The following is a 71222-nucleotide window of genomic DNA, read 5'->3' as shown; positions in this document are numbered from 1 at the left end:
CTTCTTTATTAAAACATCATCAGCTCTATAATCATCTCTTTTGTGTTTCTGTTAGCGGTGCACACAATTGCACATCTGTTCAATTTCGAGCGCTTTGAGTCTGCTCAGCGGGAGGACAACAACCAATCACTGGCACATGTCCTGTCTCTGATTGGCAACAAGCCCAATGAGTCTTACCTCAACCCCATCCGGTCCAAAGACATAGTGAGTATAAAGCAGCATGCACACACACACACACACACACACACACACACATGGTTAAGTAGTAACACTAGTTCCAGTTTGAAAAGATGTACATGAAAGATAATATTGGCGTTTCTAATGACTAAACCAGCAAATCACTTTTGTATGCCAGGAAATTGTCAGCAAATTTGATCATTAGAAATGACCAGCAGATAAACCCTGTGTTCATATCGAGTTATTTATATCATTTTTTTCTGCCAAAATAAATGAAGCAAAACAACTCTTAGGGCAAAAATTGTTGCATGTTGTGAACGAACTAAATCAATTTTGATTAACATCGAAGCCCAGAAAAAGGAAGTTTACAGTCAAGATCAAGACATCAAAACTTTATCGTCACAAACAGAAACATCAGCTGATTTATCTGATGTGGCAAAACTGTTGGAGGTAAAGTTATGGTGTTTTGCAAAATAATACATAAATCACTTTAACATAAATTATAGAATTTGAACCTAACATTTTGAAATTTGTGCCTCTTAACACCCCTGTGTTACATGAACAATCCTTTTTTAATCCTTTTTGTAATATTTCTTTTTATTTTTAAACTATTTTTTTCGACAGAAATTGATTTAGCCCATTTTCCAGCAAAACTTGACAAATATATCTTGTGATCTTGTGATATATTAAACTACATCTTTGCAAAATGATATAAAAATGACACAGATATAACAAAAATAATTTTGACATAATATTTTAGAATTTGATTTATCTGCTATGGCAGAATTGTGGGATGTGGAGTAAAAGTGTTTTGCAAAATAATACAAATAATACAATAATACATCACTTTAATATAACCAAATAAATGTTGGCCTAATTTTTGGAATTTGTGCCTCAAGGACAAAACATTTTCGATTAGTTTGAAATACTGTTTACATCTTTTTCAATTTTTCAGGAATTAATTTATCCCATTTTGCACAAACATCTTATAATCTTGTGATATGTGAAGATACGTGAAGATATGTGTTTGGAAATCACGGTTGATTACACAAGCATGATGGTTCAGTAGACCATCACACAGTCACACGGCAAAGTTCTTTTTTATGGGTCAGGGGAAAACCTCCATTAGAACTGATAATCATGAAAACTCTCTCTCTCTCTCTCACTCAGTCATGCACGGTTGTTTACACTATACGCATGTTTACGAGGGTCTCTTAGTAATAATGAATCACATGCTGCATGAAAGCAAAAGTTGGCCAAAGCAATATATTTTAAAGCAATATTTTAACCATGCATTTTTTCTCCCATTATTTGCTGTGCCCTAGAGCCAGACGATTGTGATGTTCACTACGATTGCAGGACTGACAGGTGTAGTTATCACCCTCGCCCTCATCCTCATCATTACGTCCTCCATGGAGGTCATCCGCAGGTCTTATTTTGAGGTGTTCTGGTTCACTCATCACCTCTTTATCATCTTTTTCATCGGACTGGTGCTGCATGGGGTTGGGTAAGTAAAAGCATGATAGACTGAAGGGAACATAGATTTCACTAATCTGCATTTTTTTGTGTGTGTGTGGGGGGGGCAATTATAATGTAGTGTATTAGTAACTTTCTGAGATGATCAATTTCTCTGAAGCTATGTCCATCTTTAAGGACGATAGTAGATCATTAATTCTAGGCAGCTAAAATGCAATGTAGAGAATAAATCGTTGTATTAGATTGAGTTCTATAAATATAAACATTTGAAGAAAATAAAGAAAAAGTGAAGCAAATACACTAAATTGTATGTACTGTACTGTATTTGAGAATTTGGTAACAAAACTGGTGTTTTAATCCTGTAAGCTCTTAAGCGATTAGCAGGTCTAGACTTTTATTCTCTTTCCTATTAATTTACCTTCTCTTAATAAACAATATGTTCAAATATAATGGAAGGGATAAAAAAGCCTGGATGTTAGATGGATGTTAATTAAAACTGTAGCTTTTGCTGAATTTATAAAGTGTTGACTAACAAAGAAATGAAGTAACCTTATACAGTAGTTGTATCACACTGACATTTGCAACACGGTGATGTGGTAAACATCTAACCTTCGTGTGTGTGTGTGTGTGTGTGTGTGTGTGTGTGTGTGTGTGTGTGTGTGTGTTGTCACATGTCAGTCGCATCGTGAGAGGCCAGACTCTTTTGAGTCTGGAGCATCATAAACCTAAAAACTGTAGCAGCAGGTTTCAGACATGGGGTCAGGACCCTGACTGTCCTGTACCAGATTTTGCAGGAAATCCACCAGGGGTAAACCAACTTTCATTTATTACACATTATAATTAAATAAATAAACTTAGTGGCATTTAGCGAAACACACTAATACATACTGCATATATAGCACAGTATTGTTCCAGTACGGTTGAACAGTGCAATTAGTTCCAAAAACATATTAGACTAAATTGTACATAAATCTTACATACATTCATAATACAAAATGGCACAATTAATGCTTAGCTCCTAAAGTTTTTCTTTATCAGATACCTTGTATTTTTAATACAAACATTTAAATTTCAGTTCCTGCTATATACTCAGGCTCATTTGTCTCCAGATCATTACTCACATCTTATGATTGACTTGACTGGTCAATAAATTTCTACTTTTATTCTTATATTACATTTGATAGATCTCTAGTTTATTTATTTACACCAAAACCCATATTTCTGCTAATTTAACATGTCTAGCTTTTAATATACTTTTTTCCCCTGAAACTTGCATTCAACTGAGCTTATGAAGATGGTCTGAAAAAAAATTATAAGGAGTTATATTTTTCGTAAAAAATAAAAATCTGCTCTTTAGTAAACATTTATTATCCTTGTGATGTTTCACTTTGAACATATTATTTCCAACATTGCATCATGTTTTATTTATGCTTCCACAGACGTGGATGTGGGTTGTTGCCCCGATGATTCTGTATGTGTGTGAGAGGCTGGTGCGATTCTACCGCTCGCAGCAGAAGGTGGTTATCACCAAGGTCAGTGGGAATGACATTCAGCACCATGAAAGCATTTTATTGTTAGTCATGCATACTGGGGAAAAAAGATATACTGGGGCAAAAAAAAAAGGTTGGGAATGATGTATCTATTGATTTACATGTGCACTAAAGAAAATCTTAAAAAAAAAAAGCAGAACTTTATTTACTGTACATAAACTTTTCGTTTTACTACTTCTCTCTCACTCTCATTATCATTACATTTGAGCTGAGCCATTACGTTACAAAGGAAATTCCAAGCCATAACTACACTACCCTTTGTTGTAAGTTACCATACTGTATAGCTCAGATTGTTTTTGTTTGTTTGGTTGCAGGTAGTGATGCATCCCTCAAGGACCCTGGAGCTACAGTTGAAGAAGAAAGGCTTTAAGATGGAGGTGGGTCAGTATATCTCTGTGCAGTGTCCATCCATCTCACAGCTGGAGTGGCATCCTTTCACCCTGACCTCTGCCCCCGAGGAAGACCACTTCAGTATCCATATCCGTATTGTTGGAGACTGGACGGAGGCCCTGTACAAGGCATGCGGTGGGGACAAGACCGGAGGTCAGGAGGCCTGGGAGCTTCCCAAGTAAGAATTCATATTTAACTCAAGGAGGAATCATTTGTGTAAAGATCTTGTGAATAAAAAAAGCAGACTGCACCACAAAGCACAGAAAAATATACAACGATCAGCCTAACATTACGAATGCCTGCTTAATATTGAGTAGGTGTCACTAAATCGGTAATGACCTGCGTGTTCTGACACCTTTCTACGGAAACCAGAATGAACCTTTTCAGCAATTAGAGCTACAGAACTGAAACAGACTACATGGGCTAGGCTACGCTCCCCATGTGCATCAGTGAGCCTTGGTCACCCATGACCCTGTCACCACTTCAGGGGTCTCCCTTCCTTGGACCGGTACTGTATGTCCTGTCCACAGTAGACAAGGAACTTCCTACAAGAGCTGCAGTTTTAGAGTTGCTTTGACCCCAGATGGTCGTCTAGCCATCACACAAGGAATTAAAACCAGTGAAACAGCAAAAGACAGCCAAGGCTCACTGATGCACAGGGGGAGTGAAGTTTGGTCCATGTGTACTGTATATATTCTTCTTATATGTGCCAGCATATACCTTCATAATATTGAATAAAGCCTTTTTACAGTCATAATGTTATTTATGTTCTTGTACGTGTCTGTGTGTATTAAAATAGCCCATTGTGCATGCAAGTGACAGCCACCAACTGGGAAACTACATTCTTGTGAAATAGGGATGTGGCTTGAGCAGGGTGATACTGCTCTGTTGAAAAGAAGAAGTAAGCAGATTGAAGAAGACTTTTGCAATGATTTCAGTCAGAGCACACGGCAATCACTGAACGCTGATTTCATCATCACAAAATTTTGTTGCTACCTCTTTTAAGAATTGATGTTCTGACACGCATTAAGTAGATTCAAAAATCTTTACAAAGATCAGATAGTATGGTTGAGACAACAACAATAACAATAAGAAGAAGAAGGAGAAAAATAATGTAGGTTTTTTCCAAAGCTGAATGCATTTGGGTTTCCCCTGGGTTTTCCAGTTTCCACCTTCCAAATTCCGTTAATACAGTTTCCACATGTATTAACTACTGTAAATATCCCCCTAAGACGTATTATGTGTGTGTGTGTGTGTGTGTGTGTGTGTGTGTGTGTGTGTGTGTGTGTGTGTGCATGCACGTTGACCAGCAATTGACTTCCAGTGTGTAATCCCAGTGTATAGTGTTCCCCAGATATGCTCCAGATCCACCATGGAAGTGTAATTCTTATGATGATGATTGTAGTTGTTAAAGTTTAAGATTTTTTTACTCTGATCCTGTGTGTGTGCAGGGTGGCAGTGGACGGCCCCTTTGGCACGGCCAGTGAGGATGTGTTTCGCTATGAGGTGGTCATGCTGGTGGGTGCAGGCATCGGTGTAACTCCCTTTGCATCCATCCTTAAGTCGGTGTGGTACAAAACCGTACAGCAAAACACCGATGTGTTCACCAAAAAGGTGAGACTTCCTCAGTTTTGATGAATTTGACAGTCTGGCACTTTGCCCTGCTTTGTAAAAGAGCTTATAGATATAAATAAGAAAAATTGAATTTGCTTTCATTGCTTATGCTCTGGAAATGTAAGAAAAGAGGATTAGGTTGTTTAAATGGTTGCAAGATAAAGCATAACTGGTCTAAATCATGATTAAAGTTTCTTCTCCAAAAAATATTTTATTCAAAAGTCTCAGTAGTCTCCTAATCCCACCTACATCCTGTAGCTTTGTACCTAAGAACTCCTGCTTACTGTACTCATCTTAGGTCTCTAATTCACTTTCATTCTGCACAGACTAAACATCTTTTTAAACACACAGTGTTTGTAACTTGAATTGATAGTACAAAGTTGTAGAAGAGTAATAATTTATAATGGCACTTTCTAGTGTTGCTCCGGAGTTCCCCTTTAAGTCTAGTTCCACATTTCATGTCACAGAGTTGATTCCTTAAGGCTTTGTATTCTGCGGCCATTTTCACGGGTAGTGGTAACTCAGTGGTTAAGTAGTTAGAATATTGATCGGAAGGTTATGGGTTCGTATTCCAACTCTGTCACCTGCTCGTAACCCTTAACTGCCTCAATAGCTCATCACATCCCAGCTTTGCTCATTATGGACCTAAATATACATCCAGATCTCTGTTAAAGTATAATGACAATTAAATTACAACAGGTGTTCAAGTCAAACCAGGACTTCTGATTGTGCAGAATACTTTAACAGAACACAGTTATAAGGAAAAAAAAACTCAACCTAAATTTTCTCTATATAATCCCCTATCTAGATAGAAAGTTTTCTTAGTACGCCAGAGTCATGATCAGACTTTCTCCATTTCTGAAACACTGGCCTCCCAGGAACTCCTTTAGTGACCCACACATGTGGGAGATTGCAAAAGGATTTCCACTCACTGAATGTTCAAGAGAGCGACTGCAGTCAGTCCGGGCCATTTCGGCCAAGATTGTGACCTTTCGCATCATTTAAATGTTTTACTGCAGCTAAGAGTCTCATCACCGTACTGTGCTTGAAGTCCCCTGTAAATGTCAATCTGTTTTACACCATCATTCATGAGAAATGACATCACAAGTCCCCGGTTGACTTGAAAAATAAATAGATAAATTAGGGAAAATATTCAAACACACATTGCTTGACAATTCAGTCAATGTGTATCCCTGACAGATCTACTTCTACTGGTTGTGTCCGGAGACACAAGCGTTTGAGTGGTTTGCAGACCTGCTACAGTCCTTGGAGCGCCAGATGGGTTCGAAAGATATGAGTGACTTCCTCAATTACAACATTTACCTCACACGCTGGAAGGATCAAGAGGTAAGAGACACTTTCACAAAAGAACAAAAATGCAAAGTGAAGAAAAACACATAAAATGTATGAGCTGTTTTTTTTTTACTCCTTCTCTTGGAAATAGAAAATATCTAATTATGCAAAGTGTTTATCCATTCTTAGTATTTTAAGGCAGAGTAGGATTACATGGTTCTTTTTAATGGCATCTTATAGGAGTAACAGGAACACATTTTGTAATTTGTATTGAACATTTTAATATTGGTCTTTCTCAAGGCTGCTCACATAAGAGTTCAATATGAAGCTGAGAACGACCCCATCACCGGCCTGAAGGAGAAAACTCGGTACGGAAAGCCCAACTGGGACAACGAGTTTTCCACGATCGCCACCAGTCACCCGGGGTATGTGATAGATTTCTGACCAAATAACTTCAGTGTTAAAAGATTTCTGATAGGATTAAACAGGTGACAGCACATGCTGAACCAAATGGATGTCATTGAACTAAAGCAGGCACTGGAAGATATTATAGCAAAACTGATTAAACATCTAAAACTGTCTGTAGTTTTATATAGATTAAAGGCCTTAGCTACAGTATATCTGTGACCAGTTTTATATATCTTAATTTCAGTAGCGTGAGCACTCCTGCACTAGAGACTCTGGTAGTCACTGCGACACCATTTATTGCATTGTGCACAAATCTTAGGAATGTGTGTATGTACTTTGAGTCATTGTTCTCTCTCTATCTCCTTACCTCCTTCCTGCAGGTGTAAAGTCGGGGTGTTTCTCTGTGGACCGACTCCTCTGGCAAAGGCTTTGGAGAAACAGTGTCACAGCCAGTCAGTCGCTGGAGCTGAATTCATTTTCAATAAGGAAAACTTCTAATGCACAGACGGGCATAATATAAACTCTACTCGACTAATTCTGTACTGTAGGTGTGATTACCAGTAAAGAAGATAAAGAAGGTTTACTCAAAACATATGGTACTGTGCGAAAGTCTTGAGACTCCCCCTTTTCTTAAAAGATGTTTTTTTTCTCTCCTTTTGGCAAGGTTTATCTCGCGTTTTCAGTCCACTCGCCGTACCTGAGCAGTTTCAGGGGAATGTTTTGGTTTGTGAAGCCACACAGTGACCTATGACCCATTCAAGATTAAAAAACTAACTTAAGGCATGAACCAGTGAGAGACAGGTGCAGATGATCAGGCCAGTGATTAGTATACTGGTGATGTGGTTGGAAGAGACAAGAGGGGAAATGAGGTTCTACATAAATAAGAGATTTTTATTGTATCTTTGGGCCCTCTGCAGCCTGTCACAGGGAAAAAACAAACATCTGTTTACATCTACATCATTTATTTATTTATTTTTTTGTAAAGGGATGGCTCGAGACTTTTGCACAGTACTGTATTTATAATTGAAGTGTATTGGTGGCTACTAAAATTCATTGATATACTGCATAGTTAAAATATGTGACAAAAAAGTGTCTTAAAATAGTAGTAAAATAATGTGTTAAAATAAAGTGTTGAGATTATTGTCTGGGGTGATCACACATATTACAGGTGCACTGGATAAAGTTTAAACATTATAAATAATTAGAAAATACGGATGAGGCAAAAGATTGGCAAAGGTAGCACACTCTTGAATCTTGAAGTGTACAGTATGAATTATAAAAAGCTGTAAAGATGGCTCAAAGATAATTGCTTTGTATTGATGTATGTTGAGCGGCACGGTGGCGTAGTGGTTGGTTCAATTCCTGCCTCGTGTCAGTGTGTGTGTGTGTGTGTGTGTATGGAGTTTACATGTTCTCCCCATGCTTGGTGAGGGTACTCCTGGTACTCCAGTTCCCTCCCACAGTCCAAAGACATGAGGATAAGGCTAATTGGTGTTTCCAAATTGCCTGGGGTGTGTGAGTGTGTGTGCTTGTGTGCCCTGCAGTGTACAGGGTGTCGTCCTCTGCCTCACACCCTGAGTTCCCTGGAATAGGCTCCAGGCCCTCTGTGACCCTGTACATAAGTGATGTATGTTGGCTAGCAAATTTGGAATTGCTTATCATGCTTTCTCTGTTTTTTCATTTGCTTAAGTAATCAGTGGGCTTGCTTTTTCTTTTTTTGTTCACATTATATTCAATATATCAGTAATCAAAATGTATAAAAAATACAAGGCCTACAAGATAATCTACAAGATAAAGATTTAAAAAATGTAATTACATTTTTTTTTATTTATTTAAATTTTAAACTCCATGGATTTTGGGCAATAAGAAAATAAGAAGAATCACTGTCTTTAGGTAAAATGAAAAATAGACATAACACTGTCATAATATTCACATCTTCATTCTATGTGTACTGTTTTTTTTTTTTATTATTGTGAAAGTAGATGGGGAAATGATTTTGTTGCAGTATTGTTAGAAGTAGTTGCCCAGTGTTCACATAAATATCCTTTCAAAAGCCTATTTCCTCTTTTCTTTTTCAGTTGTACTACAGTAAAAAGGAAATTGCAGATACATTGCAGATTGTGAACAAGATGTGATTCATAATGCTTTACTTATATAATAAAAAATATTTTTTCCCCCTGATATATTGGGATATATATCACATAGGATGTGTGTGTGTGTGTGTGTGTGTGTGTGTGTGTGTGTGTGTGTGTGTGTGTGTGTGTATATACTATATACAGGAGTTCATCATTTTACCTGCACAACCACATACAAGTGTATGTAGTGTGTTGTTTATTGATATATTAAATAAATTGATAAATGAACAAATAAAGACTGAAATCTCACATTTGCATAAATATTCAGGCCCATCACTTCCCATCAGAGTACCCTGCTCGGCTCAGGTCCAGACTCTGGCTGAGTCGCTCCATGACTTTCACAGAGTTGTTCTGAAGCCACTCCTGTGTTTTCGGGCCAAATTTTCCCCTCTATACAGACAAATCTCCCAAAGTCCTAGTTGCAAAAGAACATCTTCACCGCATGACTATAGGGATGGTTTTAGTAAGGTGATTGCAATGCCTAATTTCCTGAATATAAAAAGTTCAATCTTTGTGTCATCAAACCAGAGGATTTTACTTTTCATGGTCCTTTACAGGCTTGGCTGTCATGTGCCTTGCAGAGAGGAATGGCTTCTGTCTGGCTGTCCTTCTGTAAAGCTCTAACATCTCCACAAGTAAACTCAGGATCCTATTTATAGTGTCCCTTGGGTTCTATAAATGGTTTGGTTATAGTTTGACCAAGGACCTTTGTCCCTGATTACTCAGTTGGATGACCACTGAGATCTGGGAAGATAAGTTGTTGTTCCAAATTTGTTCCCTTTATGAATGATGGAGTGCTCTTGTGCACTTTCAATACTGCAGAACGTTTCTTGTATCCTTCCTCAGATCTGTGTATTGGCCGTGGTCCAGTCTGTCTCAAAGGTCTACAAATAATTTTCTTGACCGCATGGCTTTGTTTTTACTCTGACATACACCATTTGGGATGAAACCTTATATAGACAGGTGTGTGCCTTATCTAATTATGTTCAGACACAGTTGTACGGGGGGACTCCAGTCAAGTTGTAGAAGCATTTCAACACAGGTGTCTTTACAAGCTGTCAGTGCTACTGAAGGCATGAAGACGATGGTAGTGATGTTAACTTTCTTCATAAAGGGCTTTTTAAATTACATACTATATTTAGTTGATTTAGAATGATCGAGGAAATGTGAAGTGTGTCCTATAACAGGGACACACTAGCTACAAATTAAACATTACAACGTTACTCATTCATTTATGAATGAACAAATATTAACATATAACATATTAATCTATACAAATTACCATATATAATTAACATATATAACCAATTAAACATTGTTAATTACTCATTTATGCAACTTTGGGAAAATGTGAAATGTGTATTTAATAAACATTATGGTTGCACAAGTTTCTGTTTCTGCCCCCTACTGGACAACATTGCAAAATTCAGGAGATATCCTCAAATCATATCATCTTTTTAACTGATGTGTTAATTGTGAAGATCTGATTAAGTTCTTCACCTTACGTTGAGCTAAACATTTGATAACAATCTATACGCCTTCATCAGGTAAAATGCTTGTTATATTATCTTTTGTTTTGATAATTCTCTGGTAGGGCTGTACGTAGATGTTACCCATTAAATTTCTCGAAGATTGAACATAAGAACTTGGAGATGCTTGAAAATTCATGCCAACTTTTACAACTTTTGCCAACTTTTATGCGTTTTAAATTACAGTCTGTAGATTATCCATACCAAAGTTCACATGAATTAGAGCAACCATCTTTTCAATTCAATTTTATTTATATAGCACTTTTAACAATGGTCATTGTCTTAAAGGAGCAACAAAAATGAAAATAAAATAATAATTAAAAAAACTTATGGAAGTGTGTATGTGTAAGAAAAATGTGTCTAGATAATAATGAGATTTTCTCTGATGAGCAAGCCAAGGGTGACGGCGACAATGGCAAGGAAAAACTGCCTGAGATGGCAATAGGAAGAAACATCGAGAGGAACCAGACTTATATAACTCATTGTGTGTTATGCAGCTGAAAGTTCCATTTAACCGAAGTTTAACAAGTCCAGTTCAGCACAGGAACGATACAGCAGATGCAGAGGGCAGATGGGGTCTGGATCACTGGGAGAGGGAGTTTGAAAAAAGTGTATTTTTAAGAAACTTGAATATGCAAAATTTTTTAAGCTTATGCTTGCTGATTGTATAAAATATTATTTTATCCAATGGTGCATTACACTGCTAGGAGACAGAACAACAAATTAATTTTGTACAGTATATAAGCATTTATTAGTTAGTTTATTTAGTTTATATAGTTTTTCTTACAGAGGCCAGATAAAATGAAACTTGGTGTGTGTCCTCAAGACATACTGGCTAATATAAAGCGAATGATTTGCCCTATAATCCTTGTTTTGATACCTTTTCACCTTGAGGGTCTGAAGTTTATCCAAACCAGATTTTATGCAAATCCAGCCAACAGTATCAGTTTTTTTTTCAAAAACGGCAAAAAAAAAAAAAGCAAAAAAATTGTTACATGAAAATACATTTGCTACACAGACCAACTGAATCATCCCAAGTCAAGGAATATTAAAAATAAAATATTTTCTCTTAGCCAATTGATTTATGGGAAAATACTGACGCCATCAGGCTGATCAGGGTCATGACTTAAAAATCCTTTACCAAACAATCCGAGCAAAGTGATAAGGGTTCCTGCAGCCTTGATTGAGCTTCATACCAGTAGATTTCTATGCTTTCCAAGGAGTTTAATGCTGCATAACAACCAGTTAAAGGCAGTAAAGAAACCTCACATCATCAGTTATACAACCCTGAATTTTATTCAATTTCAACAAACACATTTGTTTACTAATTTACTACGCATTTACAGTCCTGCTACACAAAGAAAAAAAATCATTTAGAAGTTAAAAATCCGGAATGGCAAACACAAGCATTTATTTTAAAATATTAAAGTACTGTGAACTCAGACACACAAGCCTAAGCCCAGCAACCCCGGGCTTTAATAACACTCTTCTTCATTAGGCTGAAATAAGTTCCTGGTGCCACCTGCTGACTGTATTTATATATATATATATGTGTGTGTGTGTGTGTGTGTGTGTGTGTGTGTGTGTATGTGAGTGCACATGTGTGACGATCGTGTGGTGGCATGGGCTTGATTCATAAAGCAACAGCAAACACACTAACGACACAATACATGGTCCGGTTTTCCCATCTGACCGTGCAGCTTCCTGAAAAAGAAAAAAAAGAGGCATGATTACAATTGTCACTCGCCGATACAAATGTCTTCAGAGTACAACTGGATTTGTGGCACTGAGATTTGCAATTTTTTCTACCTTACTACATATTTATAAAATATTCCATCCATCCATCCATAAATATTTGTAATATGGAGAAGTACTCTGTATGTCATTAATTGGACGAAAAAAGTTAACACAGGTAACATCTTATAGCATAAGAGGAACATAACACTTTGTGCTGTTAAAGAGAAATACAGTCCCGTGAAAAAGTATTTGCCTTTCTTTTTTTTGCCATGTGTTGCACACTTAAATGATTGACGTCATCAAACACATTTTAATATAGAAAATACAAAATGAAAAAAAAATATGTCCAAACCTACCTAGCCCTGTGTCTAGTACTTCCTAAACCTAATAACTGGTTGTGCCATTCTTGGCTCTCTAGCGTTTGCGATAACTGGCACTGAGTCTTTCACATCGCTTTGGATTAATTCCATCCCTCTCTTTTTTGCTAAGGCAAGAGAGTCTACTCAGTTTAACACAAAGCTTTCTGCAGGAGAATCCAGTTAGTTTACACAACGAGAGTTTATTAAACATGGATGCATTTAACCGTGATATTTACTCTGCTTGATGTTGACACAATTGATTATACACCTTTTTTTTTTGGCTGTTGTTATTGAGTCTATTTTAGCCAAACCAGTGAGCATCAAGCTGGCTGACTTTGTGGTGATGAAAAATTAATTTACCATGACTGCGATATCCTATCATACTCTGGATACATCTATAGCTCAAACTACTTCATTACAAATCTGTTGCTTTGCATGAAAATGCAGCTGTCTACTCCTTTTCTAGACTTTTATTGCCATAAACAATTTAAGAGGTAGAAATACTCAGGATTAACGGTACAGATTTCTCTGCTTACCATCAGTGGTGGTGTCCCAGTAACAGGAGTTGGCGGTGTGGAGTCCTGCACCACTCTTCTGCATTATAGCGCAGTTAACTAAACACACACACACAGTTTAGAACTATGGCTATGTTTACACTAAATGTTTAAACCATACAAAAATGATAACGTCATTACCGATGTACTTGTAAGCTTTCCCCTGTTTAACCAGCTGAGTGAGAGAGTGCTCTACAATGCTCGCTGTCCACTGGTTCACTTTGTTTTGGCTGTAGTCCACGCCTCCGATTACACCCTCGATGCACTGTCCAAAACACACACATAAATGAAATGTTAATTTAAAAACAAACTGTTAATGCTTCAGACCTGCAATCTGACACATAATAAAGCATTTAAGTCAGAGTGCATGATGAATCCAATTTTTTTTTTTTTATTAGTGATGTGTGTTACCTCTTTAACTGCATTACTTGCATCATCAGGACTGAATCCAACCTGAAAAAAAAAATAAATAAAAGAGAACATAAAAACTGAAAACATAAACTTGTTTATATCAGAACTGAATACACTCCCACACTATTCCTGTACAATCACTAATACATGTCTTTACTTTACACTATAGATTTATCAGTTTAAACAATGCAGACTAGTGCAGGGTTTTTCCAAATTTTTACAACAAGGGAAACTTCCTAACTAAAATGTGGATGTAATTACAGCCACAGTACATATTTAAAATGAAAAACTTGAAAATAAATAATAATTACGAATACCCTGCTAAATTTATTTAAGGGATTTTCCATTCTAACGGATGTAGGTGTGAAAACACAGTGCCAACTTTTACACTCCTTGGCCTGTCTCTATATTTTAAATTACAGGCTGTAGATTATCCATAGCAAAGTTCACATGAATTAGAGCAACCATCTTGAGGGAGTTTAAAAAAGTATATTTTTAAGAAACTTAAATATGCAAAATTTTGTTTGGCTGAACTCTCATGCTTGCTGATTGCATAAAATATTATTTTATCCAATTTCACTTGTGCTTGGATACCATCAAGAAGAATAAGAATATTTAATTATTTGTCACATGTACTTTACAACACAGTGAAATGTCTTCTTGCATATCCCAATTAGGAAACTAGCTTACAGTGCCCCTGGAGCATATAGGGTTAAGGGCCTTGCTCAAGGGCTCAACAGTGGCAACTTGGCGATGCTGGGGCTCGAACCCCTAACCTTCCAATCAGTAAACCAGTAACCCACAGCCTTAACCGACTGAGCCACCGCTGAGGTAGAAAGTTCTCAGTACTCAAATGTGCTGTCTGAAATGCTGGCCTTCCAGGAACTCCTTTAATAGGCCAAAAATGTGGACATGGCTTGGAGCAAGGTCAGGACTGTACGAGGGATGTGGCAATAAGTTCCAGCCGAGTTCCTGTGGTGTTCAGGTGTGAGATTGTGCACTGTCCAATGCCTGATAAATCCAGGCTGTTCTTTTTTTATTGTTATTATTATTATTATTATTATTATTATAAGAAAGGGGCATTAAATGAATTTCTGGGAGGCCAGACATATAGATGGGAAGCTTTCTGGGAAAACTTTCTACCTTTATGGTATCCAAGCATTAGTGGAACATTGGGATAAGTGCATTAGTGTAGCAGAGGATTATATAGAGAAATAAAGGGAGATTTTACTCTCATAAATTTGTTTTGTTATTCTGCAAAAAACAAGTCCCAGTTTGACTTGAACGTGGAGAGCTAAGAGATCAGGGTTATAAGGGGTCTAATGGTAAGAGATTGAGCTTTGTTGAATCACCCAGCGCTTCCTTAAAGTAACAAACGGTGTCCATAGGAACATCATTCAGCCACACCCGGAAATCTCTATTCTACATGACTGCAACGGAATTCCTCACAAAAACACTTCTCACTTAAAGATCACCTCATTGACCGCGCTGTAACTCCTCACACCCGACAACTTCATCTTATTAAACGAACTAATTATTTAGCAAATTTATCTTCACGACGTCATCTGTTTGCGGACACCGGGCTTTGTATGTGGAAATATATTTGTTCTCTGCCAATCAGTCAACACAATAATAAGAAGTTTATATAATACCTCATCTCCGGAATTGAACTCCTCCATTATATTCTTTGTAAAAAAAAAAAACCCCAGAAAAATAAGTGTGAAGACAACAAGAAGGGACTGTCTCTATCCGGGATTCGGCACCCAGTTGGCAAGTAGTAGCGCATGCGTGAAATAGTGCGCATGCGCAGAGCTCTATTATGTTTCACCGAGTGGTTCAGTGTTTTGGTGTTGCCATCTAGCGATAGTCATCCATAACTACACCGCAGCGCTGTTAAATTCTTTATTCTGCTCAGTGTTAATAGAAATGGGTTTCTATTAGCCTAGAAGGTTTCTATTAGGTAATCTTTTAAGATCTAACCACAAATTTTCAATGATGTTCGAATCAGGGGACTGTGATGGCCATTCCAAGTAAACAAGAAACACCAGTCAGCCTACAACACATCTTTCATGACTGTGGGAGGAAAAATGTACCAAAAGGGAAACCTGCCAAGCATGGAGCAACTCTATGCACGTAGACTAAAGGCGAGATTGTAGAGTCATGGGCCCCCAGGGCTCACTGATGCATTTGCCAAGCTCATCTTAACCCATTTTTTCCCAACCCAACAAAAAAGCTACTGTAGCAAAAAATTGCTGAAAAGTAAAAAAAAAAAAATTAAAAATAAATTATGGATATGATATAAGTGTGTCAGAACACAGTGCATCAGGAAAAAAGGACAGTGGAGGTGTGGTATAAAGTGACCTGGTCTGACAAATCATGTTTTTTCTTTTTTATATCAAGTGAATGGTCAGGGAAGAGGACAAGCCAGTAGCAACAAGATAATGTTTTGTGGTGTAAACGTTTTGGTGTCAGCTACCACAGCCCGCCTTCAGAAGTCTTGTGGAGCCTTCTATTTCTGTAATATTCTTTGGTCCAAAGAATATTACAGAAATAGAAGGCTTTTGCAAGAAAGAATAGGAGAAAATCCCAAGTACAAGAATGGAATGACTTTTAGCTGGCTATAACAAGCGTTTGCAAGCTGTGATATCTGCCAGAGGAGGTGGTACTAAGTACTGATTATGTAGGGTGCCCAAACTTTTGCACAGTGCCATAATAATGTTTTTTTTTTACTTTATTTTTGTTCAATTTTTAGCATAATAAGTAACTATGCATTAATGTTTGCTGAAAATATTCTGCTTTTTTTCCATTTCCAAGAGAGACTGTGTTAACATCTTTTCAATAAAAAATCACCAAAATCTGTTATTTATCATAAGACTGTATGCTTCCATGTAGGTTACTAGATTACCTACCAAATCTTTCCATATATACAGGGAGGTGAAAAGTAATTAGGCATTTAAAATTTGTAACAATATGTTTATATAATTGGTAATAATATTTCTAATACAAATTTCATAAAATCTCATGAATGGCCTCCAAGAATTCCAGATCTCAGTCCATGTGATTTTTTTTTTCCTGTGGGGCTGCGCAAAGAAGGAGGTGTACAGGACAAAGCCTTGCACACTAGAGGATCAACCAATCAACCATCAATCCAATCAACCAACCTGTAAATATGGAAGCAGAAAACTCCAGGGTCTCAGGAAGCAGGTTCATTTGTCCATGACTCAAAGCATAAAGCATCAGTAGTTTAAGGTAAACCAGAAGAAAAAAAAAAATTCATAAACTCATCAGAGCTGAAATTTAAAGAACGAGAATTGCAGGCTAAATTTACTGAACTTACACTACTTTACTTATTTCATACAATATGTGAAAGAATAAGAAAAAAATATCTGACATGATGAAATGTTCAAAATCATCCAAAAGTGCACAGGTGCGTTACTATTTTTATATAAGAAATAAATAGTTGTAGTTTTGTTTAGATACATTTTATGATAGATTTTCCACACAGCTAAGCCACTATGAGGCATAAAATAATCACAAAATGCAACCACATGACACAAAAAACACAATAAAAACAACATCACAAAGAATGTACAGTACATGGCTATCCAGAGCGCTTTGGAAAATATTTCAAATTTGTTGCATTAAATGTCAGTATTGATTGATAAAGTGTAGATTTCACTTTCCAAGGCACATTATGGCTGTTGTTTTTAATCCAGGTATCCACAAATTCATGATCAGCTTTTGTTGTCTAAAACAAAAACAAAAGGCTCTGCAAGTTCCCAGTCCAAATCTGAGCAAACACTTTTAGGTTTTGTGTTTTCCTTCCTTTAATACTAGTGGAAACATTCTTCGGAAGCAGAAACAGAAGTCGCTGGTTTCGGGCGGAGTCAGAGTAGAGTGCAAGTGGCTGAGCGGGATCGGAGACGCCGAGAGTCAGAGGCTTCAGCACTGTGGCTCTGCCCTACATCTCCACTGTCTGAGCTGATGGCTTTCTCAGCGGGGCTTCTCTCCTCTACTGGGGCTTTGGCTTTCTCCTTTTGGGTGAAAGACTGCCTTTTGAAAAGAGAGATCTGAAGGCATACAATAGCAGCAACAAAGAAGAACACATCAATTAGCAGGACACCTGCTGATTCTCACAAGCTAGTCATGTCATACAGTATTTCACCTACTGACTGAGAAGGGGGAAGGCTAACCTGTGCTTCCTGTACATTCACAGGGCTACAAAACACTAGCTAAGCACCACCTCACAGACACCCGTGATTACTCAGTGTGTCGCTGGGATAGACAAAGGATTAGGGATGGAAATCACAAGGGATCACCTATACAAAATGATCTCGATACCTAGATGCTGTTTCGTATTTGTATTGCGATTCTGTAAGTATTATGATCCTATAAATTTTTAACAATTTGCTATAAATTTTTTTCAGATTTTGTTATAATTCTAAACAAACTTAGCAAACAATTTGCTTCTACCACCCAAAATGCTGTGCTGCCTACCAGTGTGTGACTAGTGTAACGCACACCCCCTGTAGGATTAGAGAAGAACTGCAACATTTTACCAACCTAAAATGCTAACATATCCTAACATCATCATCATCATACTCCTTTTATTTTAGATAATAATTTATAGTTTGTCTGTACACTTTATTTAAATACCTTGCTGTTTGATCCAAATAAGCGTTTTGGTCTCTCCTGCTTGGCTTCACTTTGGTCTAGTTTCTTCTCAGTAAGTGGACAAGAAGAGCCTTTATCCTGAGAATCTACAAACATTCGAATTACACGTGCTGAATACTGGCACACCTAAATAAATAAAGCTAATCAAGCATACTAACAAAAGCACAAAATATACACAGGCCTTCAAAAATAACTTAATGAAATAAGTTAAAGTATCATATTGCCATATTAAATGCTAAAAATTAACTAAATTAAATCAAATCAAATTTGTCTTTGCTTTTAAAATAAAATATTTGAAGTTCTTTTAGGTGCACTGCTGTCTGCAGATAAAACCCCAGACAGCCTTGATAAGAGGCAATAAGAAAGAATGGCTGTGTTTCAGAGACAGTTCAGACAAAAGTCCTCCATCAGGTATGTAAGAAAATCGCTTCTAAAACGGTAGGAGGTGAAACAGTACACATTTATTCATTTCGCTTTATCTTGTGCACACTTATTCACTCCCTACTTTACAACTAGAAACAATTTCAAGTAGCTGATTCACCTACTGACAGGTTTTGTGTGATGTGGGAGGAAACCGCAGAACATACAGGGAGAACATAGAGAACAATCATTACATCTAACGCTAAGCCAGTACTCCAGTATACTGTGCACTCCCACCACACCAAGTACTGTCACAATAAAATGTATGTGAAATCCTGACACTTACCCTTGACTTGTTCATCATGCACAGTTGCCTCTTCTACATCGTTCTTTACCTACAACAAACAGATCCAGTAATTATGATTTCTTTAGGGTAGTATAGTGACTACTTTACCATGCCAAGTTTATTGTGCAATAATATGAACCGATGTGTGTGTGCCATCACCAAATGATTCATTTAGACTTTGTATTTCAAATATTTCCAATACAGTCTGTGTACTTGACCTTAAACCAGTGCCTGTAGGAATTAGTTCCTGTATAATGGAGTCAATTTCAGCTTATTTCAAACCAAGGATAAGATTTACACTTTTTAATTTTTTTTTTTAGATAAAAGTGTTGTCACATTTCCAGAAGAGAGTTCTACTACTTCACGTGATGTGATTAAATCGACAGAAACTACAAGGGACATTCAAGTCAAACCGGGATTTTAAATTGCAGAATAACAATAGAGAGTAAAATCTCTCTTTATTTCTCTATATAATCTTCTGCTATACTAATGCACTTATCCCAGTGTTTCACAAGTTCCTGGATAAGATTAAGATAGAATATTTGAGCAATGATTGGACTGCCTGCTTCATGTTTAAAATGCGGCCTACCAGGAACTGCATTAATGGCCCAATCATGTGGAAACAGCTTAGAGTGAGATCAGGAATGTACAGGGGATGAGGCAATGACTCCCAGGTGAGTTCCTATAATGTGCAAGTGGTGTTGGAGAATGATTGTGTGTACAGTTCCAAGAGACAAGTTGACGACAAGTTAACCATCGATCTTCAAGGATCAGGCGTTACACTCACTAAATGTTCACAGGAACTAAGGACCTGAACTAGTTAACATGACTGCAATGGGCTTTGAGCCACCTCTGCTGGAATCAACACACATACGTTTGCATCATTCAAATGTTTCTACGAAGTCTCATCATCGTACTCTGCTTGAAGTCTTCTGTAAATGTTTTATGCCTTCATTCACCAAAAAAATTCATCATAAGTTTGACTTGAACGCCCCTCCTATTTCATATCTAAGCGTTGAGATCACCTGGGGTGTTGGCTGGATAACACAGATCTCTTGCTGATTTGTTTGTTTCATTGGATCCTCCTTGCTTTCATCTTTTTCACATTGCTCCTCTTCATCAATCTCCTGTTCCAAATCATCATTTTCCTCATCCTCTTCATCTTCTGTCTGCTCTTCATCTCCAGTTGTCTCATCATCACTGAACTCCATGGTCTTGTGGTTGGAGATCTGATAAGGACCAGAAATGAAGAGGATAAGAGCACGATGGCATAAAGCACTGGAATACATGAAGACGTTAATGGGAAGGCGGCAAAGCAAGGAGACAAGGGACATTTTGGAAATTTGTTTAAATGTAGTGGGGAATTCTACAAAAACACATGCTACATGAGAAAGACTCTCTCACACACGCAAGACTAAGAAAAACACAGATAAATGTGGCAGATACTAAGAGGATCTATACTTGTTTATCTGCTGAGGGGGGAAATTCTCACCTCAAACTGAAATCCACTTCCTCATTAATGCAGTGCTGAATATTTTTAAATTATAACATCGTTGCAAACATACAGTCGATATCACTCACATTCTAAGAGCATTTATTCATTCAGTACTAATATATTAATATCCATTGTTTAAAATATTGCATAGTGTTCACATACAGGTACAGTAATACATATCAAAGCATATTTACATTTACATTTGGGCATTTGGCAGACCCTCTTATCCAGAGCGACTTACATTTTTATCTCATTACACATCTGAGCAATTAAGGGAATTAAGGCAACTTGGTGGTTGTGGGGTTTGAACCTGGGATCTTCCGAACCGTAGTCCAATGCCTTAACCACTGAGCTACCCCTGACCCATATTACATGTTTACATGAATAAACTGTACAGAAAAAAAAAAAAAGTAAATGATTTGCATGCAGGAATGTGAACAAAATAATAGTACAGACCAAAGACATTTAAAAAAATAATATGACAAATTAAAAATAAATGATAATTATATAAAAAGTAATAAACAAATCGAATAAATACATGGACCTATCAAGCGATCCTGTCCAATCAGGAGGTATGTAAGAAGTGATATGGGACAGAGGATAAGTGTAGAAATGAGTAAGACGTACACTGTAGGAAATACCAGCTGTTGGGGATTACAGACATTCGCAGAATAAGATTTTTTATTCTTTTTCCATTAAGACTTAAATTCTAAGAATGTGAAAAATGAAATGTGCTGAAATAAAGTCTGTTCATCACACAGAGAATAAAACTGACTCAGATTAAGGCAGATGGATTTATTTTAAGTTGAGGTATTTAGGAAGAACATCATCCCAGAACTGTCGAGGCTCCTGAGACTCTGGGTCTGACCGCCGGTTCCTAGCCGAACCCTTTCCACTCCTCGAGGCCTCTCGCTTTGATTTAGATTGCTTTGATATAAAAGGATTTCTGTTTTCTTTTTGGTTTTTCTTAGGCTCTTCTTCCGCAGCTTCTATTTCATTTGTAGCCTCTTGGTCATCTTCTTCTTCTTCATTCTTATCCTCTCCTGCTTGCTCATCTCCTTCCTCCTCCTCTTTATCATCTTCACTGTCCTTTTCTGGTTTCCATCCTTTACTCTCTTTATCTTTATTTTCCTGCTCCGATTCCTCTACGTCATTATCCTCACTTTCTTCTTCTCTACCACTCTCATTTTCCTCTTCTTCAGTTTCTGTTTCTTTTTCAACTCCCTCTTCCTCTTTATTTCTTTCTTCACTTTCCTCTTCTTCTTCTTCTTCACCCTCTTCCTTTTCTGCTTCACTCTCTTCCCCCCCAACTTCCTCCCCACTCTCATCCTCTTCTTCCTCACTCTCCTCCTTTTCTGTTTCACTCTCCTCCTTCTTTTCACCTGCTTCCTCTTCTTCCTCATTCTCCTCCTTCTCTGTTTCACTTTCCTCCTCTGCATCTTCACTGTCCTCCTCTACATCCTCACTATCTTCCTCATTCTCACTATCCTCCTCTTCATCCCCAGTCTCTTCCTTTTCTGCTTCACTCTCTTCCTCTTTATTCTCACTCTCTTCCTCTCTATCATCACTATCCTCATCTTCATCCCCACTCTCTTCCTTTCCTGCTTCACTCTCTTCCTCTTCATCCCCACTCTCTTCCTTATCCTCACCATCCTCCTCTTCATCCTCACTCTCTTCTTTTCCTGCTTCACTCTCTTCCTCTTCATCCCCACTCTCTTCCTTATCCTCACCATCCTCCTCTTCATCCTCACTCTCTTCTTTTCCTGCTTCACTCTCTTCCTCTTCATTTTTACTCTCCTCCTCATCCTCTTCATCCTCACTCTCATCCTCTTCATCCTCACTCTCATCCTCTTCATCCTCACTCTCATCCTCTTCATCCTCACTCTCATCCTCTTCATCCTCACTCTCTTCCTCTTCATCATCTTCTTTATCTTCATCCTCACTCTTATTCTTTCTGCTCACCTCCTCTTCTTCCTCACTCTCTACATTTTCTACTTCACTCTGGTCCCCTTCCTCACTCTCCTCTTCTTCCTCACTTTCCTGCTCATCCATTCCACTCTCATGTTCTTCTTCCTTACTGCCCCTCTCTGCCTCAATTTCATTTCCACTCTCCTCTTCATTCTCTGTCTCACATTTCTCTTTTCCAGCAGATCCCTCCTCTTCTTCAAAACTAATATTTTCTTCTGTTGCTGCTTCTTCCTCTTCACTCTTATCTCCCTCAACATGATCCTCTGTGGTTTCACTAACACTTTCAGGTCTTAAACTTTTACTCTCTTCTTCACTTTTGTCCTCTTCTGGCTCACTGCTCTGGCTTTGCATCTGTCCATTTGATTCTTTACGGTCCTCTTCCTCAGCATAGCTCTTTATGCTTTCTTCCTCTTCTTGCACTGAATTCTGGGTCTCACTTAAATCTTCGCCCTCTCTTTCCTTATTAACATGACTGCTCCTATCTTCCTCAGGCTCTGTCTCTCCTCCCTTTCTTTGCTCTGTCTCAGTCTTACTTTTTGCCTCTTTCTCCTCTCCTTCCCTGTCCTCCTCTTCACTCGACACTCTCCAAGTTGTGTCATCTTGATCTGTCATCTGGATCTTTCTGCTCTTCTCCCCTCCTTTTGCTAATCTCTCACTGTCTGTCATTCCTATCCCTCTACTCTCCTTATCCTGACCTTCTTCCTGTGATAACTGACTAGTATCACAACTCCTATATTCTCTTTTTTTATCTTCAATTTTCTGCTCAGAAAACTGAGACAGACTGCTCCCAGTTTCCTCATCTGAAGCTACTGGCACAGGCATTACATTAATCATAACCGCTGTCCTTTTGCTAACTTTCCTCTCAGGATCGTCACTGATCGAGTGAGCATTTGAGTTTGAACTACTGGTCTGTGAGGAGGTAATAGATGTTGCGCGGGACAGGAACTGACTGGAGGCTACTTTTTTTAGAAGACGCACAGGACTTTCAGTTGGGAGCTCCTCTATTAGTGACGTCACCCCCTTGAGAGAACTGGGCAGTGTGTCCGCTAATTTTGACCTCACACTGTCTGTTGAAGTGCCTACTGCTTCAAAGTCAAGCACAAGCCCTTTAGTTTTCTTTTGTGTGTCCACGTTGTGCTCACGTTCGGTAGACTGGGTCTTCTTGGTTTTTGTCTGTGCTTGATTATTCAGTTCACTACTAGTATTGTCATCCCATGTATTTACATCATGCTCAGTGGTACTATCCAGTGATTTGCTTTGCACAAGTACTGGTTTGCGTTTCACTTTCACTAGCTTGCTTTCAGATTGAGCAGGTATGTGTTTGACCTGTGTGATTTCAGTAGACAACTCTCTAGGCAACTCCTGCCTCCTTTTCTCAATGGCTTGTTGCTGTCTTTTGTCAACTGACCTTGTTTTGTATCCTGCTGTGTAGAAATCATCTTGTCTAAAATGTTTATGCATTTCTTCAGATTTATAAAATTCATCCTCAGTCTCAGTTTCAGCATGTTTTACTTTATTGGAATGTACATTTACCTCAGACCCGAATAAGTCCTCGTGACTTGGCTGGGGTTTACCTTTAGGCTTAATCTCAATTACCTGGCTTTGCAAGTCAGGTTTAGGCATTGACTTTGGCTGGCTCTCTGTTTTAGCTCTCTGTTTCCTAACTCTATGCCTTTTAAGCCTACGCTCTTTTAAAAAATTTCCTTTATCACTGTCGCCACTCTGAGAACTTTGTTGTGGAATGCTGGGAAACTGAGAGTTGCCACTTTGACTTCTTCGAAACTCAGTAGGCAAGGCCTTGTATGAACTGGGCCCTGCCCACCCTTTATCAGTGGCAGGGTCTTGTATAAACTGCTCCATGACCTTACTGCACTTTTCCCCAGCTTTAACCTTCTTCTGTTCGAGCACCGGAAAACAGAAGGGAAAATGAAAGAGTGAAAATCAAGTGAACATGCAGTGCAAGAAGGAAGAGTGCAGAATAAACACAAAGATGATGTTTAACAAAAACAAAGCAAAACAAAACTGTAGGGTGATTTACAATGTGTTAAAGTGTAATTTTTAGTATATATTATATATACCTAAAAACATATACATGTATAAAGTATGTACTCTTCATAGATAGATAGATATCTATCTATAGATACTGTAGATAGATATATACTGTATACTGTACTGTAGATTTAGAGCGACAGATATAGAGAGCTTTCATTACAGCTTATTATACAAAACAAGTCACCATTTCAGAAGGTTCAAATTGATAGGCTACATCAAGCAAAGAAAACAACTAAGGATATCTGAAATTACTACAACTGTGTTAAGAATCCTCCAACACATTATCAAAAACTGGAAGTATAGTCTGAACCATCAACTCTATGGAAGAAATGTAGTTGGAAAAACGACCTGAATATACTGAATAACCAGGTTATCAGGTCATCTATGGAGTTTTTCTGTGGTTCTTGGAGCAAGAGGAATCGTTTTCACACATGAACTGGCCACCACAATTGGTTATGTGATTAAAGCTAAACGTTATAGAATGAAAATTTAGAGAATCTGGTTCCAAGCAAATTAGGACCATTCCATAACAACGGACAGTGACTACTCCATTTCTCCCCAGCAAACCGGAACCTACCAGAAACTACCAGAACATACCGGAAACTAGGGTGTAAATTACAAAGCGTAAAGTTTTAGTTTTTACATAAAAACCATACATCCAAACGTCTATACTAAATGTTCAAGTGGTAAAAAATAAGCTTATCTGTGTGCTCACCAGTGTTGAGTGTTACAAAGTAACTTTACTTTTTTGATGTAATGAGTAATTGAACGCTGTATCATTCCTGGTCTGCTACACAACCTGACTCACTTGTGGAGAATATGAGGAAGGATGATTATATCACTTTTCTTTCTCACTGTAGACCAACATCAATGTTTAGTCTTTAATTCAATTCAATTTTTAATTTATTTTTGTATAGCGAAAATAAATATACAATTTAACAATTGTCATTGTCGCAAAGCAGCTTTACACAATCCACATTATACCACTAAGCCTACCAATATGTTTTTATTATTGTGGGCTTTCTTCGCACTGTTACACTGATATAAAATACTCTCTATGTAGATGAAGATGGATTGTTGAATTGAATTATGCAAAGCATCATTATTCCTTTATGTACTGTATATTTATCATTATAAACATCACTTTAGACTGCTTACCTTCTGAACAGGAGACAAAGTAATAGTCTTCTCACCAGGATCCAGCTTCATTACATGAGTCTTTTAAAGCAGAGAGGAAAAGAATATGAAAAACCGACATTTTCTCTTAATAATACAGTACTTTAATTATTACATATAATCAGGTCTATTAATGCAAACACACTGCACATGGCCTGCTAAAGATAAGAATATTTATCTCAGTATATTATGGCCATTGTCCTATAGTTATTAATCTGTATTCTATAGTATTCATTGTTTAAAATATAAACTCATATCCTGTTTATTATTTAGTGATCAGGATTAAATAAGGAAATGTATTTATAATAAAAATATTTGTAACTTTTTGTACTTACTAAATTTAATAAATCAGTGGTTTCTCCCAAATCTTTCACACTTTCATTATCTTCATAGTTTTTAACAGGAGTCTTCCTACATACTTCATGTTCCTCTTTGACCTTGCCTATAAAAAACACACATAAAATACACAAAACAATTTAAACATATCAGTATTAACAAATGTAATCAATAAAACAAAAGTGTTTATTACCAGTGCTGCTGAGAAGGCCATTCCTCTGGAAACCATTCATAGTTCTCTTGTTTAGTTGTGAAGGTAAAGTCTGACTGGAAGCAGGCAGAGACATATTGAGGTGACCCGAACTAAGAGGTGGAAGAGTCTGGAACATCACCCCAAACTGCTTATATAACGCTCCGAAAAAAGAAGGAGACAATGTGTTTATTAGCCATAGCACCAATCCCAAATTCAGGCTTATGACATGTATGAATGATACTACTACTGTACTACTTTTACTACTACTAATGATAATAATTCAGTAATTACTGTTGAACATTAACAAAAAAAAATTGGAATAAAAAAAACTGTATACTAGATGTGCCTTCAACTTCATTCGAGTGGAATTTAATTCCACACTCATGATCATTATAAAAAATGTACAACACCATCTGTTGAATTTTGGATTGGACTAAAATTTTTCATGTTACCATGAAGTGCGCGGAATAAAGATGCAAGATCGTTTTTATTAAGTAGCTTTTAATTGCGCGTTCATAAGCATGTATTTAAAAATGTACAGTGCTAGCTGTTAAATTTTAATTTTAACTAATGATTTTTTCAAGGTCGATTTTTTTAATAGTATAAAGGCGTTTTCTATTTAAATTTCAAGGTTGCACATCTTCTCCTCTGGCGGGTCGATTGTGATAAAACAAAGCCAAATATACCTGTGAGAACGGCATTAAAACAAAAATTCCCAAAATCATCTTGATGTGTTCTACTACTCATCTTACAACTACCAAATATTTTTTTCTTTTTTCAATGTACACTTTTAATATATGTAGATCATTGTTGGTCTTTCGGCTGCTCCCGACAAGGGGTCGCCACAGCGGAATACCCAGTATACTCTACAACTTGGCACAGGATTTACGCCCGATGCCATTTCTGACGCAACACTCCCATTTTATCCGGGCTTGGGACCGGCACTGCGTCCAGTGGCTGGGGTTTGGGCACTGGCTGGGAATCGATCGTGGGCCTTCCGATATATGTAGATCGATTTAAAAATGTGTATGTGTAGTTTTTGGATAAAATTGATTTATATACATAATTGCCTCTATAAGTGAAATGGTTTAACTGAAAAAAAGCCATGTCATTTTTCATGTTTTTATATATATATATAATGCTTAATAATGTGCGCATATAATCATGTGCTTTGTATGTGTGCTATTTTAAACATTCACAAACAAGCACTGGAACTGGAATATTTTAGCTTGGGTTCCCAACATCTACCTTCAAACAACTACTCAACCTTCCCATGCAATACTCTATAAGTTTAACAATTTCTTACAGTTTCTATTCACTATCACTGTAATCATTATAGTAAGATAAGTTCTAACTGACTCACCCGCTCTCTGCGTCTGTCCCGAGCTGACAGATTTCTGTTCAGGCTGTGTCGAGACTCCGCCTCCCTGAGCAGCTTCTGCAGATGGTCTTCAGTTACATCATCGTCCTCAAGGATCACATCTTCTGACCTTCTGTGCCGAGGTTTAGCCAACACTAGCATGTGACAACCACCACATGTAACCTAAAAACAACACAGACACCAAAAAAGGAGGACGTGTTTGATGTATTTTAATGAAATAGCTTATGGAATGAATAAGAATAGATTATGAAACGTACAGCCTGCACATTATTATTGAGGAATCGTGGACACAGGGTTGGTTTGAACTGGTTGGCGAAGTACTCCTCTCCTAGAGCCAGTTTCCCATGGCGGCCGTCACCAAACGTGTAGAGAAATCCACTCTCTAAAATGACCAGGCTTCAATTAGAATAAAGGTATTCACTCCATATATATTATTACATTATATTTCTACAAATAACCAATATATTTTTCAATGTAAAAACATATAAAACTGCACGTATGTTCTGTACATATATTTAGGGCCAATAAATAGGCTTCGTATCTCCTGATCCATGCTTCATTTTTTGTAAGTATGCATATACATTTATATTTTTATCAGATAAAAAGAAACACATTTGCTAAATACATTTCATGCCCTTTTGCAGTATGTCTAGAGTGTTCGTAACTTTTTTGAATTCAAATCTTTCAATAATCTTAATTGTCATTCAGATGAAACTTGGTTAATTTAGATTTTACATGAAAAGACATAAACCTGAAAAAATACATTATTTTAAATTGTTAAGATATTGCAGCATGATTCTGGTTCCAGAACTATATTAACAATTTATATGTAAAATAATCAAAACAAACTTCTATTTCACTATTTACCTACAAAATTCGATCATATTTAGGAAGATATGCAATCTTTTAATCTAATATAATTTTGAGATTATGAAATATCTAAGCAGAAATATTTCTGACAATTTTTGTTAAATAACCACACATACTGTACATTTCTTGTAGCCGTAAATAAAATTTCTTTGTTTTATTTTTTTGCCATCAGAAAATAAAAAACCTTTGCACTGGACTACTGGATTAAACACGTACGGATGAACACAAATCAGGGGAGGATTAAATGAAACAAAGTTGGTGCTAAAAAAACCCAGGACTAAGCGTCTCATAATCACTCATAGGAATCATGCTGAAAGTTAATTTAGGGCTAAAAACACTCCTACCTCAGTAAGACATAAAAGTTATTTATAAAGTTTTCTACTCTTACTTTCAGCAAAGAGTAGGACTGCTCCTAGGAAAGTTTTTTGTTGTTTTAGACTGTGGAAAACAAAATGGTAAAATCAGCAGTTGTTGTGTAAAAGCTTTATGCACCTTAACAAAACTCATAGATGCATGATTCAACTGCATGGCGTTATCCTTTTTAGACCACTCCAACCAATAGTTTCAAGCCCCCATATTATAGCTGTGCAAGACTGTATAAAAATCTAAACTGGAGTGAAGATGAGATCCCTTTGCCTGCAGAGGTGGTATTAAAATGGCAAGTAATAATTAAAGGTAAATTCTGTTTAACTTTTACCTCTAAAGATAAAAAGAGTAGACAACATTTTGGGAAACCATCAATGCTAGTTGATTGTGGTTAATTTGCTGCATGTATCCGTTAGGAGTGTGAAAAACAGAAATTTCAACTTATAATGTGATCTTGAAAAAGTTGTGTACACTGTCAAATTATTTATATTTAATATACATAATTAAAAATTAAGTAATAAAATTACATATATAAAGGATTTTCTCGCAACTCCTAAGCAATTAGGAAATCTCTGGAGCTCTCCAAAATTCTGATTGAGGTAGGAGTGATTTCATAGTTTAAGAAATATTGATAAATTACTTTTACTCCTACTCCTAAAAGTAGGACCAAATGTGCATCACTCTAAGAAATTTTGTCCACCTAGGAGCGATTTGTCACTCTGAGATGATTAGTAAATACGGGCCCAGACTTTATTCGCTCTTTAACCTCGCACACGGTCTTGGGCTCCCTGCTTTCCCAGACTGTTGACAAAGAAGGACATTTGCTTTTGTACACTAATAGAAACGCTGTGCTGCCATGGAACAAGTAGACCTAGCCACACAGTGAGCCTGTAGTACTTTCTTTGGCAGACTTTTTACTCTGGTTGTAAATCATGCCCCATTGAATGGATGGCAAATGCCAAAGATACCAAATGCCCAATGTTTGTGTAGCCTGGCGGTTTCTCTCGTTGCAGGATTTCTGTTTTCACATAATAAAAACATTGTGCGGTGGTCTACCGGGGAAATGCAGACAGGCTCTCACACAGGTATGTACAGTACTCTGGGAAAAGCCTGTGCTTCTTCGAGTAGCCCTTGCCTAACAAAAAAAGAAAAAAAAAAAAAACACTGCCACATCAAAAACAGATTGTCCAGCACTCTTAAACCAGGCTTCCTCTCATTTCCTCTCCACCCTTTCCTGCATTTTTGTAAATAAAATAAAAAAGAGCCCAACTGAGGAATGTTAACTGGCATCTTTGTCTCTGTGTGCGTCCGTGTTTTGCCTGTCACTGCTAAGCGATGCTACTACAGGGTTTATTGTAGGTGTTTTTTGTTTACTGCAAGCGTTAAGTCATTATGCAGACTGTATGAGGTCAGTTGTTACTATAGAAACAAAATTATATTAGAACAAGTGTAATAATATAAACCTATTTATACAGCCAGCACTACTGACAGAGCTGGTGTTAAAGAAAAAGATACAAACATTTAATATCATTAAAGGGTTAAAGTGTACAAAAAATAGTAATTGCTTATAAAGCACAATGTTAAAAAGTAGAAATGTTCCAGATGTAGCATATACAGAATGTAGCAGCACACGGCTTAGAAGTTAAACAAAAAAGTTAAACAGTAAGTTGTACAGCATTTGGAGTACCTGTGAGAACAGCACTGTGATTCTCTCCACATGCTATGTGCTTTACTCTTCCCTTGCGGAAATGTTCCACCACTCTTGGCACACTGGACTCAAAGGTGAAGGTGCCATGACCTAGCTGGCCAAACTGTCCCAGGCCAAAGGAATACAGGTATTTCTCTGTGTTCAGTCACAAACAAACAGACACAAAAAAGTACACCGTGCAATAAATAACAATACACAAAAAAAATAAGTTACACATGCATCAATTAATAGATGACGTTTACAGAAGACATTCACTAAAATACTGTTTCAGATAATTACATTTTTAAACCAAGGACGTTTTAGTCACAGCTCCAGAAAAAAGATAGATTTCTTTACAGTGACCCATTTTTCTTTTCTTTGCATCACTACAGTTGTAATACCTGTGAGTGCCAGCGTGTGGCCTCCTCCACATGCCACCTGCAGCACCTTTTCACAGATGCCCTCCACTTGCTGAGGCACTTTGTGATTAGGTACCTGTGCTGTGGACAATCCCAGTTTCCCACTGTCTCGCTCTCCAAAAGTGAATAGCGCTCCGTCCTCTGGAACGTACAATACAACTGTTACTTAGCAACGAGCTGCAGTAGAACCTGTATAGTTCATTCATTCAAGTTAATGATGCATCATGTTGTGCTCCATAAGTCAGCGAAGGCCAGGGAAATTATCATAGCAATAATGGATCATAAGTCACAGAAACAGAACAGTAAAAAGCCTGAACTGTGCTTTTCCACAAATATTAAGTAAGAAAAAAATACAATGTTGTCATAGTAAAATAATCATTGATTGAGAAAATGTTATTGCAGTAATTTGCTAACAATTACCATTTTAAGTAAATAATGAATACAACAATATGTCAAACTTTTCTACTGTTTACATTACAAAAGCTATAAACTATAATTCCCTCACCACCTCTCTTTATTTATTCTTTTTGATCTGTTACTGACAGCTGATGTGGAGAGTGTTTCTAGAAATGTATTGCATTGGGTTATAATTTTCAATAAACGTTACTAGTAATACAAAAAGCATCTATGCAGAAAATGGTGTTGAAAACTAACTGCTGCACAAACTCTTTTTTTTTTTTTTTTATTGTCAGTCATGATCAAGTACGTGAGTATGTGAGTGTGAGTTTATATAGCTTATATTAACTAAAACACATTTCCTGTTAATGAATTGAACTCTTAGCCTCACAGCACACAGATACAGCAGGGATTGATTTATGGTCTCGCTATTTTCTGTCACCCAAATGAGGATGGGTTCCCTCTTTAGTCTCGTTTCTCTCAAGGTTTCTTCCTCTCCTCATGTCTGGAAGTTTTTTCTTGTGACCGTCACCCTTGGCTTGCTCATCAGGGACAAACTGATAGTTAGAATTTACAATTTTTCCTTACATGTTGCAATTTATATCCTTATTTTTTTCTGTAAAGCTCCTTTGCGCCAACGTCCTTTGCTATACTAATAAAACGGAATTGAACTGACTTGAATTGACTTTACCCGTTACAAAAGCAGAGTGGTAATAACCACAGGAAATCCACATCACACGTCTCCCTATGTGAAGTTCACGTGGAGTTGAAGTCCCTTCCTCCTTTCCCAAACCAATCTGCCCTTCTGTGTTATCGCCCCAAACATACAGCTTCCCATCCTCTAGAGGAAATCAACAAAAAAGTAAAAAAGAAAGATCTCAATAGACTGACAAAGGCATTCTGCAAGCTTTAAATATATTTAATACAAAATAATTGGTATAACTAGAGGAACACTTTGTATATAAAATACATTGAGTTTTACAATTTTTAAATAGAAATCAATTACATTAACATATGCAATAAGACAAAAATTGTCATCAATATTATTTTTCAATAAATAAATTCATCAGTACACTACAGTGCATTTCAGTAAATTTGATTATCCTGGAGGTTTTTGTTTTTTGGTTTAATAAACTCCACAAGGAGAATAAAACACAGGAAGTCGTCATCAAAAGTCCTGGCTGTGCTGTATTGAAGCAGATTAATGGAAAGTTGACTGATTCACATGGAGTGAAGCGAAGCTGGAGTCAGTGCATCAAGAACCACCATGCACAGACGCCATCAGGAAAAGGAACTATCGAAATATTAGAATCAAGCTACTCCTGAATCAGATATAATGTCAGAAGTGTCTTATCCTGGGCTAAATAACTGAATAACGGCATGGCCATGGGCTTCAGAGGTGACATGTTGAAAGTTGATACATATTTATTTATTTATACTGAACCTATTTGACACTGGGCACATTTATAATATATAGATATTAAAACATATTTCTAGTCGAGATGTGGTGCAAATTGATTCAGGTATGTGTTGTGATTCTGTGTGGCAATTCAAGTATCGCAACACTGACTCCAGAATAGATTTAAAATACAATTTATATTTATTTGTTGAGGTTTTTTTTTTTTAAGTTTATTTATTTAAGAGTTCAAATATACTGTCAGAATTTATTCTGCATGTCATGTACTCAAACTGTTTACAATATTGTAACAGGAAAGTGTGTTGTTGGGCTTGACTTGAATTTGAGATAAGTCGCAATTTTCAAGAATTTAACTAGATCTCATCTAATTAGAAGTTAACTTGAATTGTATTTTTGTTAATGAGACTTACTGCATTTCTCTGCTCAACTCTGCAGGGTAAATAGTGGCTTCTTCGATATTAAATAAAATGAATCAAACTATTCCAACTATGTCACATGGGCTTATGCTCATTAGTTTAGGTTGCATCACTGCTGCTGACTTCAGGATTTAATTATCTTACGTGTAATAGCAGCCGATGTGTTGGAACCAGCTGCGAGCATTTTGATTGGTTCACTTTTGGTAAAGAACTCCACCAGCTGGAACGACGTTCTTTCCTCAAAGTCTCCAAGACCGAGCTGGCCGTCATTATTCCCACCTGCTGCGTACAGGTTACCGCATGCTGCACACAAATAAGATGTCACACCACTCTCTCGCAAATAATAATGTAAGTGTTTTGGGATTGTGATTACAAACGTGTTTACAAATGTGACACAAATGCCCACGCGGTAACATATACATACAGTATGACCTAACCCATATATTGCTTAATGTCCATTTGAATAGGAATACCTGTACCTTGTTTATTTCTGCAGTTATCCAACCAGCCAATCAGGTCGCAGAAGCACAATGCATAAAATTTTACAGATACTGGACTCAAATCAAACGTCAGTATAGGGAAAAAGTATGATCTTAATGACAGAACCCTGGCATGGTATTTGGTTTACTCTGCTTTCAGCCAAGACAGTATCTCTAAACTGGACAACTGAAGATAAAAAAAATATATAATAATAATAATAAAAATGACTAAAAATGATTTCCCATTTGTCACCTGTTCCATTTGGGTGGGCACAGCCCACGTTGGACTCAGATTCTTTGCCCTTAGATTCTTTGAGTGACTCCCTGTCAACTTAGACCATTCTGGTCATTCTCCTCTAATCTCACTCATCGACATAGTGTTTCAGTCTGCTGACCCACTGCTGTTCTTTTCTATACCATGCAGTACAGAGCCCAGAAGTCCCAGGAGAAGATTGGCTGATGAGATAACTGCATGGATGTGTAGGTGTGAAGGGTCTATACGACCTGCATAATGTACTGCTGTACTGATGTATTAATCTGAATGAAGTATAAAACACTTACATGTGTAAACAAGCGTATGAGTTCTTCCACAAGCAACGAGCTTGACTTTTTCAGCTTTTAAGGCTTGAAGAAATTATACAGTTGAATGTTAGTTTCAAAAGACACATTTAAACCATTCTGAAGCGTCTATAAAACACATGCACACACACAATGATGGTGACTGTAGGCTCTTTGATGTGTGTGTGTGTGTGTGTGTGTATATGGTAATGTTATTTAGCAGACACAAACCGCTAAATACAAGCGTGCACTTACCTTTAACACAGGTAGGTTTGTTCACACTGATCTTTTCTCCCAGGCCTAGCTGTCCCCAGTTATTACTGCCAAACATGAACAATTTTCCATTCTCTACATTAGGAGAGAAAAAAAAAACAGACAAGTACAGTTTGCTTCCTAATACTGAAATGTATTTACTGTATAACAAATGGCAATAAAGTCTAAAAAAAAGCACATTCGACTGCCAGCCATAATTAATCATACTGTACCTGTAATTAGTGCGGTGTGCTCATCTCCGCATGCTAGCTTTAAAGGGACGTCATTTTTCAACCAGAACTTGCTGGGAACATTGTCTGCAAATTTACTCTTGCCAAATGTGAACACGGCTCCCGTTTCTATCAGAAAACAAGGAAACGATGAAGCATTCTTCCAGCCAACCATCTCAGGCTTATGAGAAGTTTCCTCTTTTAATACTAATGAGGGGTGTTCAAGTCAAACCAGGACTTTAAATTGTGCAGAATAACAGAACACAGTTACAGTACAAGAGTTAAACTGAGAGTTACTTCCCTTTATATCTCCATATAATCCTCTGCTACACTAATGTACTCATTCCAGTGTTTCACTACTGCTTGAAGAAAGGTTTTCTCAGTACACCGGAGCCATGATCAGACTGTAATGGCCCAAATATGTGGAAATGGAAGCCGAGTTTCTGTAATGTGTAAGTCGTGCATTGTCCTGCAAAAGCAGAAAAGGGCCAGGATGTTTTTTCCAGCTGAATGTTCACTGCTCTGAACTGCCTTAGCTTGGATCATCATTCATGGACGCACAGCCTTCTTTAAAGTTTTACACTATTTACCTGTTACTGCGGCAGATAAGAGTCGTATTACTGTACTGTGGTTGAAGTCTTCTGTAAATGCTAATTACTTTTACTCATTCATTTTAAAGAAATGTTACAAGTCCCAGTTTGACTCGAACACCCCATATTTATTTTTGAATGGTTTAATAAATGCACTGAAAGAAATTGTTTTATATCTTATTTATTTCTGTTTTTTATCACTATTTTGATTCTACACCACATTCTACTGTATGCCCTTACAGCTACACTAATTCACTTATTTTAATAAAATAATCACTGGCTACTTCTCTTTAATAGGAACACCTATACACTCACACACCTGCAAGGATACAGATACAGATCTTCAGTTAAACATTCCAAATTGGACTAATTCTTCATCAAGTTAACAGTTTGTGTGTGTGTGTGTGTTAATGCCCAAGCTGAAATGCTCCTCAGATAATTAATTGTTTTTTCATATGTCAAACTCCCTTTATTTCCTGCTAATGCCCCATTTCAGTGTCTTTGTAAATGAGCGGCTGTTAAGCCTCTCCGGAAAACAGCAGAACTAAGCAACAAGCCATGGAAGGGGTCGGGTTAGGGTAAACAGTTAACTGGACCGAGGAGCCAGAGCTGTCCAAGACAGCACAAGGAATAATACAATGGAATAAACAATACTGGGAATAATGTTTTGCGATGCAATATTATGGATGAACGCTGTATATACATAAAAAAAAAACAACAACCATATTTTCAATAGTCAATTACAATTTTGGCACTACAGTACAGTAAACATACAATATATTATATCGTGAACACTGAAACTCACAGTAGAGCTCCAAATCTATTCCAGCCCCTGTGTACAAAGCAAGGATCATGAAAACAAGAATAGTATGCAAGAACCCACATGGCCTCCACAGAGCCCTCACCTCAACCCCATTAACTTTGGTCTCCTTGTACAATCATCATCAGTTTCTCACATGGCGTAAGAAAAAAATCTTAACAGCCAAATTTAGCAGAAGGCCTTCACACTTATGCACATGTGGTTTATCTAAAGTTGGCGGTTCGAGCCCCAGCTCCACCAGGTTGCTGTTGTTTAGCTTTTAAGCAAGCCCCATTAACCCTATTTGCCCCAGGGGCACTGTATCATGACTGACTTTGCACTCCGGTTACACTGTGCAGTAATTTATATGTGACAAATACAGGTTTGGATGTTACTGTCTTAAAAGAAAGCACTGCTTTGCTGGAATGCACTCATTATGACATTTTTTTTACTTATGAACATAAAGATTTTTTTTTTTGCAGATTTTAAATTCCTGTAAATCCCCTTACAATATGTCATTTCAAACATCATTCCCAACCTGAACCATTTTTTAACACTTCTTATGTAATGTTAAAAAATTAAATAACACAAGTAGTTCTGGGACAGTTACAAATTTATAAATACATCAAATCTAAATTTAATAATTAGCTAAGATTTATGATCACTCACTTAGCTCACTCAGTCATCGCCTATACCAATCAGGGTATATCCAATCTGTCCCAGGAGACATGGCGGGGTACACAATGTATATGGTGCCAATTCATCACAGAGCACACACATTCGCACACATGCTACAGGCAAATTGGGAAAGTTAATTAGCCTAATCTGCATGTCTTTGGTCTGTAGGAGAAAATAGGAGTACCGAAAGGAAACCCACTAAGCACGGGGAGAACAAACACAGGGAGCAAACTCCATGCACACAGACCAGAGGGGGGAAATGAACCCAAACCCCAGAGATGCCAGACAACTGTGCTAACTACTGAGCCACCATACTTTCTGATCAATCAATTAGTTTTTTAAAAAGTTTGTTCGTTCTTAAATGCATCTAAAAAGTAACTGCAATAGTATAGAAGTTGCATTTTTAAATATAGGAGAGAGAGAGAGAGAGAGGGGGGGGGGGGGGAGTGGCTTGGTTGTCCCTAGCAACGGACAGAAGCTACTTTTCAGCGGCTTGAAATAAATGACAGCTATTTACTCTAAAGCGAAACGGCTTGGGGTATTATAATGTGTTTTCATGATTTGTTATTTATTATCTCTTTTACATTAGTATTACTTTCTACCTAAATTCCTCTTCTTTTTTTTGCTAGTTTTTTCGTTACCTAATTATCTAACGTTACACTGCCGGTAGAGATGCACATGATACACTGATAGCTTCGATGCTTTGATGTTGCTGTCTGGAGACAAGAATGTAATTATTAACTTAATAATTAAGCGATAATAAAACAAACGTGTTAAACCTACCTGGAATCTCATCCTCTGTGTCTCCAGCCATCTCTACGGTAATCAGCTTACTATAATTCACTTCCGGTTCACAGGCGCACGAAACGTCACTTCCTGCTTACTTGTTATTCAATTTTTTGTATAACACCAATTGCGCGATATTATAATATTTATAATAATTATTAAGATGATTATTATTATTATCATCAGTCTATATTTTAGCTTTTAACTTTGTTTTGTTTGAGCGTCCACTTCCGGTGTCGTTGTGCTTGTCGTCCTGGTGTTCTTTCCTCGGCTCAGAGAGAAGCTTTCAGGATTATTTTCCCCAAAGCTTTCAAGATGAGATTTATTTTTGGATAACAGTACTATGGAAGCGGTTTTTCTTTCTCTCCTACTACATTTTGTCTTGTTTTGTCAAGATGAGAAGCAGATGAACGTTTCAGAGCGGCACTTGGAGTTATAATCTTCCTGATTTTTACTGCCATAGTAATAATAATAATAATAATAAATTATTAAAACAATAATGGAAGGAGTGCTGTACAAGTGGACTAATTACATGACAGGTAACTACATTATACGACAAGAGGATCTGGTGGGCTGAAATGCACATAACTGCAAGTCTGTAATGTAAAAATTTTCATGAAGATAAAAAAAAAAACATGCACAGTATCTGAAATATATTTTCGTACAAATAATAAGTTACATGTCATTAAAGTTTCAGTTTCTAATAAATGTCATCTATCTATCTATCTATCTGTCTGTCTGTCTGTCTGTCTGTCTGTCTGTCTGTGTGACTATATCTGTCTATAAATCAATCTGTCTGTCTGTCTATTTATCTATTATTTATCTTATTTTGCAGCTTATTAACTAAAACAAACGTAGTTCTAAATATCATACAAGATGGTATCATAAAGTTTTGAGACTAATTTTATCAAATACCAACAGATGGCAGCACAAGGTTGCACACACAGTCCTTCATAAGTCAGTGTTCCAAAAGACATCGTCCTGTGTAGATCAGGAGCTGTGCAACTGGTGATATTCTGAACACAAGCGTTAAAACATCCATTATTTCAACATGGACAACAAGTACATCAAACTGGGCAAATCTGACACAGAGATTGAGTTTGACATCATTCAGCAAGTTTACAGCAATGCTGCAATGAGTCTTTTAAGATGTTTTAAGTGCGGCAAGAGCAGAAGAACATCACTTGACCTTCAACAAACTTAACCCGTTAAAAATGTCAAAACCATTTGGCAACTTCTGCAGTATGATCATCAGAGAACAATCCACAACATTGCTGCCATTGTTGGTATGCCATACGGAACAGTCCAGGCAAACCTCACGTGTGATCTGAACATACGCCGTGTTGCTGCCAAGTTTCGTCCCCAGGCTGCTGACCCAGGAGCAGAAGGAAACATCGCATTGAAATCTGCCAAGAACTCCGTCAGCGTGCCGTGGATGATCTGTCCTTCATGTTGAGGATCATTAGTGGTAATGAAACTTGTGTATGGAAGAGACGAATACTGAGACGAAGCAACAGTCTTCACAGTGTCCCATTATCAGTGCCCATTATCTGCACAACTGAAAAAGGCGAGGCAAGTCCGCAGCTCGACCATGTGCAAACGTCTTTTTTGACATTCGCGGCATTGAGAATTTGTCCCCTGGGACCAGACCATCAATAGCGAATTCTACTCCCAGGTTTTAGGATGTCTGAGGGAGGACGAAAGTGAGCAGATCTGTGGCGTGTAAATCTCAAAACTTTTTGATACCCTCTTATAAGAATCACCTCAGAACAGAGCCTGAGCTCAAACATTTATTATATAATTACATTATAAATTATTTATTATATATATTTTTTTCTTCATCACCTAAAACTTAATGTCCACTTGTATGTGTTTGTTTCACTTCCTGCAGCTGAGCTGAGTCAGAGTCGAATTATTTTCTTGGCACTTGCACAGCATTAGAGTGTAAATGAAGCTCTATTGCTCATCTGTCAACAGCAAAACACTGAGAAATCCTGCATTACACAAATCAGCTGCGAGATTATTTATTTATTTATTTTAAACTTGATGAACTTGTCTGTTGTAGGATGGCAGCCACGCTGGTTTGTGCTGAACAATGGAATAATTTCATATTATGACTCACAGGACAATGTGTGCAAAGGCAGCAAGGGCAGCATAAAGATGTCAGTGTGTGAAATTAAAGGTACAGACCTGTATAAAAATGTATATCTTGTAAATATTTATAACCGTTTTTCTTTTTTTTTGTAAGACGCAAACCATTTATTTTCCATCTCACAGTGGTTGCTTTTATTTGACATTTTCCTTCCTTTAAATCAGTTCACCCGACTGATAATACCAGACTTGAGCTGATCATACCAGGAGAGCAGCATTTCTATGTGAAGGCTGTGAACGCGGCTGAGAGACAGAAATGGCTTGTGGCGTTAGGAAGCTCGAAGGCAGGCCTTGCTGACACGAGAACCAAAAAAGAAAGAGGTCTGACATTCTTTCGTGCCTTGTTTTGCGGTTGTGCGCCTGAAGTTTAAACCAGCATGCATTGTAAAAACAAGATGCTTCTGCTCATGTGTTGCAGAATTAACAGAGACCACCGAGTCTCTGAAAACCAAGATGTCAGAACTGCGTCTGTACTGTGACTTATTGATGCAACAGGTTCACACCATTCAGGAGTCGGTGGAACAGGATGGAGATCATGCTGAGGTCAGTCAGTCACTGTACACTCTAAATGTCTATTTCAGTTAAAACAAGAACAGATTTCTAACAAACTAGCTTTTTTTTGTTCTACTGTTTAAAATAATAAAAATAAAATTTTTATTTGTCTCGTACACAGTCATATACAGTATGATATGAGGAAAAGCAGAGTTTTCAATAAGAATATAAAGTGTGAAATAAGAGATATTTTTACAAATGAGAAATAAAGAAAAATATATAAACAAACTTTTAGCTGTAAAAAGATTTGCAAATTTACATTATGTACAAATAATACAATAATAAATAAAAATAGAATAACAAAAAAATAAATAAAAATAGAATAACATTCAAAAGAATTGAAGTGGAATGTAGAAACCATGTCCAGTCAATGTGCAGAATAATGTGCAAAGTTCACAGTTCTGTGGTGTGCAAAATGTGTAAATGTTCCATACTGTAATGTGTGATGAGCATCGTGGTGGGAAGTTTGTGAGATGTGAGTGTTTGTTAGAAAGCACATCAGAATGTTAAGTCCTATATGGTGTTGTGACTGAGAGTTTGTATAAATAATAATTGCACAGAGCTGCATATTTTATTAGTAAGAAATAAGGTTGGGTGATAGTTTCTATTTGTTATACTGCTGTCTATACGGTTGGGTCTATAATTATTTGGATAGTGACTTTTTTTTCTTTTTTTGTTGTTGTATTTTTGCCCTAGTAAAGCACCACAATGAACGAAAATGATGCAATAAACTTGTGATTGAAGTGTCGACATTCACCATTAATTCAAGTTGTTGAACAAAATATTGCATTAACCGTTTAATTTAACCGCAGTCATTTATTACACAGTCTTTGCCTTAAGAACCGCTTATGTTGCTTTTGCAGTATGTTCCTGGGTCATTATTCATATGTACCATAAAGCGCCATCCTGTTACTTTTGCAGTGTTTGTTTGAATCTGAGCAGGAAGTATAACTCTGTCAGAATTTATCGTGCGGCTTCTGTCAGCAGTCACATCGTCAATAAAAAGTTAGTTCCACTGCCAGTCACACATGCTCATGCAATACCACTTCCACCTCTATGTTTGATAGATGACGTGCTGTGCTTTGGATCATGAGCTCTTCCTTTCCTTCTCCATACCCTTATCTTACATAAGTCTGGTACAAGTTATCCTGGTTTCATCTGTAAAAGAATGTTTTTCCAGAGCTGAGCAGGCATTTTTCTAGCAAAGTTTATTTAACCTTTCTGTTCTTTAGTGTTAACGGTGGTTTGCATCTTAAATCATTTAAACTTAAATTTTCTTTACCGCTTATTCTGTATACATAGGGGGCTTTAGTCTGTCCCAGGAGACTTGGGGCGCAGGGCAGGGTGAAAAGGGCACCGATTTATCACATGGTGCACACACACACACATATTAATCTGTCTTTATCTGCATGTCTTTGGACTATGGGAAAAAACTGGAGTACCCAGAGGTAACCCAGGGAGAACATGCAAACTCATACACACAGATCTGAAGCAGTATTCGAACCCACAACCCTGGAGGTGCCAGGCCCCAGTGCTAACTACTACGCCATCTCTCTGATAGACTTGCTGGTTTTTCAGCCTAATGATGGCCATCTTCACTTGCCAAGCCACCTCTTTAGCCCACAATAAACAGACCTTTTATTTCCTTCATGTTTGATGATAATGAGGCCACAACTTAGTTGACCAGGTACTTTTGAGCCTTTGAAAATGGATAGACTAACTGGAAAAATATAATACATGGCTGTAATTCCCAAACTGTTAAACCCCCTTAAATTAAAGCTGAAAGTTTACATTTCCATCATATATTGATTTTGCTTAATTTTAAAATTCAGGCAAAGTTCTGTTAAATATGTGCTTTGATTAATGTTTGGGCAGCATGGTGGATTAGTGTTTAGCATTGTTGCCTTGCATGTCCAAGATCTGGGTTCAATTCCCGACCAGGTTTGTTTTCAGGATCTGTGTGCATGAAGTTTGCACCTTCCTCGTGCTTGATAGGTTTCTTTCGGGTACTCAGTTTTTTTTTTCACAGTCCAAAAACATGCAGTTTAGGCTATTTAGAGTTCCTGAATTGCCCATGTGAGAATGAGCGTGTGAGTGCATGTATGTGTGTGTGCCAGGGGTAGCTCAGTGGTTAAGGCATTGGACTACGGTTCGGGAGATCCCAGGTTTAAACCCCACAACCACCAAGTTGCCATTGTTGGGCCCTTAAACAAGGCAAATATACCTCAAATGCTCAGAGGTATATTATAATGAGATAAAAATGTAAGTCGCTCTGGATAAGAGCGTCTGCCAAATGCCTAAATGTAAATGATGGATTGGCACCCTGTCTAGGGCGTACCCCACCTCATGCCCTAGGACAGGCTCCAGGAAACCCTGCAACCCTGTCCATTGGATTAAATGGTGTAGATGAAAAGTCAGTTATAAGAGTGACTGGTTAAAGTCTTTATTTGTTTTTCACGTTTATCCAGACGAGGAATGAGGCGTCATCTTTGTTGAGTGCTACGTGTAACACCTTTATTCAGACACTGGAGGAATGTATGAAGATTGCTAATTTGAAGTTTCAGACAGACATGCTGCAGGCTAGTCCTCCAGATCCGCTGATGTCACCCGTCTCTCCATCTCCTATCCAAATGGCCAGAGTGAGTACCTCAGTTTACCTGCTATAAATCGCTGTAAAGTGTAGTGTATGTATAAACATTAAAAATATCCGTTTTCCTGTTTTCTTTACTGAGTAGATGAAACGCTCCATCAGCCATCCAGGCACGTATAGCTACGACAGGTAATAATGTTCTGCCACATACACAAATTTAGTGTGTCTCAGTGTGGCCGTTTTCCTAAATGCTGAAGTTGTTTCTGTAGGTCCAGTGCGCTGATGGAGCCCAGGTCAGCACAGAGACGCACACGGACGTGCTCAGATACTGAGGCTCTTAGTGACGGTGGTGCAGAAGAAATGGAGCGTGAGTCATCGTGCATGAACAGACACGCACTCAAAACCACAGAGACTGCTAACTTCATGGAATTTAAAAAAGCATAGTCATTTGCAAGTGCTATTTTGGTAACGCTTTTTAATAACCTCAGGATATACTGTGGTCATTTACTGGAGCCATTTTTTTTAGAAGACACAGTTTACTCTTTTAAAACCGTTCTCTTGTAACAAAATATAAAAGTAAACCTTGCTTATAATAATCATTATGCATAATTGAATTTGATTTGGTGTACATGCTTATATTAATAACATTTACATCAGTATTAATAATGTTCCTTTAAAGGCAGTTTACAATGCTAGTTTTTATGAGGATTATATACACACTGTGAGTCAAAAACTTTCCGCACTCTGCCTGTAGGATTTATTTTAATGAACTTTTAGAAAAGACAAATACATAATTGTTGACATAATCTCTTTGCTTTTTAATACACTTTGTCCATTTGTCAACAAGCTTTCGTGTTTCCTTATTAAAAATTATTAGGCTGAGCTGCGAGCCATGAATGCACTGCTGTCTTTACTTCTTCATCAGAAGTCAAACAGGTGAAAATTTGATGGAGTAAGATCAGGACAGTGTGTCATGCGAGATCACAGTGCTGATGGATATCAGTCCTCTGTGTTTAATCCGAAGTTTAGCTTCAGCTCTTCAATAAGCGTCTCACTTTAACGTGCACTGTTGATTGTTGAACAATACTGGCCTATGAGAATCCCAGAAAACTGTAAACGTTGATGAGTTTTCCAGCTGATCGTTAACTTTGGAACTTTTTCTCGGCCTGTGATTGAGGATGTTTTCTGCTCTATACTCTGCCATTTACTCTCAGACTCGTAGTGATAAATCCATGTCTCATCACCAGTAATGATTCTTTTTAGAAACTTTTACCTTTCTTAGAGTACTTTGAGTAACATCTAAATTTTGTTTGCAGAAATCCAAATGTTTCTGTTTATGCTCTGCTGTGTGTTGTACCCTCAGACAACAGCAAAAATATTATTATTGCACGCTGCTCTTCTTTCATACAAATCACAGGAGGATTATACATTTTTCTTCGCACCGCAGTGCACAAAGAGCTCATTTTAAGACAGTACGGCCAACAGAAGTTTTAATATAACCGGAGTGCAGATTACTTTGGACTCACCCTGAGAGTTTTTATAAGGGAGATTTCCTTATCATGTCAACATTTAATACCAAAAATATTTAATGATAAAATGTCTCATATGCTAAGCAGATGACTAATTTGACATTCAAGACAAGAGTTTTTGTTTTTTGTGCTAAGTCTTTCCAGCTTTTTCTCATATCTCTTTTTTTCACCCAAAAGGTCCCATGCTGTTTCACAAAGTCAGTGTAAATGGCGACGCCGCACCAGTAATTCCTGAAGAGATCGGCACAGGGACATGTTTAACAATGGAAACAGACACTCCGGAGTCAGACTTGTCACTTTGAGCGCAGAGTTTTCGGGTTACGCAAACAAGAGGAAATGTGCTGACGTGCAGCTGCTACTTGCAGTTCAGCGTTACTGATGTTTAGGAAGTATTATTTTCCTCAGTGAAGAATTTCATTGCACTTTAATAAGAAAATGGCAGAAAACAAAGTTTGAATGTTTGTATTGTTTTTGTTTTTTTTCCCCCTTTCCAGTTCTTTTAATTTGCCACATTGTTTGTTTTGTGATACAAAAGTGATGTATTTCAGTTTGGATTGCACAAGTGATGTGTATCCGATCGTGAGAGAACCTTGATGAGTAAGGTTTTAGTGCCAAGTGAGTGGCGATACTGTGAGTGTACTGACATTAAAGGGTAATTCTACTTTACTTTTCCAAAAATTTTGTATAATTTGCTGAGCAAGAAGTCATCACTGGTGCACTTAAACCTCCAGAATGTTTGAAATGTTGCCTTAGATGGTAAGATGTTAATCTCTGGTTCTCGTAGACACGGACCACAACGATGACATGCTTTTGTGTGAGTTATGTAGCATGGTAAATGACATGCTGCACACAGCATAGAAAATAACGTTATATAGAGTTATTTAGATTTCCCAAAATAATTCTAAACATATGAAACTGCACTTTAGTTTCCTTCACAAATATAGTTTTAAGAGAATCTATCTAACTGAGCAAAATCTGAGCAAATTATGTTGACATTTTGGAAAATCAATAGAATTTCCTATTTCTTTTATGCTTTACTTTTGCTTTGTTGTCCACTTGGCATGCCGCAGTGTTTACGCAGATATTATGCAAATTCACCCTTTTTTATGTTTATTAGGTTGCCAGATTTTACATGTCATTTTCCCCTTTATACATTATTTTGCCTTAAAATTGATTCTTCGCATGGCGGAAGCTGATATGTTGATTATATATATATATATATATATATATATATATATATATATATATATAATGTAGGGAAATGCATTAAAAGTATGTGGGATTTTTTTAAACACCTTTTATCTAACTTGTACATGGCATTAATGCTCAACATTCTATCTGTTAATGAAATGGAAAGAGTGTAAACTGCACATTATTTAGCACAGCTAGGGAAATCTAGCTTTAACTCCATTACTCCTCACATTTATCTGTTACCAAATTTTACCCATTGGATTCTAAGTGTTTTTCTTTAAAATGTAGTGGGGGAAAATGTAATTTAAATGATTGTATGGACGTGCAGAAGGAGTTCTCATTGATTATTGTAAGAATCAGTACAGAAGAACATTACAGAGTAAATCTGTTATCTGCTGAACCAGCCACTTTATGTTAACGCTCAGCTAAAGCAGAACTGAAACAAAAAGATGCAGCCCTATGTGCTCTTCCTTCCTTCTTTGAACATTTATTGCTTTTCTTTTATTTTATGATTTTGTACATTTTAGTAAGGCATTCTTACAACAGCTGCAAGAGAATAAAGTAGTTTTGAAGCATGATGTATTTCTTTCTTAAGATTTGCATTTAGCACGTTTCCATTCACATATTTTTTTTAAGTCTCGTAAATAAACTGCTTAACATGTGGTGAAAATGAGTGACACAAATCAAGGTCTTTTATTTTGCCATGTTGTTTGGTTTGTGAAACAAAAGTTAATCAGTGAAGAAATCTACTTTGGATTGTACAAGTGACATGTATGTTTGTGAAGAGAACCTTGATGAGTAAGGTTTTAGTGCCAAGTGAGTGGCGATACTGAGTGTACTGAAATTAAAGGGTAATTCTACCTCGCTTTTCCAAGAATCGTGTATAATTTGCAGAGTGAAAAGTCATCACTGGTGCACTTAAACGTCTAGAATGGTGCTTGAATGCCATAAAGGTAGAAAGTTTGTGAAACAAAGACAAGGGGTGCGGGTTGAATTACCACCTCGGGACAAGTTTGCATGTTCTTCCTGTACTGGGTGGGTTTCCTCCATGTACTCTGTTATCCTTTCACAATCCAAGATATGCAGGGTGGGTTAATTAGTATTTCCAAATTGTCTGGAATAATTGTGTGAGAATGTGCATGCTTGTGTCTGCAATGGATTGGAATGCCGTCCAGGGTTTACCCCGCATAGGGCCCCCAAAACACTAAACTACAACTGTAAGCATGGGAAACATTTTATAGTACATATTCCACTGTATACATAGGGCAGTGCAGTGTGAGGAAGTACAGCACAGACTTTCTACTCCTCCTGATGTTCATGTCTGTTAAGCCACGGGTTCTCTTCCACATCATAGCACAGCACTCTCTTGGAATGTCTTATCAATCCTCTGCAGGAGCACTTTCCAAATTTCTCTCTGTTGGTGAAGTTAAGAGTCACCTGAGATTAGCTCATCAATTTAGGGTACACTGGAGTCTAATAGAACGTATATATATATATATATATATATATATATATATAAAATTATTGACAGATTATGACAACTGTTTCAACTACTTCGCATGTAAAGACATATAAAATGAAGTAATGCTTTAATGCTTTTGGATGAGACTATTGAAAAGAGAAGCAGGATTAATACGCTTTGATTAACATGACATAAGCATCCGATAATGTAAGAAACAGCAGACAAGTAAAATTATTTGCAATTGATGATGTATAATTGACTAGATGATGTGGGATTTTCACCTGACATGACCACAGGCAAAAGGTCAGTATATTACAGGCAATTTGGGAACACCAATCAGTCTACAATGCATGTCTTTGGACAATCCAGAGTAACTGGGGTACACATGCACATTGCACACACAGACCGAAGCAAACTTCGAGCCCCCCACCAGATGCATACACGTATTATTATGTTACAGAAAAACCACAAAGAACACCATCTTGTTGATGAACCTGATTACTAACAGTGCTAACACGGGATGCATCATCAAAAAAAATGGTAAATAAAGACAGAAAAAAACCTTGCTAAATCAATGATAATGAACAAGTTCTCAGTGTGTAAATTGTTTCTATAGAAATGACAACGTTACAAAAAGTGCTGTAATGTATACGTTTGTCGCCATAAAAGCTGACTTTATAAAAAATTAATTCTGAGTAATCAGAAGCTAGAATTCAACAGAACTGTGCACAGGCATTGGTTAAAGATGAGCATTTCTCATGCTAGAATATAACAAAATTATCATTAAATAAATGATACACATCTTAAATATGAAAGTTGTTCCTGGAGGTGATGTAAATCCGAAGCAACAAGCCCGTTTGAAACACAGCACAGCAAACCAGACTGGCTGATTTGTACCTTCTGTAGTCTGTATTTGCCACATTTGATTTTTTATTATTGTTTTTTTTTTTTTTTTTTTCATTTATTAAAAATCCACTCTGGGGCATGTGGCTGATTTCTCCAGAGAGTGATTAGCAGCATGTGCTGGTTTGTGTTTTCACACACCGTCACGTCAGGAGAAAACAGGTGCAAATGAAGCATGGCCTTAGGGCTGGCGTGTCTCCCAGGTGGAGAGCCAGTGCTCACGGAGCTGCTGCAAGCTGGGAGCGGCTACACCTCCATCCAAATGTTTAAGGAACTTAACAATGGAACAGCAGATTGTTTTGTGCTCATGTTAAGTATAATGAAATAAGCAGCAGCTGTACAGACACACAAAAACAAACTATTGATTAAAAACTCCAAAACAGTTTTATCCACTGTAAAACCTGTCAAGCAGATTTTACTCAAGGTGTTCGAGGAAAATTGTTGAATTTTATATATACAGTATATATTGGTTTTTATTTTATATTGTGTTAAAACCAAGTTGACTAAACCTAAGTACTTATTACTTATAGCCATGGTTGTTTCCACTATCATTTATAATACAGTAACTTATCATAGCACAGAGACATTATTTTTACACATATCTAAGTCAGCCATGCTCCAGCATCCCTGAACAGGGTTAGGTCACTTATTGACAGGGTCAGAGGTCGAACCCCCAACCTTCTGATTAGCAACCCACAGCCATAACTGTTGAGCCACCATTGCATATGCCCCTGGGTTTTATCTTTTACAGTCAAACCTCAATTTTACTAAGCAAAGGTAGAATTGTCCATCGAACAAGCCTAGACCTGTTGTGCCTTAGTTAACCAATGAGAGGGATTGCCAATGCAAAAAAGTTACATTTTAAGTTGATGCAATTTGAACGTACTAGTTCCATAAGTGATAATTTCATAAGTACAACAGACTAAAATTGATTAAGTCATGCAATAAAAATATTTTTTAGTTGTATGCTAACTTTAATTTAAATTACTTTTTTTGTTGCATAAAACAAATATTGATCACTAATCACTATTATACCTAATTAAAAGTAAAAAAAAAAATCAATCACAATAGCAGATGCCCCAAAAGGGTGACACCATAGCATGATGATGAGCACAATCATGGAAGATTAACTCTGCTTAACATAGTATCATACTACTGGTGTTGGTGGCTTAGTGTTATGTTTCTTACCTACCATCTGAAAGGCTACCAATATCCAAATCCTAGCCACTGAATACAGTGCTGGTACCAAGCCTGGATAAAATGGGAGGATTGCATCAGGAATGTTCACCTCGTGAACATTTTACATTTTCGTATTTTGTCAATTTTACAAAGGGAATTTGTGCTTATATAAATTTCAGTGGTACAAATTTATCAGCATATTTGCAGTCTTATGCAAAATTGTACAGTAGGCACCCCTTGATCGATAACAGATTTTGGTGATTTTTTTTATTGAAAAGATGTTAACAGTTTTTCTTGGAAATGGAAAAAATGCACAATATTTTCAGCAAACATTGATGCATAGCTACTTCTAATGCCATAAATAAAAAAAATAAATAAAAACATTATGACACAAGTTTGGGCACCCTAGGAGTTCCAGAGTCTCAGATTCTTTTTTACAAGGTTTCAGACCTTAATCAGCTCGTTAGATCTGATGCATGGCAACAGCTGTCAGTAGTAAATGCCAATTTAAAAGCTTTATAAATACTTTGACGTTTCAAACCTTGTGCACACACTTGTGGACACTCAACCACTATGGGTTCCTCTAAGCAGCTGTGTAAAACTCTGAAAATGAAATTTATTGATGTCCATGATGCAGGAGAAGGCTACAAGAAGATAGCAAAGCATTGTCAGCTTGCAGTTTCCACAGTGAGAAATGTAATTAAGAGATGGTAGTTCAGGGGAACTGTGGAGGTAAAGATGAGATCTGGAAGACCAAGAAAACTCTCAGAGAGAATTGCTCATATGCTGGTCAGAAAGACAAATCAAAACCCATTTGACTGCAAAAAAATCTGCAGGAAGATTTAGCAGACTCAGGAGTGGTGGTGCACCGTTCCACAAGACCTTCATGGAAGAGTCAGCACAAGAAAATCTTACCTGCATCCCCACCATTAAATCCAATGTCAGTAGTATGCAACAGAACATCTACAGAAGCCTGGAATGCATTTTGGAAACAAGTGCTGTGGACTGATGAATTTGAAATAGAACTCTTTGGCTACAATCAGCAAAGGCATATTTGGAAAAAAAAGAGCAGCATTTCATGAAAGGAACACCTTGCCAACTATTAAGCATGGGGGTGGATCTGACATGCTTTATGTTGTCTTGCAGCCACAGGAAACATTGCATGGGTGAAGGGAAGAATGGATTCCACTAAATACCAGCACATTCTCAAAGCAAACATCACACCATCTGTAAAAAAAAAAAAAAAAAAAAAGCTAAAGCTGAAAAGAGGATGGCTTCTACAACAGGACAATGATCCTAAACATACCGCGAAATCAACTATGGAACACCTCAAGAAATGCAAGCTGAAGGTTTTGGAATGTCCATCACAGTCCCCTAATTTAAACATTATTAAAATTTTGTGGGTAGATCTTAAAAGAGCTGAGCATGCAAGATGACCAAAGAATATTACAGAACTAGAAGCTTTTTGCAAGGAAGAATAGAAGAAAATCCCAAATACAAGAACTGAAAGACTTTAAGCTGGGTCTAAAAAGCGTTTGCAAGCTGTGATATCTGCCAGTGGAGGTGTTACTAATTACTGATCATGTAGGGTGCACAGTGCCACAATAATATTTTATTTTTTGTTCAATTTATCATCAATTTTTGGTAAAAATATTCTGCATTTTTTTCCATCTCCAAGAGAGACTGTGTTGGCATAAAAAATCTCTAAAATCTGTTATTTATCAAGGGGTTCCCAAACTTTTGCATAAGACTCTATATAGTTAGATACCAAACATTTTCTGATTCTGTCTATGAATACTACTCAGTTAGAAGCTCTGATGGTCCCACTGGCTGTTTAATTGTACTAACAGGATTTTATAGGATTAACAGGCTTTACAATGCAAAAGCCAACAATCGCTTTCTTGTTTAGTGAAAGATAATCAGATACAGAAACATGAGTGGAGCGGCTGAAGCTAAAACAAAAAGATCACAATCTGCAAGAATCTTCTGTGCATGCGACTCCTACTTAACCATGAGCTACAGCCAACATTTAGCACTTTGCCAAGGTTAAGGAAACCTTATGATTTAAATAAATAAACCAATATTAATAGTGTAATACTGTATAACTAGCTACTGTAGCAGTGACTTCGTCAATAAGACTGTCATTATCATTGTAATTTTTCTCACCATGTTGCAAAAGCATGTTTGTTTCTGTTATATAGTCATAATTATTTCTTTTTAAATATTCTTTGCACACACTTGTTGTCTAAAATTAAAGCAATAGAAGAAAAAAAACATAGAAGAAAAATTATTATATAAAAATGGAAATAGATTTTTCAGTTCATGAAAGTTGCAGTAATAATGGTCAATACTGTAAATGTTTACACCAACCAACATTATTCTTTATTGAACTGAAGAACATCCATATTATTACTGTATACAAGTATAAATGCAATATAAAAAAAGGAATCCTTTACAATTTAGCTCATAAAAAGTATCAGATGAATCCATTAAAGTCACCTGGATTTCCGGTAACAAACAAGCTGCATGAACGGATGATTAAATAGAAATAACTTAAACAAACATGTACTGTATGTAGCAGAGATCAATAGATTTCCCTTCTACACTGAAACAATATCAGTGCTAAAGCTCTAGGTACTGGCTGATACCAAAAACTCTAAGAAGCCCTAAAAACTACGTGTTCAGCTAGGGAGTTCGGGGAAATATCTAGTACAGTACACACGATACTCTCCAATACTACTGCAATTTGTACTATACAACTCCATATTTAAACATGATTTGTGTTAACATTTTTATACCAATAAGTTCAAAGAAATTAACAAACCAGTTGTCTTTGCCATGAGACTAACCTAAAGGTAAAGATGTGATTTAAAGAACCGTGCAGAAATGAGAGGTGGTGTTGATGCTCTCAGAAGGAAGGCAGTTTAGTACAGGCTCTGAATAATCAGGGACGTAATGAACCACATCATGATGAGGAAAGTCAGCAGCAGGAGGACAGGGTGAAGCATCATTCGTGACAGGGAGAGGCGAAGGTTGATCAGAAGAAAGATACAGGGAGGAGCTGCTACTCTGCACTTTGGTAGGAGATTTCCTCGCATCCTCAACCTCTCTTACTTGACCTTATGAATAAATGAATAATAAATGAATGCCTTGAATGAAGCCTTAACCAGTATATATATATATATATATATATATATATATATATATATATATATATATATATATACACACACACACACACACAGTATATCTAATGTAAAGTGTTATAGGAAACACTTGTTTTAGGAGGTTTATTTTTCATGTGCCATGCCGAAGCTGTGCCATCATTGTTCACACATATCTGACACTGCTTAACTTCTGTACATCTGTAAGATTTAAAAGATTTAAAGATTACATTTCCTAGAGCCAATTGGTCCCGGTCTGTCAGGTTTCCAAGTCAATATTTAGTAAGTTTATGCACAGTACAGTGGAACCTCGGATTGTAACGCGGTTTGTGAGTGTTCTGCAAGACGAGCAAAGATTTTTTTATAGATTTTGATTTGAAAAACGAACAAGTTTTGCTTTACAGAGTATCATGTATCATGCATTTACTTATTGTTTCTGAGCCAGCGGTTTTTCTCTCTCTTGCACTGTGGAACTGTGAGTAATCGTCTCCCCTGCTGGGTCTTAGTGTGCGTCTCTTAATGGTATAATCAACATCCCTGCACGCATGTACTGTTTACTACAACACTGACCATGTGTGTGTGCATAAAACATCTTTTATTTTGTGTTTGTTTGTGTGTGTGTACAGTGCGCGTGTACTGTTTATTATAACACACGTGTGTCCCCGCATGTAAGGCAAAAGAAAGTCTCATTAGAGAAGTTAAAGATCCATTTTCTCCCTCTCTGTATCAGCCTGTCGTTATGTGTGTGCACGGTTGACACCGTGCTACTTTATACACTCTCCTTCTCGCACCTTCACACACACACACACACACACACACACACACACACACACACACACACACACACACACTTTCTCTCTGCTCTACACAAAACCACTGCTCTGACATGATTTTTTAAAGGTAAAGTGCAGGTTAATTTGTTTTTTATTTTTACTTTACAGCAGATTCTGTTAGTATGCGCTCACGCGAGTGTCATTAGCGATGTTTTTTGCTAGATAAAACAGTCTTTCCATTATTGTGTGTGTGTGTGTGTGTGTTTGTGTGTGTGTAAAAAAACTCAAAAAAGAGAGGAAGAAGTGTAAGATGAGGAAGAGGGGAGGGGCTGATTCCTTCTCTCCTCTTACTTTAGTGTTTGTGAAACACATACACAAACAAACAAACACACACACACACACACACACACACACGAACGGAAACAATGATCCGTTGGGATTTATTTTGACTGTTTTTAAAAGTAAAGTGCAGGTTAATTTGTTTTATTTTTACTTGATAGTTTGTATTAATTATTTCTATGTATTTATTTTTTTGGGCTGTGGAACTAATAATTTGTATTTCCATTATTTTACGGGGAAATTCTCTTTGATTTATGAGTGTTTTGAAATACAAACCCGCTTCCGGAACGAATTATGCTCGTAATCCAAGGTTCCACTGTAAGGTTAAGTAAAATCTGTCTCTGATAAAACTTTTTGCCTCAAATCTTTTAAAGCCAACATTAGAGGATTTAAACATAGGGCCATGACCCCTAATATGGGCAATCCCTGGACTAAAGGTTACAGTAATTGTGCATAAGATTTCCCAAGAACTGGTTCGTACTGGCTTCAGTATAGCACACCTGTTACTGAACAAATGTAAAAAATATTTAAATACATACTGTCTGTGGCTTGGGTCACCTCCTCATGATCATCCCTGTACACACAAGTGGCTTCTCGCCCTGTGCCCATGATCTGCTCCTCAGACAGCTCGAAGTTCTGAAGCAGGAAGTAGGTGGTCATCAGACCCTTGCCCTTTACCTGGATCTCTCCTCTTTCACGGATCTCAAACTGCTTATCCTTAAGGACACTTTACAGACGAGTGCACACATGGAAGTTAAACACATTCAAATTTGGATTTAGTAAATTTTACAAATATAGGGTCCAAGTGACCTTTCTTATTAGTTACAGGTGAATCGTTCATTATTTTACAGTGCTTATGTCTGACACATGGCTTTTCCAACACTCTTGGTACCTGTAGGTGAAAGGGCTCATGTGTATATGGTCAGGGACTCCATGACTCTCCATTCGGGATGCTGTATTGACCGTGTCTCCAAACAGACAGTAGCGGGGCATTTTTTCACCTACTACACCAGCCAACACAGGCCCTGTGTGTAGACCTACTCTGATCTGAAACACATACAGATAAGACATTTTGAAAAACACGTTGATAAACACAGCTGCAAAATCTCCCTTGTGACCACAGTGAAGCACAGATAAGCTCCAGCACCTGTATTGGCTGTCCTGTGATAGGGTTGTTCACCTCCCTGGCAGCAATCCTCATGCCCAAGGCAAAGTTTGCCACGCGCTCCCCATGTGTGTCCTTGGGAATGGGCACACCACCCACTACCATATAAGCATCGCCAATCGTTTCCACCTGCACATGATTTCGGAGAAAAAACAGCGGAGCACTGAAACAAAAGTGCAATAATCTCTTGACTTGTTGACATGATTACATTGGTAAAACATCTGTCACATCAGAAGCCTGACGCACTAGGTAGTGTTATGAGCTGTTACTCTCTTGAGAGCCTTAGTGTATTCCAATTCCTTACAGCTAAGCATGTTGAACAAGTGATGAATAATCTGCAGACATTAAGTGTGTTTACACAGACTATTATATTCCACTAGCAATGAGAATAATAGACCAGCTAGAATAAAAATGAATCATGTAAACGCTTCAGTCTGAAAGGTCTGACTGCAGCTTAATCAGAATCAATTTTAATCAGAATGAGAGAAAGGTGGAAATCTTTGATAATCCATTAAATAGGTAAATATTAGCCACCTAAACACCTACAGAATGCGGTTTTGTAACTGATTATATCTTAAAAGTTGGGACAAACTTTTTCTGTTATTTTTACAGCACAATAAACACTTCAAAGCAGGTAGACTCGACTCAAGGGACTAGGACTAAACTGCTGCAGAGCCATAAGAAAACCACTTATGGTTGAAAAAAAAAGGCTCCAATTTGCTATCGAACATAAGGAATGGACTGTGGAGCACTGGAAAAGGGTCATGTGGTCTGTACCTGTCTTGCACTGCACGCCTAAAGCCTATCCCAGAAGACATTAGGTGGGGTACTCTGGATGAGGTGCCAGTCCATTGCAGGGCACACAACCACACACACTCACTATGGTCAATTGGAAATGCCAACTTGTAAGAGAAAGCCTAAGTCGAACAGCAAACCCTCAACACTGGAGGTGCGAGTCCACAGTGCTAACCACTACATTACGGTGTTGTCTCTATATAAACAGTTAAGTCACCTTAACAGTTAAGTTCCTAATCAGAATAATTTCAATCGATTTGAAGAAATATCATACATGTTAATGTAGCTGCTGTTGAGTTATCTTCTCACCTTGTAAACACCGTGGATATTTGTGAGGCGGTCGAACTTGGAGTACATGGCATTAAGCATGTTGACGATCTGGATGGGCTCACAAGCTGCACAGATGTTCGTGAAGGTGACAACATCACTGAAGAGAATAGTGCACACCTCGAAGTCACCTGACATGAAACCACAATGGAAAAAGAGATAACAAAAAATTAATGTACAAATTACCCTGAGCAGCGCCAAGGTTGTTTAGTGCAAAGGTTGTTCAAAGGTTTGGTATTGAGTCTCCTCAAGGGAAAGTAAAGAGAGCTTTAAATGTCACACAAGGAAATCTTTAATGAATTACATGTTGGCTCTGTCTCAGTCCACTTCCTCCTTTACCTGCCTCTACCTTCTTGCCCTCTTTGAGCTGGTTAGCAACATGTTGTGGTAGCATGGCATACAGCAGTGTCTCCGTCTTCTTTTTCTCAATTTCAAGGTGACGCGAAAGAATACGCAGCTCCTCCTTCTTTCGCTCGAGCTGGTTGGAGAGCTCGATCTCGGCCAGCCGCTGCTGGTTAAGCAGGATGAGGTCACGCGTGGTGTCATGCTGAGCGATGTCAGCCAAGTGCAGGCCACGCTCCTCCAGCTCCTGCAGACTACGCAGCTTAGGAGAGCAGAGATAGACCATACACTGCAATGGCTCCATCCATACCATCTGACCTAGAATGTATATGTTCAGCAAAATTTTTGCATTAAACAAGAGGGTCAAATACATTACATAAAGATTGATAAGTCAATTTAATTCAATTAAATAAATTTTGTATAGCTCTGTATAAAATGTGAACGTGTATGAATCAAAATGATCAGAATGTCCAAGGAAAAACTCCCTGATATGGCAATAGGAAGGAACCTTGAGAGGAACCAGGCTCAAGAGGGAACCCATCCTTATCTGGGTGATAACAGGTAGTAGGGATTGATCTGCAGTCATAACAGTGTACAGTTTAATGATTTTCCCTTTCTGTAGCACTCAAACTAAGAGAAAGATGTAACTGATGAAACACACCAACTTTATGGACATCTTAATAAAGCTGTTTCAGGTGGATAAAAAGTTTACAATTAATTAATTTAATAAAAGTGAATATCAACTCCCAATCTGTTTTCAGTTATCTCAGGAGTTCCTGTGCATGCTCCTCTTTTGTCTAAATAGGTCTCCTCCAAACTCTTAATAACATCCTGATAGTTGCATGTACTGTATTGTACATTTTCCCCTGGATGTGAATTTATGTGCGATTGATTAGATTGGTGTCTCATACAGAATGTGTCCCTTGTGTCTAGGGTTTCCAGATTGTCTCCAGATCCATCCTGACACTAGTCTACTGATGAATGAATAACTCAAGGTCAACACTAATACCTCGTAATTTGAGCACAGACTGGTTTTGGAAGCTTTCCGGAAGCATCTCCCTTTTAGTCTTCAGTACAAACTGGCTGTTGATGAACTTCTTGATGCTGTAGATGTTCAGTGTCACTTCCGGATGGACCACGCTGAAGTATTCATCCAGGCGGATCCCTGCCTGTTGCAGCCCTGGCACGAACTTCTGTATGTTCACGCCAGTCTGTTTTACAATCAGCTGTAAACATACACACACCCACCCACACACACACACACACACACACACACACTGGAGCGGTAGTATCATGGCATGGAGCTCCTTTGCTCCATTTAGATATGGGCCTGAGGAAGCAGTTTACTGTTGAGGGGTATGACGGGGCTGTTTTCAGTACTTGCTGTCTTGACCGCAATGTTTTTTTCTTTTCTTTTTCTTTTAATGTAATGCTGTGCTATTCTGTGAAGATTGATCAGTTCACCCTCTTTGTGTCTATCAGCTGAACTGTGTGTACGTGTGTTAGTCTGGTTGGATTATCTACTGTACAGTATATAAAATAGGTAAAATTGAAAGTAAACTGTAACTCAAAAGAAAGATTCCGCCCACAGTCCAAAGACCTGCAGATTAGGCTAATTGGCGTTCCCAAACTGCCCATAGTGAGTGTGTGTGTGTGCCCTGCGATTGGATTGGCACCCTGTCCAGGGTGTACCCGGCCACATACCCTAAGTCTCCCGCGATAGGCTCCAGGTCCCTGCGACCCTGAATACAGGATAAAGTGGTGTAGACAGTGATGAGTAATAGTTTTGTGTTCCATAATAATGATAATAACGTTGGTATTCATTTTCTTACATTTTCTTAACAACTACACATAATCCATATTTAGCCTTTATACTGAGATGTAGTTTATGTAATATGTATATGAAATGTATACTGCCTGGGTCAAAATAATAATAAAAAGTCATCTACAGTAAATTTAAACAAGGAAAATAGTTAAAGGCCGTCCACTGGATAATTATTGCAGTGATTAATTTGGTTCAGCTGCAACAGGTTATTTAACCCTAACTAATGCAGTGAGTATTTACTCATTTCTTATACAACCATATTTCAGAAGAGATAAAGTACTAAAAAATAGTAGAATTTGACAAAATAACTGTTTTAACACACTATTAAAACTTGGAAGGATAGTGGTGAACCATTATCTTTGTGCAATAAATGTGAGTCCTGAATAAACAGATCACTGAGTCTTTTTGAGGGATTGGGACTAAACAGCTGTGTAAGCTTAAGAACACCAATTACCAGTAAGCACGGAAAAAAGCTTCAATTTGCTATGTACGATAAAGAATGGACTGTGGTGCATTGAAAAAGTTCATGTGGTCTGATGTTCATGTGGTCATATTTACCCGTTACAGAGACATGGGTGCATCATAGTAATCATGCATGGTGCATCAGGTCTTTTTATCAGTGGATTTTTTTCTTCCTTTAGGGCATGGACATATTGCAAGATGACATTGCCAGAATATATTGGGCTCAAATTATGAAAGAGTGGTTCAGTGACCATGAGACCTTGTTTTCACATGAGTCCAGACCCTAATCCTATTTAAAATCAATTGTACTTGAGAGCCACAAACAACTGAAATCAAATTTCTTGTGTGTGTCATAATTAATGGGAATTGATGTGACTCTGGATGAAAAGAAATGCTTCAACCTTGCATAAACTTATATAGTCCAAAGCAAAATATAGTCCAATGATATATAAGAGTGTGCACCTTTAAAGGATTATATGGACAGGAATAATGTTCATATGTCCAAAATAGATAAATAGTTTCATGAAAGAAGTTTCACCTGAATAAGTACAGTAAATACATAAAATAGATAACTCTTTGCTCTGAAGCTAATTCAGGAAATGGCCTTACGTCTTGGTCAAACACGATATGAAAAGGAAATGCATTGCAGAAGGCTTTCTCATCGATCCACAGTCTCTTCGGATAACTGGGGCAGAAAGAGTGAAGGATATTATCTGAAATGGAATGATGAAAAAGATATATGTATGTTGCAACAATTGCATGAAATTTGACACACACACACTCAGACATGGAAATGGTGCACGTGCTTTAGAACAGTAAAAGTCTTCATTCTTTGTTTCAATTTGTACAAAAACTGGCCTACATGTAACACACTGACTACTTTGACAAGTGGTCCTACCTAACATAACCGTCTCCTTGTCCTCTCTCTGACCGTTCACCTCCTCTTCCTCCTCAGTTGTCTCTTCGCTTGTTTGTGTCATGAGGAAAATGACATGTTCACGTTTTCCTGTGCGCTCCGCTTCCTCCGGCTGCTCGAGGATGCTCATGATCACTTTACTGCCAAAGAAATCTTTTGCCACTGCTTCAATGATGCCTGTGGAGTAGTCAAAGAAACAACAAAGAGCGAGAACATGTGATTATGGTTTAAGGGTTAGGGTTAGTTCTGATTTAGTTTGTACAGTCTGTACCAGGCACTATGTGGTGGAGCCCTTTTCTGTCAGAGTAATAATGGAGAAGAGTCCTGCCGTCACTTGTTCGCTCCACACGGAAGGAAGGTGCGTTCATCTCCTGAGGATGTAGAAGTTAACAGCATTTCCCTACAGGAACTTCATTAAAATTGGCCACCAGATTGCACACCATTATCAAAGCCAGTGAGAGTTGAATTAAATGGCATAAAACTAAAACATACAGAGTAAGAAGATAGTAGCTTTAGATCAGACCTGATAAGATAATGCCAGGTAACTATGAAGGGCGTCAAGGTTTTCAATGAATTCAACCAAATTTCCTCCAAGGGTGCGCAGCATGGTGTCGTAGCCAGACATCTTACAAAAGCTGAAGAAGTATTCTCCAAACAATTTCAGCACCATCTCAGAAGAAACATCTAGAAACACAAGGGACAAATCATTTTAGTTTCACTTCCTGGAAGGTTATCTATCATTTCTTGAAGCTCAGGTGTGAGATCTTGCCCAGAGGCTCACACCCGTCCTTGTCCACACACTTCCAGTGTCCTGTGTGACCCGCTGCTCTCAGCGGACTGCCTTCATGAGGACATCGTTAACACCATCTCACTCTGTCTCGATACAGCACAAAACCAGTCTCCAAGGCTATAACACATACACATGCTGCCCACAAACAGCTGAAAACCTTTTTCTTTTTTTCAATCTCTGTCTGAGTTGCTGCTGTTGACCCTGGACTCATACAGAGCTTTTCTAAATAGGAATTTAGCACACTTATAAAACGGATGATGTTTGTGAGCTGAAGAAGGTGAAATTGGTGAATGTGGGCTGACAAAAAGAAAAAAGCAAACTTTGATAAGAGCAAATATCCACTACAGCTTCCTTTTTATTTCAGCCTTGACACTAAGCATTTGCAAGACAGAAACCTGAGTAGTTTAGGTAGATGATTAAAATTTGTCTCACCCAGCATTTTGCAAGCCTCTTGCACCAGACGAATAGTCATGATATCATCATAAATTTCATAGGTCATAAAGGTGTCCTGGACTTCTGCCAGCAACCTGGGGAAACATGACTTTAGCCACAAAGCACGGGATGAATTTCTCTAAAGCAGATAACGCTAGCAGCGGTGTTCAGGTCAAACCGGGACTTTTAAAGCAGAAAAACAGATCACAGTTATGACAGAAAACACTCCCTTTATTTATTTAATTATAGCATTTCATTAGTGTTTGAATACCATCACAGTAGAAAGTTTTCTCAGTACACCAGGGCCATGATCGGACTGATTTGCTTCATGTCCGAAACACTGGCCTCCCAGGAATTCCAACAAAGGCCCAAACATGTGGAAATGGCCTGGGACTGTACTGGGGATGCGACGATGACTCCCAGCCGAGTTCCTGTAATTGGTGTTGGTCAGTGATTGTGTGTACAGTTCACACAGACAGATGCGACTGTTAGTGATCATTTATCAGGCGTTCCTCTCGCTGAATGCTCAGGGGAACGACTACAGTAGGTTCCAAGCCGTCTCAGCCGGAATCATAATTCACTGATGCATGGCCTTCTTTAACTTCGCCATTCAAATGTTTTAATGCTTTTAAAAGTCTTATCCCTGTACTGTGCTTGACGTCTTCTGTAAATGTTCTGTAAATCAGTTTTAGGCCTTCATTTACTAGAAATTTCATCACAAGTCCCAGTTTGACTTGAACACTCCTTGTATTTACTCACATACCTTAGCTGCTCCCATGTCTCTTCTCCAAACTTCTCAACCACTAATGTCCTCAAACACGTGTTGATGAAGCCGTACTATCCCACCAGAGAACATATGCACAAAATAAAAATAAAAACTTGATAACTCGTTAGTCACAAACTATAAATAGAAAATGGCCTTGATGTTGTGATGTGATATCTACACAAGACATTAATCATTTCATAGCCACATGCATTTGTAAAACCTAATATATTAAGATTTTTGGTTTACCAAAACCAATTGAATATTCATATTTAAAATATGTGCACAGAAATAGTTCTATTTGAGTTTTCACTAAGCAGGTTTACAGGATTAATAATAATAATAATAATAATAATAATAATAATAATAGTGTGTGTACATAAATAGGAAAGTGCAATATAAACAATAATTTTTTTAAATAAATTTGTCACATTTCAATTTAGGCAATACATAATTGTTTAATTTAATGACAATAATAATAATGCTTATTTGCAAAAAAAAAAAAACAACAACAACAATAATTAAAAAATGAGTGTGTGCGTGTACATGTGTGTACTTACCATTCTGGTAGATCTGTTGTGGATGTGTCTGCTCCTGGCTTTGGGCTAAAGGGTTTAATCCTGCAGGTAGACCAGTATATACAAGTTCAGTCACATCTACCTTTAATTAGCAAATCAAACCCCTCCTTTTAGCTCTCTCTCACAAACACACACACACACACACACACACACACATTACAGAAGTTTTTACTGACCTTCTTATTTCTGTAGTTAATTGCTGCTCTAAGAAAGGAAATGAGACAAAAAGTTGGGTAATTGAATATTTAGTATTATTAAATGAATCATTACCTCGCTGTCTATGTTCTTTTTCCAAAATCTTTTTCTGTCCAGATTTATCTCAACTCAAAAGCATAACCTTTTTGCACCTAATCTGGTATCTAGTATACAGTGTTATAGACATATCTACATGCAATCATGGTCAAAAATTAGAACCCCTCTTTTAATCATATATTTTTGTGTAAAAACCATAAAAATTGCATCATGGTCGTCTTAGTATTAGGCAAATTCAACCTCAGATGAAAAACAACATACAGTATAACTTTTTTTTAATCATGCCATTATTTACCAAAAATGACCCATATTCTAACCCCTTACTGCTTTCACTGTATTTAAGATGGTAAGTTGCAGCCAGGTGCTAATAATTATCAGTCCTTGATTAAATTATCATTAGCAGCTGCACAGACCTCTATAAAAGCAGAGGTTTTGGCAGTTTCCTGGTCTGGAGCATCCAGGTATGCGTTAACACAATGCCAAGAGGGAAAGTCATAAGCAATGGTTTTGGAGAATCAATTGTTGCTGCACGTCATTTTCAAAGGAGTTTCCAATAATTTGGAATTTATCGTTCTACAAATATTAAATTTCATGCCAGCATAATTATTAAAAGACTGAACGAACATGGTTTGTTTGGAAAGGTTGCCAGGTGAAACTTCTGTGTAAATAAAGACAATGGAAACACAACTGAGGTTCGCTAAACTGCGCCTGAACAAACCACGGCTTCTGAACCAATGTCCTTCACACAAAAGTGGAGTTTTCACTCACTCACTTTCACTTGCTCACCGTCTTTACCGCTTTATCTGTTGGGTGGCCTGAAGCCTATCACAGGAGACTTAGGACACGAGGCAGGGTACACCCTGAACAGGGTACCAATTGATCACAGTGCCAAAGTGGAGTTGTTTGGCCTTAACGTTTTGTAAAAACTACAAGAGATTTCAGCAGAAACATCCCATACCTGAAGACTCAGTGTTTGTTAAAAAGAGTAGACCAAAAATGGATCAAATGTGAGAGGCTGATAAATTCATAGAGGAAATGATTACTTTAAGTTAGTACAATTAGTATTGTCTAGATACATTTTTTTTTCTGGAAAAAAAAAGATATAAAAATGTTGTTGTTTGTTTAAGGTTGTATTTGCCTAATACCAAGACCTGTTATGATCAGATGACTTTTCCTATATACACACACACACACACACACATATATATATATATATATATATATATATATATAAATTTTTTTAATTTTTTTTTATAAATATATAGAACTAAAGGACTAACTTAACTAACTTTTGAACATGACTGTATCTATGTACAGTATTGTGCAAAAGTCTTGAGCCATCATCAATTCTTTATTTTACATAAAATTAAATGATATAAATTAAATTAAAAAAATGAAATTAAATGTTTTACTGTGACGAGCTACAAGGTGCAAAAAGATACAGTGTAACAGCACCAGCAGCGACCTCATTTCTCTTCTTGTCTGTTCCAATCACTCAGCATCTAATACTAATCACCGACCTGATCAGTTGCAGGTATTGTCAACTGTGAGACAAGAGTCAGAAGAGTCCTTCAGGAAGCCTGGAGAATTATTCCACGAGACTAGCAACATATAAAGAAATGAGGGAGGGGTCAATACTTTTGCATGTTGATAAGACCAAACCAGTATGTGTAAGTGTAATAAATTAGACTCAAAAAGTAACAAATAAGTCTTCACAAAGGTGTTTAAATTAATATTCTTAACAAGTTAATAATACTTCAGATTTGCTGTTTTCAGTTTCTTTTTGTCTTAAACATTCAACAGGAAGTTTATTCACACTAGATGTCTTTTACAGTTCTGTTTACACTTTTCTCAGGGGAAGTTCTTAAAAGTTCCCTTTGAATTCAACTCAAGAGTTCAGTTTACTTGTTAACTACCCAATAAAGTTTTTTTTCCTACCTGCATATCAGTGCCATTAAAATTCATTGTGGTTAAAAAAACAAACAACAAAAAACCCCAGGGAAACTACAAAAAAAACAAACAAAAAAAACACCATATCTGAAAAGTCCCAGATTTTCTGAGAGGATTATATACTGTAACCATAAAGAAGAGCATTCTGGGTTAATAGTTAGTCAGGTGACCTATGCGTCGGACAACCCTGCCATAAAGTGTGGTATAAAAACTGAAACAGGCATTGTAAGCTGTGATAGCTTTTACAACTCCTGACTCAACTCCTGAAGCAGAAAAACACAAGGTACAGTATGTGTGTTTTGATTTCACATTTTGAAAATCACATTTGTTCTTTTTTCATAGTTTCTTATTTAAAAAAGCAAAAACTAAATTGTTCTCTTCACACAGATGCTTTGTGAAAGCTCTCTGCAGACCATGTTTTACCAGGAGCACATTCAGCAAATAGAGAACCACACGAGGGGAACAGTCTTGCGTGAGCTCCCATTAAACCACGACCACTTTACAGACCAGAGCATCCAAATTTATAAGCCACAGAGAATACAAGTCTATACTCGCTGGTTCGAATACAGTCGGCCTTCTAAAAGCCATCATGCAGAAGAAAGAAAAGCAGAAACTGCACAAATCTTCATGAAGTTTCAGAGGACAAAATGGGAAGCTTGATGTTGTTCATCATTTCAGTCCAAGGATAATTTTTTTAAATCTGTCATCATCATTTGTGGTTTCCTGGCATCTCGATGACACTGCCTGTTAATCCTGCAGAGGTTGAGGTTCCTACTAAAGAACAAACAGTGACTGATGAGGAGAGGAGGACACAACCTACTATTGACTTCTGTATGGTGTAGTCGATAGGCGGCATGGTAGCTTAGTGGTTAGCACTGTCACCTTGCACCTCAAGGGTCTGGGTTTTTGACCCCCGCCTAGGGGTCTGTGTGCATGGAGTAGGCATGTCCTGCTCGTGCTTGGTGGGTTTCCTCCTAAAGGCCAAAGACATGCAGGTTAGACTAATTGGTGTTCTCAAAATGCATGTATGCATATTGACCACAGGTCCTACTGTATCATAGTTGTAATAAATACAATAATCACTATTGGCCTCAATGGTCCCTACTTTGACTATAGAGGTTCCTAGATGGATGGCTGGATAGTGTAATTGTGTTTAATTGATCACTCCACACCCCCACCCTCCAAAGAAAAAAAGAGCTCTTAGTATTTAATTATACAAAGTTTAGTGGCTTTATTTTTACTAAGGATTTTTAGTTTAACAGAATTCTTAATCGTCTTTGCATACCAGGAGTATTTTTGACATGGTAAAGAAGAATTTGACAAGAGCTTCATGTTTTCTAGCACAGATTTAGTTTCCTTATACTTCCAGTTTAATGTATTTTTTTTGAATAGAGTACCTTCATGATTATGATGGCATTGATGTGAAACCAAATATCCTGGTGAAGGATACAGTGAAATACCTAGTCATTCATATAATGAAAAACCTTGCAGTCAGACACTCGGGTAAGATTATTATGATTTTTTTTTAAAGGAATATATTCAATTTGTGGCTTGAAAGATGATTTATCTTTATATGGTAGACTTCTCTTCTCCAAGGTTGAAGAAATATCCCTTTTGTAAAAGAAATATCCCTTACTGTATATGCTTCAATTTTCTATGTATTTATTTGTTTGTTTTTGTGTGCGTGTCTCTTTCTCTGTGTCTGTGTATGTGTGTTAATGACGCCATTGAGAGTGTAAAATTAAATTTAATGTATTAAATTTTACATGTTGGAAAAAAATATATATATTATATATATATATATAAAAACACCTTGTGTAATTAGTAATTAGCAATCACATATTTTATGATTGTGTCTGGTAAACACACAGAACTATATATATATATATATATATATATATATATATATATATATATATATATATATATATATATATATATATATATTAAAATTAATATTAAGTATTAGCTTTCAGCTGCCTGGATGATTTTTGACAATATATTTTTACATGGACAATTACACATAACTTTTTGGTTTCTCTAATTAAATTTACACTGCAGATTTAAATTTGGGGTGATAAAAAAATAATACATATATAATTTTTTTGTACAAAATGCAAATCTAAAAGAAGTTTTGGAATTTGTTAGTGATTTAATAAGGATCTGTGTCCATGTGGTCAATGCAGTTTCAGTCATGTTGACCACTAGAGGGCGCACGGAACAGTGAAGACAAGCACAATAAAACAAATGCAAATGAAAATAATATGAAAATAAGTTTCTTCAATAAATAATTGTTTCAGTCATGATCACATAATTCCCTATTTTTTTTGTAAAATAGGTTTTGCAAATATTGAAGCTTAATTTTTTCTTTTTTAATAAATAAATAATAAAAAAATATAAAACTAAAGGTCTGTCCATGTCCATGTTCAACTTATTTTACATGGGTCACTGTAAAACATCAATGATGCGATGGGTATAGTTTTACTTGCAATAAAGATTATATTTAAACGTAGCAAAAAACAAACAAACAAACAGTGTGGTATATAGTAAAAATATTTGTGGTTAGGAATAAAGATAAATCCTAATCATATTGACTAAACCTAACCATTTTACTAGTCTGTAACATGACAAAAATAAACAGATAAATGAGTAATACATTTTTACATTTTAATAAGCACTGAAATGTGAATTTGTTCTTTTTAAACATTTCAAGCACTTATTGTCATTGAAATGCTTATTGTTATATCTGTTACAAGTAATGTATGCATTAATCTCCAAAGAAGAATAGATATAAACAGATTACAGCGCAGTCATTTCAATCACAGAACTGCAGGCTAAACAGCAACATACTGAATATAGTATAAAAAGCATTACCTGCAGCAAAATCCAAAAGCTACTGCTATACATGGAAATAAAATACATGAAAATATTTTTTCATTGATTTAAATCATAAGTTCAGAAGACATAAAGCATATGGCTGCTCATTAAAAAAAACTGTGGCCTGCAAACGCAGTCCACATGGGGTTTGTTTGGTTTGCCCAAGGTCTCGTGATATAAAGCAGTCCCTCTGTTCATTTGCATGGGGCCTTGGGGCTCAGGCTTTTGTGCCTATACCAGATTCTTTCCTACACACAAATACAATTTAATTATAGCCAAAAGAAAAAAAAAAACTATCATAGTAATAATAAAAAAGAACAAATGTATGAAGAATCACTGTTTATGTTGGACCAACCACAAAATCCAATCTGAGATTACTCCACCCTTCACTTACATGTGTAACTTGTGTGTTTCTGTTTTTTACAAAAAGGAAAAACAAAACACATCTGTTTTGAGAGCAATCATTTTAGAGTCCGGATTTCAAAAGCTCCCTGAACAGATTCACAGAGATTACACAAGTCTCTGGAAGTGTACTGTACAGGAGGAATGAATGCTATTATGTTAAAAGAGATTCCCTCAATCAATGTTTTAATAAAAGTAATGTCGAGCACATTGCTCCAAATTCTTTCAAAGGCGTCTGCAAAGACTATGCAATTTTATTTACATCGTTTTCATGCTTTCCAAAACATTCAGGGAGCCATCATCGCATATGCATTGATAAGGAATCAATTTAAATAAGACCACCAAGCATCACTGGTAATACAAGTGGAATTTTGTGATGTGAAGAAACTAATATTAAACTTGGAATATGTTTCCAAAAGTTTAGGAGATAGGAGCAAACATTCTGCTTTAAAATGTAGTCGATTATTAATGCGCCAGTAAAACTAAAAGTTAAAGTCGGCACAGAAATGGTTGTGGGACATACAATGAATTTAAACACTTAAATTCTAAAAAAATAAATGATCAGATATAAAAATATACAGTAAATCAATCTTTTTAAAACACTTTGTCCTGGTCAGGGTTGTGTTAAATCTGGGGTCCCTTCTTAGGAATACTAGATATGAGGTAAAAATACAGACAAGATTGAAATCTGATCCATCATAGTACACACATGCACACACATTCACAGTGCCCAATGCAAACATGCCAGACTCAGACAAGACCCTGACTTCAGGATCAAACCCTGGACCCTTGAACCAGCAACAATACACACGGCACCTACATTGTGCCACCTGAATAAGAATATGAAGGAGCTCTCAATGTTGTGCATGAAGCAGGGTCCGAAGTGATGGACAGTCTTGAGAGGCTGAATGTCATTATTGTCTTTAGGGGCTGTCTCCACTTACTGTATATTGTTTGTATAATGACAACTGGTTCCTAATTTGAAACATAATTTATTAGAAATAATAACCTTCACCTTGTATACCTACTCATTCATGTGATTATTTAATCAGTCAATAATGCAAATGCAGTGCAATGCTTGGGTTATTCTTCATATCAGCTTTAGAATTGAGGTGATCTTGGCAATTTTGACTGTGGCACAAGTGTTTGTACCAAATGGGCTCATTTGTGTATTTCTGTAACTGCTGATCTCCTTAGATTTTCATGCACAACCATAAGTCTTTACTTAGAATTGTGCAATAAAGAAACACAGCATCAGTGGATCACAACTGGAACACCTTCCTGATGAGAGAAGACAATGGCCAAACTGATCCTGGTTGACAAAAACGCTATATGATTTCTGCACAATTGTGTTAATCAGAAAATCACTCAGAATGCATAACACGGAGTAAATGGCCTGCAGCAGCAGAAGAAGATTATGGTATGATCCCAATTCTGTCAGCCAAAACCAAAAAGCTTAGGTGCCAATGGAGAGCTAAAAACTGGTCTGATGATTCATAGTTTTTACTGAAGCACACAGGGGGTAGAATTTGGCACCAACAGCATGAGTCCATGGACCCAACCTGTCTTAGATCAACCATCCAGCCTGGTGGAGGTGGTGTAATGGTGTGGGATTCCTTTTTGCACAATTTCTTTTTTTCTTGGCACATTTGGGGCCTTGTAATACTAAGACTGTAAATCATCACTTGATTGCTAGTTTTGTTGATGTCGTGTGTCTTCCATCATCACCGCAATTTATCCATCTTCCAGTATGATAACGCACTATGTCACAAAGCGAATATCAATTTTAAATAGGTTTCTTTAATATGAGAGGTTTTGTGTACTATAAACTTGGACTAGAATCTCAAAAGGAATATTTTCAGCATCTAATAGAATCCATGCCACAAAGACAAACAATCCCGGTATAGTGTTCCTCATAGGTGTTATGTGAGAGAATAATACCACCCACTCCGTATTTCTCATTGAAGTATTAATTAACAACTGTTAAGCTAACAGTTCCTGTTTAACGGTTTCCTTTAAGACTCGTTTTGAGGTCCTGTTTTGGACTCATGTTCGGACCTTTGTACTCACATATCGACTCGTGGCAGACACATAAAGAAACTGCCGTGGAAACAAATTTGTATTTTGAGTGCACCATGACAGACGAGATACTGAGAATTAAATAAGCGTCTTTTACTGGTTCGTAAAGTAATTTCCCGAACACTAGACGATATTAATCCAGGGCTTAGATAAGAGCAAGGTCAGAACACCTCAAATCAAAATGAAGGCCATTTTGTTTCTTCCTTTCCCTTCTCTCCTTCAATCATGAATGTTGCTAACCACTCACATATCCTGCTCCAGTTCTCTCTCTCTTACTTCCCTCCATTCTCTCTCACTCAGATTGAGTGCTTTGATTACACACGGCTGAATTGGAAAACATCTAAAACCTTTGAAAGTATATATTTTTTACAGTTAATTTTCTGAGTGCCGCTTCTGTCCACTGCACTGTATGCTCAAGGCTGTGTCTTTGTTAAAGCATATTTCTTCAGGGAGAGTAATCAAAAGTCTACTTGTGATTATTGTTGCAACCCTGTTTTTATGTCTATGCATGCATGAAAGAAAAGAAAGTGTGTGTGTGTGTGTGAAAAGACAGAAAATGGATGTCTTGCATAGTGCTGTCCTGCTCTCTCTCCCCCTCACCAGTCAGCTGACCCTGACCTTGTCCTTCCTTATTCACATCCTGTGCTCCACAAATGGGTTTTATTACAGGTGACAGCATGCAGATTTATTGGGACAGAGAGAGAGAGAGAGAGAGAGACAGAGACAACATACACACACATATATGTATACCTCTGAAAGAAATAGTTAAACATTGCCATTAATTTGGAAAAAAATGACTGATAATGCAAAATAATTAGCATTAGTAGTGGAGTGAAGTCATTAATTATCACATAGTTGTTTGACTCCTTTTTAAAAACCTAATGATATCTGAAATCAACCAAACAACCCTGATCAAACGTCACATATGCTCGAACATTTGGTTGCATTATAAACACACGCACGCACGCACACACGCACACACACACACACACACACACACAGAGGATTAAATTGCTATTAAATGAAAGTTTCCTCTTAATAATTGTCATTGCAATTAGTATCTGTGTATAAATAGTCAATGAGTTTCTCCGTCATGAGGTGATGCACTGACTTGGCTGGATACTGCACCATGGGGAAGAATAAAGAACTGCCAATGGACCTGCATAATAACGTAGTTACACTTTATAAAGAAGGAAAAAGATATACAAAGATATCTCAAGACATAAAAATGCCAGTTACAGTAGTACTCTTCAAACTCTAAAACAAAGAGGTGGAAAATAAGAGGTTCTGTAAATACCAAGCCATCAAATAGACCAAGTAAGGTTTCGACCACTACTGCCTAAAGAATTTTTCAGGACGGAAAGAAAAACCCCACTAAAAACTTTGAGAGAAATACAGGCTGCTCTGGAAAAAAGTGGTGGTGCTGTTTCAAGGATCGCAATAATGAGGTACTTGAACACAAATGACCTGCATGGTCGAGTTGGTCTAACAAGATGGCGCCGGTGAGGTCGGCTGCCGTCACGACTGCTCCGACCACCTTTTCTTTGTTTTTGTTCTTTAAGTTAGTTTTTAGCGTCTTAAAACCAGTCAAATTACCACCATGGAGTACATTAGTTATGATAGAGACACTCTTGTTTCTATTGGTATACAATGTACTCATAATTCGACGTTTTTAACTCCGGATCCGAGCTGGCCGAGTGAGATCCTGAGGGACAACAAAGGACGCGACGCGAAGCGGCGGACCCGAGGGAAACGAGTCGGCGTCAGGAACAGGCTGAGAGCCCGTGCACACCGCACACCTCTGCCTAGCATCCTGCTCACCAACGTCCAGTCACTGGAAAACAAGCTCGATGACCTCAGGGCCAGGGTAAAGGTTC

The 71222-nt window shown here is 37.3% G+C and overlaps 6 protein-coding genes across 7 annotated transcripts in view; 2 read left to right on the top strand and 4 right to left on the bottom strand.

The window, feature by feature from the left end:
- The window catches only part of LOC128518766 (cytochrome b-245 heavy chain), a 10628-nt gene extending 1987 nt beyond the window's left edge, over positions 1-8641 (top strand). Inside the window, exons 5-13 of the mRNA XM_053492027.1 lie at positions 56-204; positions 1503-1684; positions 2332-2461; positions 3093-3185; positions 3518-3771; positions 5045-5207; positions 6408-6554; positions 6801-6925; positions 7289-8641. Of these exons, the coding sequence (XP_053348002.1) occupies positions 56-204; positions 1503-1684; positions 2332-2461; positions 3093-3185; positions 3518-3771; positions 5045-5207; positions 6408-6554; positions 6801-6925; positions 7289-7406 (1361 nt within the window). The 3' untranslated portion in view covers positions 7407-8641. The remainder of the gene's footprint in view (positions 1-55; positions 205-1502; positions 1685-2331; positions 2462-3092; positions 3186-3517; positions 3772-5044; positions 5208-6407; positions 6555-6800; positions 6926-7288) is intronic.
- Positions 8642-11845: 3204 nt separating this feature from the next.
- dynlt3 (dynein light chain Tctex-type 3) lies at positions 11846-15422 on the bottom strand. Its single transcript, XM_053492663.1, has 5 exons — positions 15286-15422; positions 13634-13675; positions 13364-13487; positions 13205-13282; positions 11846-12276 (listed from the first exon to the last, which is right to left on the bottom strand). Exons 1-5 carry the CDS (start codon positions 15310-15312, stop codon positions 12206-12208), a joined length of 342 nt encoding a protein of 113 aa, XP_053348638.1. The 5' UTR covers positions 15313-15422; the 3' UTR covers positions 11846-12205.
- A 1534-nt stretch (positions 15423-16956) lies between these two features.
- On the bottom strand, positions 16957-37605 carry rpgrb (retinitis pigmentosa GTPase regulator b). The gene is made up of 17 exons (XM_053492014.1): positions 37555-37605; positions 34708-34833; positions 34478-34570; positions 34226-34288; positions 33330-33488; positions 32044-32193; positions 30939-31097; positions 30538-30693; positions 27872-27996; positions 27597-27776; positions 26234-26378; positions 26040-26146; positions 25687-25746; positions 20039-20242; positions 19014-19062; positions 18290-18393; positions 16957-17703 (listed from the first exon to the last, which is right to left on the bottom strand). The coding sequence occupies exons 1-17, from the start codon at positions 37583-37585 to the stop codon at positions 17521-17523; spliced, it is 2094 nt and encodes a 697-aa protein (XP_053347989.1). The 5' UTR covers positions 37586-37605; the 3' UTR covers positions 16957-17520.
- On the bottom strand, positions 20941-25676 carry LOC128518755 (uncharacterized). The gene has a single exon (XM_053492013.1). The coding sequence runs from the start codon at positions 24334-24336 to the stop codon at positions 21304-21306; it is 3033 nt and encodes a 1010-aa protein (XP_053347988.1). The 5' UTR covers positions 24337-25676; the 3' UTR covers positions 20941-21303.
- Positions 37606-37639: 34 nt separating the features above from the next.
- Positions 37640-46431, top strand: plekha3 (pleckstrin homology domain containing, family A (phosphoinositide binding specific) member 3). The gene is made up of 8 exons (XM_053492015.1): positions 37640-38096; positions 39623-39739; positions 39874-40029; positions 40127-40251; positions 42729-42899; positions 42996-43039; positions 43120-43217; positions 44557-46431. Exons 1-8 carry the CDS (start codon positions 38057-38059, stop codon positions 44679-44681), a joined length of 876 nt encoding a protein of 291 aa, XP_053347990.1. The 5' UTR covers positions 37640-38056; the 3' UTR covers positions 44682-46431.
- A 5059-nt stretch (positions 46432-51490) lies between these two features.
- Positions 51491-64044, bottom strand: gucy1b2 (guanylate cyclase 1, soluble, beta 2). 2 transcript variants are annotated; one of them, XM_053491472.1, is made up of 17 exons: positions 63976-64044; positions 63558-63638; positions 61962-61989; positions 61768-61827; positions 61208-61281; positions 60445-60539; positions 59746-59906; positions 59494-59593; positions 59205-59399; positions 58916-59019; positions 57029-57245; positions 56017-56337; positions 55660-55808; positions 54538-54684; positions 54283-54437; positions 53930-54117; positions 51491-52233 (listed from the first exon to the last, which is right to left on the bottom strand). In XM_053491472.1, the coding sequence occupies exons 4-17, from the start codon at positions 61768-61770 to the stop codon at positions 51983-51985; spliced, it is 2160 nt and encodes a 719-aa protein (XP_053347447.1). In that variant the 5' UTR covers positions 61771-61827; positions 61962-61989; positions 63558-63638; positions 63976-64044; the 3' UTR covers positions 51491-51982. The 2 variants fall into 2 exon arrangements, with proteins under 2 accessions (XP_053347447.1, XP_053347448.1); XM_053491473.1 differs by lacking the exons at positions 61208-61281; positions 61768-61827; positions 61962-61989; positions 63558-63638; positions 63976-64044 and adding an exon at positions 60716-60780.
- Between the last annotated feature and the right edge of the window lie 7178 nt (positions 64045-71222).

Source organism: Clarias gariepinus, chromosome 3, assembly GCF_024256425.1.
Source record: "Clarias gariepinus isolate MV-2021 ecotype Netherlands chromosome 3, CGAR_prim_01v2, whole genome shotgun sequence".
NCBI classification, from domain to species: Eukaryota; Metazoa; Chordata; class Actinopteri; order Siluriformes; family Clariidae; genus Clarias; species Clarias gariepinus.
This window is presented reverse-complemented; position numbering and strand designations above follow the sequence as displayed.

What these genes read in the sequence shown, in the direction of transcription:
- dynlt3 (XM_053492663.1), bottom strand. Translation starts at nt 15,312, where the DNA reads ATGGAGGAGTTCAATTCCGGAGATGAG. An exon ending in AGTTCAATTCCGGAGATGAG is followed by an intron (nt 13,676 to 15,285) that starts GTATTATATAAA and finishes TTTTTTTTTCAG; the next exon opens with GTTGGATTCAGTCCTGATGA. An exon ending in CTGGGACACCACCACTGATG is followed by an intron (nt 12,277 to 13,204) that starts GTAAGCAGAGAA and finishes TTTCTTTTTCAG; the next exon opens with GAAGCTGCACGGTCAGATGG.
- LOC128518755 (XM_053492013.1), bottom strand. Translation starts at nt 24,336, where the DNA reads ATGGAGCAGTTTATACAAGACCCTGCCACTGATAAAGGGTGGGCAGGG.
- rpgrb (XM_053492014.1), bottom strand. Translation starts at nt 37,585, where the DNA reads ATGGCTGGAGACACAGAGGATGAGATTCCAG. An exon ending in CACATCGGCTGCTATTACAC is followed by an intron (nt 32,194 to 33,329) that starts GTAAGATAATTA and finishes GATTTCCTCTAG; the next exon opens with AGGATGGGAAGCTGTATGTT. An exon ending in TGGCCTTCTCAGCAGCACTG is followed by an intron (nt 26,147 to 26,233) that starts GTAATAAACACT and finishes TGTTTTTTATAG; the next exon opens with GCAAGGTCAAAGAGGAACAT.
- plekha3 (XM_053492015.1), top strand. Translation starts at nt 38,057, where the DNA reads ATGGAAGGAGTGCTGTACAAGTGGACTAATTACATGACAG. An exon ending in GAGAACCAAAAAAGAAAGAG is followed by an intron (nt 40,030 to 40,126) that starts GTCTGACATTCT and finishes CATGTGTTGCAG; the next exon opens with AATTAACAGAGACCACCGAG. An exon ending in CTCCTATCCAAATGGCCAGA is followed by an intron (nt 42,900 to 42,995) that starts GTGAGTACCTCA and finishes TTTACTGAGTAG; the next exon opens with ATGAAACGCTCCATCAGCCA.
- gucy1b2 (XM_053491472.1), bottom strand. An exon ending in ATGAGCCCTTTCACCTACAG is followed by an intron (nt 54,118 to 54,282) that starts GTACCAAGAGTG and finishes TCGTCTGTAAAG; the next exon opens with TGTCCTTAAGGATAAGCAGT. An exon ending in GGTGACCCAAGCCACAGACA is followed by an intron (nt 52,234 to 53,929) that starts GTATGTATTTAA and finishes TTTATTCATAAG; the next exon opens with GTCAAGTAAGAGAGGTTGAG.